Here is a 72089-nt window from a genome sequence, read left to right as displayed (position 1 = left end):
ATCAACTCTGGAAATATCTGGTGCACTTCTTTACTATTGCATTCAAAGCCCTTAGAGATTCTTTTTGCTTCCTTCAGTGTGAAGTGAATACACATATTTACTATCCCTTATTGTTAGCAGAGACAGAAACTATATCCAGGAGAATTAATAATGATAATAATAATAAACAACTTCAAAGGTTTACGAAGTCCCAAGCAGATGAGTTTCAAAGACTTTTTTGGTCACTTACTGACAGTAAAATTAGTAGGTGTTTGTAAAAAATTCAAACATTACAGATGTAGAAAATATTTTTAAAACATTTTATTTAACTCACTTTCTGGGATTTTAATCCGTAATTTTATCCTAATTATTTTTGCCCAGTTATATTGTATGTAATATGTTTATTAATAAGCAAGTGACATCCAGGTATTTTAATTTTAGTTTTATTTTATTTTTGAGACAGGGTCTGACTCTTTCACTCATGCTGGAGTGCAGTGGTGCCATCTCAGCTCACTGCAGCCTCGCCCTCCTGGGCTCAAGTGATTCTCCTGCCTCAGCTTCCCGAGTAGCTGGGACTACAGGCACACACCACCACTCCTGGCCAATTTTTTGTATTTTTTTTGTAGAGATGGGGCTCTGCTATGTTGCCCAGGCTGATCTTGAACTCCTTGGCTCACGCAGTTCGCCCTCCTCGGCCTCCCAGTGTGCTGGGATTACAGTCCACTCATTACTCCCAGTGAGTGGGATTATTATCACTGTGCCTGGCAACATACAGTAATTTTTAAAAATTCAAATAACAATGAAATAAACCGATAACGTAGTGGGTATCAGTTCTCACTCTCGGGATAACCACAGTAACACAAATTGGGAACATATTTGCATGAAAAATCCAGCATCTATTATTTTTATTTATTTTTAATAAACAATGGGAAATGACCTTACGTCCTGCTTTATTGCTTCCTTCTCACTTAATGATAGACTTTGGGCATTTTCCATGATTACACACACGGATCTGTTGCTCTTTAATGGCTGGATGTTTTTCTCTGGATTGTGGTTTGTTTAGCCAGTCCCTTATTAATGAACACTTGGTCTGCTTCCAGTTACTTGCTATGACAAAGGATGCTAACAGTGAAAATCTTCGATCAGTTATTTGGCACATTCATGAGAGTGCCTCTCAAGATACATTTCTCAAAGAAGAGGTGATTCTTTTTTTTTTTTTTTTTTTTTTGAGACAGAGTTTCCCTCTGTCGCCCAGGCTGGAGTGCAGTGGCACGATCTTGGATCACTGCAACCTCCACCTCCCGGGTTCAAGCGATTCTTCTGCCTCAGCCTCCCAGGTAGCTGGGACTCCAGGCGTGTGCCACCATGCCCAGCTACTTTTGTATTTTTAGTAGAGACGGGGTTTCACCATATTGGCCAGGCTGGTCTCGAACCCATGACGTCGTGATTCACCCACCTGGGCCTCCCAAGTGCTGGGATTACAAGTGTGAGCCACTGCGCCCGGCTGAAGAGGTGATTCTTTAAAGAAAACGTACTACATACAAGCATCTTGTCCTTCACACAGGTCGTTTGAATCAGTTCGTGCTCCTACATGGATTTTCTTATTCCATACGCTGTTTAACATCCTGAACTTTTAAGAGTGCCTTGAATGATAGCCTGCTTTTTCAAAAGTACCTAGAACCATTGTTAAAACCAATTTTTCTTTCCCCAAGAGAGTCTTGGCTGTCTAGTTAACATTAGCTGCTATTGCCACTGTTAGAGACACACAGCCACACTCTGTAATGAGCGCCCTGCTCCAGCGCTCGCTGTACCGTACTGCGTGAGACACCTCCCTTGGGGGCTCTTGATCTCGCCATTCAACAGGATTAATCTTATAAGCAGAACGTACAATGCTGGCAACTCGGTCTCGTTTTGCAATGCCTTTCACATGCTAGTGTTACGACCAGAGGGCTCTGTGGCATCACCTGTATGTGCCCTTCGAGAACTTGGTAGCCCCTTTTCCTATTTAACTTTTGGGGCAAAGACATTCTCATTTAAAAACAACGGAATGATAAAGACTCTAGAGAAGGGCCTTCTTCTCCTGGATGATGAGGAGGTGTTCTTGTAAAATCTCTGCAAAATCCGTCTGGGGTTGCCATATTGTTTTTTCAAATGCAAAGAAGCAGAATCATCTTTTTATTCTTCCTGTGGCTTCAGTTCTTCTAGGAGGCCATCCGCAATCCTCCCTCCATGCCTTTGTTCAAGGTGTCTGTGTTTCTCTGTCTACCTCAGTCGTATTGCACCTCAATTCTTCCTTCCCTTCCTGCCCCAATCCCAACTGCCTGCAGGTGGAGTAACTTCCCATCCCTTGGACTGTGGCAGAAGTGGTGTGCATGTTTCCCAGCTGAGTATTTAGCTGGGCATGGTGGTGCATGCCTGTAGTCCCTGCTGCTTGGGAGGCTGAGGTGGGAGGATCACTTGAGCCCAGGAGGTCAAGGCTGCAGTGTGCTCTGATTGGACTGCTGCAGTCCAACATGGGCAACAGAGCAAGACTTTGTCTCAAAAAAGAAAGGAAGGAAGGCAGGAAGGCAGGAAGGAGGGAAGGAAGGGAAGGAAGGCAGGAAGGCAGGAAGGAGGGAAGGAAGGGAAGGAAGGCAGGAAGGTGGGAAGGAAGGGAAGGAAGGGAAGGAAGGCAGGAAGGATGGAAGGAAGGGAGGGAATGACAGAAGGAAGGGAAGGAAAGAAGGAACAGAGAAAAAGAAAAAAGAAAACCATCTGGAATTCCGAAAGGTCTGGGGTTGATCCGAAGCCCGAGAGGTGTGCACTGAGGCCTGATGGAGGGAGGAGCTCCCGTCCTCATGGAGGGAGCCGGTCTTGGTGCCCATTATGCTGTCTCAGCTTAAAGGTCACAGAGGCTCAGAAAGGCCACCCATGGTTTTCTCTGTCACCGACAGATACTGAAAGGACTAATGATACGGTTTAGTTCTAGGTCATTTAGAAATTGGTGACATCGGCAGAAAAGAGACGGTTGGGGTGTTGGGGCCCAGGTCCAGGCAGGGTGGGTGGACGGGCCTCAGTTGTTAGTGGTGAACCATGATTGGGCTGCCGGCGCGGGCTATTTCTGGGGCTCACCCACCAGAGGGGAGCCAGTGGCGTCGCTGGCCTGCTCTGTGTGCTGGGCGCCACTGGATGGGAATCTGGGAATGGAAACTTGGGGAGAGACAATGGGCACCACATTCAAACTTGGATTTCAGAAGACACACCAGACACAGTCCCAGAGCCTCCCTGTGACATCTGGGCCCTCACTTGGAAAGTTAGTGAACAGGGGAGGCCGTGGCTGGTGAACAAGCAGCCTTCATGGATAAATGAATTCACTGGATAGGTTGACTAATGCCTTCTCTCTGCACCTGAAGGTACATTCTGTGAGCACAGAGGGGAACGGGGAGGAGGGTCCTGGTAGGAAGGGCTGCTGGGCGGACCCAGTCATTTCTTCATTCCTCCTTCGGGACACACGCTGCTCTCTGTCCTCACTCCCTGTGCCTCGAAGCACCTCTCTGCTCATCGCCTTAATAGGCGCTGCATCCATTCTCAGACCTAGACTTCCCCGGGAGGGACGTCTTTCTGTGGTGATGGAATGTTCTAGAACTGCACAGTTCCATACAGTTGCTGCTGGCTGCATGCAGCTATTACAGCACTTGAGCTGTGACTGGTGTGACTGAAAAACGGGTTTTAAAATTTCATCTAGATTTAAGGATTTAAATTTAAATAGCTGCACATGGCTAGAGGGCCCAGCATGGGACAGGGTACCCTGAAAACATAAGCCCAGCCGTGTTCACCTTCGCCTCCTCCACACCACTGGGAGGGTCTGGCAGTGTCTGGACCTTACTTGATTCCTCTCTTTTATACTAACCTTGTTGGGCCTGAGAGGTGAAGAGGAGGGTGGAAGCCTCTGTCCCCTTAGTGTGGACACATGAAGGTCACGGAAGGGCTGGGCCTGGCCATGCACCTGCTGTCTGTACAGTTACATCAGCACACCTGACAGTGACAGTAATTCTTCCAAATAATCAAACATGCAGTCATTGCTCAGATTTTCCTGTGTTGGCATATGGCCCTATCCCTATCTTTTGAAATATGTATATATTTATTCATCTATATTATCTGTTCTCTATCCTCCATTTGTCTATCATCTTTCCATCTACTTATCCATCCACTTATCATCTCTCTCTCCATCTAGCATCTATTGATCCATCCATCCATCCATTCATTCATCTATCTCTCCCTTTCTCTGAATCTTTAATACATCCACCTATCTTCCATCTATCTAGCTTTTCCTCTCCACCTATCCATGTATCTTACCTATCTATCCATCTTTCTATCTGTATTTCCACTTATTTATCCATCCACTTATCTCTCTCTTCATCTGTCAATCATGTTTCTATCATCTATTCATCTGTCTCTTTCTCTCCATCTATTCATCCGTCCACCTATTTCCCATCTATCTAGCTTTCTTATTCTCTCCATCTAGCCATCTATCTCTCCATCTCTCTGTCATCTATCTTTACATCCATTTATCCATCTACCTATCATGTCTCTAACTCCATCCAACTACCTATCCATATCTATTCAAATCAGGCTGCAAAAGAGACCTACACATTGCATACAACATAAGGGCCTCCATTTTTCACTATTTGGCAGTTTCACCTCTCATCCCTGGCCCATGCTGTGCCTCCCACCCATGCTGACTCCCCTGGGGAAGGACGACTGCCCCCAGCAAGTCCTTGAACTCGCCTGGCCAGCTCCCCTGGCTGGCGGCTGTCATGTCTCCTTCCTATCTCTCCATCAGGGGCTGAGGATGCGCTTGCCGTGCCTGGAAGCCCTGCGCTGGCAGCCGCACAATCTGATATGACGCCTGTCTCAGGGAGGTTTCAGCACTTTGTCATCCTCACGGTCCTGGCGCCAATCACTTGGCCCAGGCTGTTGCCAAATGGAGCCATCGGGCCCCACAACTACGTTTCACATGCTTGGACATGGCCAGGCCACGTCTAGACAATCCTGAGCACTCAGAAAAACATGCCAGGTCTGGTCAGACCAGATTGTGCCCGATGTCCCAGGGGCCGGGAGCCCAATCTGACACTGAACCTTGGTGCTGCTTCCAGGGCTTCTTGCTGGAGAAAGCAGCCCTTTTCCAAATGAGGCCAGAAGACTCAGGGGATAGGGGCACGGCACTGTGACAACTGGAAAATAGACTTTGACTTAGAGCATTGCTGTGTTTTTCTGAAAAGCTGAAATTGTTTTTTGTGTTTTAATCTCTCCTTTTCCCAGGCTTACCCTACAATACTACCCATTTCTTCACATTTGTTTCATTAAAATGCAATTCAAAAATAATATTTGTTTGCACAGAATACCTCCTTTTAGTCTCACAATGACCTTAGAGGCTCCATTATGATCTCTGTTTTACAGGGATGAAGAAGGGAGCCCAGAGAAGTTAAGTCATTTGCCTAGGGTCACACAGCAGGGCTGGGATGTAAGCCTAGGTCTTTTTATTCCAAAGCATGGGATGTTTAGTATCCCTCACCCATCACGTGGAGAAGAGAAATCTTTATCCAGAGTGGGGAAGGAGACGTGACAATGGTGGGAATGTAGAAAAGACAAAAAAATCAGGCGAGTCACTTCTCCCAGACTTCAAAGAATTGACAAAGTGGAGCTGTGAGATGGCCAGGCAGCCAAGTTCAGAGGGAAGGGCATCCAGAGGCCCCGGCTTGGCTGCCCACACAAACCTCGTGTCCAGATTCCTGTCATTACCCTGCTGTACACGTGGGACAAAATTCATCAAGCTGTACACCTAAGATGGTTTGATTATATGTCAATTACATCCAAAAAAGTTGATTTTAAAAAGATGGGCCTTGGGGACAGAGAAAGTGGGGAGGAGATCCAAGTTCTCTCCAATGACAGTGACCTTCCTGGAGCTGTCGGGCTTGGCTTGCTTCTCTGGAGGACACAGGCATGCGCGCTTGCTCTGTAAGGCCACAGTGGGGATTTGGTGAGATGATTTACAGGACAGCCTCAGCGTGGAGTCAGCATGAGCCCTCCGTGACAGCAGCCATTGATACCACAGGGAGTGCCGTCCCAGAAAGGCCACCTGCTGAGTCCGAGAAGTCCATTATGGAACAAGAAAATTCCAGTTCCCAGGCTGCCCCCAGAAGCCCCAGTCACAGGCCTGCTCCAAGCTGGAGGAGTCCCAGAGGCCTCCGCCTGCATTCCCAGGCTGTGCTCCCGAGTCCTGGCCTCTTTTGATCTTGCCTCCATGGGCTGCCTCCTTTGGCGTCTCTCGTTAAGAAACCAAATCACTCTTCGTCCTGGCAGCTCCCCTGCAGTGCGTCTTTCCACTCTGGGTTGAAATCCTGACTTTTGGCCTCTTTTAAAAGGGCAGGCCCCTTTCTCCCCACATCTGCAGCCCTTTCCACAGAGGCACTGCTGCTGTGGGGGTACGGGCTGAGCTGGACCCCAGTCCACGATCTTGGCATTACAGGCCATGGAAATTCCAAAGCCCAGATTCTATTATAGAATCATTTTTCCATGTGTGATGTTGGGCAAGTTCAGCTAAGCACTCAGAGACTCAGTTTTCTTGATCATGAAGTGGTAACAATACTTCCTGTCTCTGAGAAGACAGTTGAAAGACCCATATCGAGGTGTAGGGGTGTGAACAGTGAACTTCTCAGCCAGCTCTGTCTGCTAGAACTTTCTGTGATGATGGAAAGGTCTGAATTTGTCCCGTTCAATAGGGTTGCCAGGAACATGGAGATGTTGAGCCTTTGAACTGTGGCCAGTATCACTGAGGAACAGAATTTAAGCATTTTATTTCAATTATATTTATTTATTTATTTATTTATTTATGAGACAGAGTCTTGCTCTGTCATCCAGCCTAGCTAGAGTGCAGTGGCGCAATCTGGGCTCACTGCAACCTCCTGGGTTCAACTGATTCTCCTGACTCAGCTTGCCGAGTAGCTGGAATTACAGGCACCCGCCACCACACCCAGCTAATCTTTTTGTATTTTTAGTAGAGACGGAGTTTCACCATCTTGGCCACAACTCCTGACCTCATGATCCACCTGCCTCGGTCTCCCAAAGTGCTGGGATTACAGGCGTGAGCCACTGCGCTTGGCCTTAAGTTTATTTAGGATATACATATATTTTTGAGACAGAGTCTTGCTCTGTTGCCCAGGCTGGAGTGCAGTGGCCTGATCTTGGCTCACTGCAACCTCTGCCTCCTGAGTTCAAGCGATTCTCCTGCCTCAGCCTCCCGAGTAGCTGGGACTACAGGCATGTGCCACCACACCCTGCTAATTTTTGTCTTTTTAGTAGAGACAGGGTTTCACCATATTGGTCAGGCTGGTCTTGAACTCCTGACCTTGGGTGATCTACGCACCCCAGCCTCCCAAAGTGCTGGGATTATAGGTGTGAGCCTCTGCGCCCAGCAGAAATTTATTTAGGGTGATTTTAAATGGCCACTTGCGGCTGCCATGATGGACAGCACACCTCTATGCAGAGTGAAGTGAGCACCTTTTCACACATGGCAGCAGCCCCATTCCTAAGGCAGGCCTTGTGTCTTTATGCCTCTGACCATCCTTTTTCTTTTTTTTTTTTCCTCTTAAGAGGAATCAGTAAAGGTTCAGAAGGCTCAAGAGTCCTAGGAGCAGACGCACAGTCACCAGCAGATTGGATTCGAACCTGGGTCTGCTTGGGTCTTTTAATGTGAAGCCTGGTGCTATTTCCAGTACATCACGTTTGCTTTCCTTTCTGTCATTTGCTGTTCTACAAGTGCTACAGGTTCAAGGCAGGAGGGTTAGAAAATGTAGATATGCTTTTCAAAATCGTTCAAAATTCCATGACCCAGAATAAAAAAATCTGTATATGTATATACGCAGACCTTTTAAGTCACCACAGGGATTATAAAAATTGCAGTTTTGTAACACATTCCTTTACTGTGCAGGGCATCATGAATTTTTCCTTGTCATCCAGTAGCAGGAGTCAGCAAACATCTTCTGTAAAGTGCCAGACAGTAACTACGCTTGGCTTTGTGGGCCATATGGTATCTGTGGCAACTTCCCAATGCTGTCATTTTAGTGCTGAAGAAGCCATAGATGATATGTAAATTAATGGGTGTGGCTATGTCCAATAAAACTTTATTTAAAAAACAGGAAGTGGGCTGGTTTAGGCTGCGGCATTTCATGAGGTCATCTTTAGCCTCCTGTTGCACAGACGTGTCATATTTAACCAACCCCTTTTTGTTGGACTTTTAGCTTGTTTCCAGTTTCTCAATCTATAAACAGGCTTGTGATGAGCATCCTCGGAGCTAACTCTTTTACAATCACATCATTAGTTATTTCTTTAGGATAAATTCCTAAAAGCAGAATTGTTGCCTACTAGGGCAACCTCTGTTTTTATGGTTTTCAAATGTCATTTCTGAGCTTGCGGGGGATGCTTGCCTTAATGATGAGACAGAAGCTCTGCTGTCAGAAACGCCCTGGAGAACAGAGGCAGGAACCTCTGCGGGACTCTCTCCACCTCCCAGCATCTGAGCGACATGGCTGGAAACCATGGCTGGATTCCCCCTAAATCCAATCCGACACGATCAGCAGAACCTCCAAAACATTCCAGTGAGGTTTGCCATGGTGATTCAGACACTCACTGTGCCTTCACGGGAAAGCAAACTATTAGCACTTGGAACTCATCGGATAAAAGGATTTTCAAAGCATTTTTTAAATTAGCGGCACAGCCACTCAGTGCCTGCAAGTTGCAGAGGATGTTTAACGTATGCATCAGGAATTCAAGATCAACCAGCCCTGCAACGCATCAGCCCGCACGGCCTTTGGAAGGAGACAAATGATCCGGCTAATCAGAGGCTCAGCTGCAGAGGCTGCTTTGCACCTGGGAGTCACAGGGCTGAGTTGTGCTTCAGAGCAGGCCTGATGAGGCCATAGAAGAAGACTCAGCTCCTCTCATGCTATTCTTTTTTAAAAACAAAACAAAACAAAACATTTTACTGAGGTATAACTGGGATGTATGGTGAATGGATACAACTTGTTAGGCCTGAAGATAAGTACACAGGTGTGAAACCATCACCACCTATCCCATAAACATAATGAAACCATCACCACCTATTCCATAAATATATGAAACCATCAGCACCTATGATGAAACCATCACTGTGCCATAAACATAAGAAACCATCACTACCTATGCCATAAATATATGAAACCATCACCATCTATGGTGAAACCATCACCTTCTGTGCCATAAACATATGAAACCATCACCACCTATGGTGAAACCATCACTGTGCCATAAACATAAGAAACCATCACTACCTATGCCATAAATATATGAAACCATCACCATCTATGGTGAAACCATCACCTTCTGTGCCATAAACATATGAAACCATCACCACCTATGGTGAAACCATCACTGTGCCATAAACATAAGAAACCATCACTACCTATGCCATAAATATATGAAACCATCACCACCTATGGTGAAACCATCACCACCTATGCCACAAACATATGAAACCATCACCATCTATGGTGAAACCATCACCTTCTGTGCCATAAACATATGAAACCATCACCACCTATGGTGAAACCATCACTGTGCCATAAACATAAGAAACCATCACCACCTATGCCGTAAATATATGAAACCATCACCACCTATGGTATAACCATCATCGTCTCAGCCATAAACATATGAAACCACCACACCTGTGCTGTAAATAGATGAAGCCATCACTATCTATGCCATAAATATACGAAACCATCACCACCTATGGTGAAACCATCACGGTCTATGCCATAAACATATCCATCCCTTCCAGAAGCTTCCTCTCATCCTCTTTACTTACTATTAGTACTTCGTGATAAAAATACTTAACATAAGATCTGCCCTCTTAGCAAATTTTAAGTATACAATACGATACTGTTAACTATTGGCAGCCTCTCAAGCAGTGCTGAGGGTGGCACACATGGTGGGGGGACTGGTTCTCCCAGAAGGAAATCACTCATGTGCAGCACCCTGGAGAAATGTCCATTTCCAGTAAATTTCTTCCCAGATTCCATCTTCAGAGGCTTCCCGTGGGGTATGGGATTAAATTTATTCCACACATGTCACCAATATTCACTGAGCAGCTACTATGTGCTAGGTACTGGGCTAGGTGTAGGGACCAGCCCTGAAGAGAAGAGGACCAACAGGAAATGGAAAAAGATACATTGTATCAAGTGGAAGGGAGGGTGGGGGGCCAAAGAGTGATGGGGTAGAGAGGGATATTGGGGGCAGCCTCTCAAAGGAAGGGGCGTTGGAGCAAGGTCAGAAGGATGAGTGGGAGGAGGGTGTTGGGGTAGATCTTCCAGGCAGTGGGAATAAAACAGCCAGTGTGAAGGCCCTGAGGCAGGTGTCTGCGTTCAAGAGTGAGCTGCTCAGTGTGGCAGCAGAAGGGGATGTTGGGGAGAGGAGGTTGGGGGCGGGAGGGAGAGCTGCCGGACCCGCAGGACTTTGTGTTAATAAAGACTTTATGTTGATTCAGGGTGACGTGAGAAGCCACTGGACGGTTTTGAGCAGAACAAAGTTAGGCACTGATTTAGGTCTTAAAGAATCACTCCAGCTCACGTGTGGGGAAGGAAGCGTCCAAGGCTAAGGGGTAGGCAGGGCGACCAGGTTGTGACATTCTCCAGTTTCTGGTGGGGAAGCTGATGGTGAGAGAGCAGGCAGGTGGCTTAGAGAAGATGAACCCACTATTGTGTCTCAGCTGGCAGCACCCAGCCCTCCCTCTTTGGCGGCTCCTTGCCCGCCAGGTCCTGGGGAAGCCTCACCCCGTGCTGTCGTGTCTTTCCTGCCCACTTTCTCCATCCCATGTCCAGCTCAATACCCAATGCCTCCTGGAGGTTCCTCCATGAATGGAGCAAAGGGCCCAGGAAGCAATGGCCTAGAATCCAGTGGCCAGAGCCATGCACAGCCTCTCCAACCTCCAAGACAGGAGAACCTTAGGAGAGACATCAGCTGGGAGCTGGAGCACCGTGGAGAGGCAACCAAAACTCCCCACCCATGGGACAGATGAACCGGGGATTCCTCAGCTGGGAGGACCCCAGAGGTGAAAGCAAGGGGTGGGCCGGTTGGAGCGTCCATCCTCGTCCCTGACAGGAACGTGGGCCTGTCCCAAAGCCAGCACCAGGCTCTGGCTCGTGTCTGCCTTAGGAAGTGGGGCCAGAGGACAAACTACCCTATCAAGGCGAGGAGGTGGGCGCAGCCCCGGGGCCGCATGTGTTCAGCCTCCAGGCCACGCTCCCCCGTCCCAAGAGGCCCTGGTAACCATGGTCAGCAGCTTGCGTGATGCCGAGTGCTGCTCACTGCCACTCCTTCGAGAATCCGCTGTAAGCATTGCTCTTACAGATTTGAAAAATGCCTCTCCCGTAAAGATGGAGGACTAACACCAGGATAGACATCACCGACAGGCTGAGCTCTGATGCATCTTTATATCACGATGAGAAGCGATAGCTGCAGGCTGTAACATTTGAGCTTTCAGTTGGTGGCTGGTTTCTGCTGCATGTGACATTGCCTTGCGCCCTCAGAGTTAGCAAAGGGGTGCCCCAGCACAGCGGGCAGAGCCCTGGTTGGTCTCTAACCCTTCCACCAAGTAGAACAAAGGGGGTCATGCTCTCCTTAATGGCTATGGAGGAGCAGTCGGCTTGTACTCCCCGCAGCCCCATGCATACTGTGGCCTCCAGCTGGGGTGGGGAAGGAAGAGATACTTGATGACACTTCAGGAGCAAAGTGGGAAGCAGGTGAGCAGGAAGCAGAAGGAGCGGCTCCAGGCATTGTGAGATGTGCGGTGCTTCCAGAATGTTCATCCTGGAGGAACTGCCCTGTCCTCATCCTCTCTCCCAGGCTTCCCTAGTGATTTGGGGGACCCCACTTGTGTGGTGACAGAAATCTGACAGATGACAAGGAAGGAATAAGCCCATCTCACTTTCTGGGTGGCAGACCTTGTGGAGATGTTGAATTACAGGGCGAGGCTGTGAGCAGTCGGGGTGTCATTCTCCTCCCCAAACATTTACCAGCTGACCCTCAGCAACACCCTGAATAAAGATCAAGATCTAAGGGGACGTGAGACATGGGGCGCGGGTTTGTGACCCAGGAGACCAGATGTCCCTGAGGGAGGGCGTGAGCTCAGGAAGTCTGGCCATACGAGGAAGTGGTTTTCAACCCTGAGACTAAAATGCCAGCATTTAACCCAAACAATATTGAATAGATTTTTTTTCTTCCTCTCTCCCTGTGACAGGAAAAGTTATTGATTGGGTAAACACAGATGTATTTAATGTTTTAAGTCAGTTCGCAGCGTATGTGGAGTCAACTAAATATCTCTGGGCAGTAATCAGCCCGAGGTTGTTAGTTATAGCTGGAAACCAAAGGGGCTGATGAGAGAGATTTTTAACATTTGAATGCGGAGTTCAGTGCAATGGTACATTGAACACAGCGGAGAGTACAGATAATTGACTTCTAGGTTCTTTGGTGAAAACCCAGAGCCTGTCTCCATCATCAATCCCAAACTACTGTGAGGTTTCCGGTTCTGCGTTATTAACTAGGCTTCTTCGCAGAACTTCCTGTGTGAGCCCTTTCTATGCAAGAATGTAAATATCTGTAACCGGATGGAAATGTGTGCATCCCAGCCTTCTGTTTTTCCTGCAATGAGACCAGGACCCCTGCCCCCCTGTGCCTCTGCACAGGCCCACGACTGTGACGTAAGCCCTGCAGTGGTGACTGAGGCTAAGACATCAAAGACATCCAACTGTGCAGGTTGGGATGCTCATCTTTGGAAAGCAGCCACCGTGCTGTGAGGAGGACAAGCTGCCACATGGAGAGGCTGCATATGGGTGTCCTGATGGCATGGGAGGTCCCAGCCAACGTGAACCTTCAGTAGCCAGGAGAATGAGGGGACCTTCAGATGGTTCCGGCTTCCAGCCTTGAGGAGTCCCCGGGTGATACAGAGTCGGGCAGAGATGAGCTGTCCCTGCCCAGCCCTGCCTGATTTGCAGATTTGTGAGCAAAATAAACATTGTCTTGGTTTTACATCACTAAATACTGGAGTGGGTTATTATGCAGCAATAGGAGACTGGAGTACGGATGACACAAAATCGAAGTGCCGAGAACCTTTTGCTTTGGGCTCCCTCGGTCTCATTTTGCTTTGTCTCAATTACGTCATTTTGTAGTTTTATTATTTTGAGTCTATCATGTATTTGAAACAGCAAAGAAACATATTTTTTACTTGAGTATAACAGTCACATAAAATTATTTGAAAGCCTGCCTCTCAGTGGTATTTAGTACCTTCACAACGTTGTACAGCTGTCACCTCTTCAACTTCCTGAATAGTCTCATCACCCCAAAAGGAAACCGGTATCCACAAAGCAGTTTCTTCACATTCCCCTTTTCCCAGCCCCAGGCAACCACCAATCTGCTTCCTGTCTCTGTGGGTTCACCTATTCTGGACTTTTTTTTTTTTTATTTGTAAATGGGATTGTAGGCTATTTTTCCTTTCATATCTGGCTTCTTTCACTCAGCATAATAGCTTCAAGGTTCATCCACATTGTAGCATGTGTAAGGATTCCTTCCTTTTCATGGCTGAGTAATATTCCATCACGTGGATAGACCACATTTTGTTTAACCATTTGTCATTTGATAGGCATTTGGGTTGTTTCCACCTTTCAGCTATTGTGAATAATGCTGCTATGAACATTCATGTGCACGTATTTGAGTCCCTGTTTTCAATTCTTTTGGGTAGATACCCAGGAGTGAAATCTCTGTGAAGATAAGGTTTTATTTCATAACATCAATGGTGTGTTTCTCAATGACATCTGATGCATGCAATAGTGAGAGGTGGGAGTCTCTTGAATTGAATCAACTAAATTAATAAGAAGACAGAAAATACAAAGGGAAACACAATATTTAAAATCTATTATGATTTTTCAGAGACCAAATCCTTGCTCCAGATAAAACTGTTGGTGAGTGGCCATTGTCACACCTCGTTACTTAGACTTACAGTTGATTAATATGATTTAATGACATTTAGAAAAAAAAACTTAGCCATGGTAGGTCAAACCTTGTGAATCCCCATTTCTGTAGGTCAAAGCAGTCAAATATTGGCAACTTCACAGGGTTCCTTAGCTGCATATCACAGGAGCTTGACCAAGTGTTTGACCAAATGAGGTCTGATTTTCCCATGAGGTGAGAATTCCAAGGAGGACCAGGCCCAGGGTATCATCTGGAATCCTACATGAGGGTTAGTCATCTCGGCTCCTTAGGGTCCGCTGGGCTGTGAGAATGTCTCAGACTTCCTCGTTTTTTATGACCTTGACAGTTGCAAAGAGGACTTGTCAGGTGTTCTGTAGAATGTCCCTCAACCTGGGCTTTTCTGATGCTTATCTCTTGATTAGAGTGAAATTGATGGGAAGATAAAGTTTATTTCATAACATCAATGTTGTGTTTCTCAATGACATCTGACGCAGGCAATAGTGAGAGGTTAGGAATCTCTTTGATTGAATCAACTAAATTACTGAAGGGTTTTGAGGAAGAAGGCCACAGAGATGAAGTATGAGTCTCATAGTATCATATCAAGGGGTGCATGATATCCCCATGACGTATCTGTCGCTGCTGATGTCAACCTCGGTCACTTGGTTACCATATTGTACGCCAGGTTTCTCCTCTGCAATGCTCCTGCCATTCTCTGGCTACTCTCTGGTCTTTGGAAGCAACTCACTAAGTTTAGTCCACCCTCAAAGGAGGGATTAAGCTCCACTTCCTGGAGGGAGAGTATTGACATATATGATTTAGAATTCTTCTGTAGAGAGGAATGATGCTATATCATGACCCAGGACAAAATTGTGGCCCTATTAGTAAGGGAATAGGGGAACACGAGATTACAACTCTCAATTGTAAATGCGGATACTAACATTGCCTGACCTATGCCGATAAGAGGAAGTCTACATCTAATGTTGGAACACGCAGAAGCTTGGAATAGTGGTGGGATTCTTATCAGAGGTTGACAACCTTTGACAGGCGAGTTTATTCAGTCAAGGCTTAAGGACTAGAGGCCGGGATAGATGGTGGCACACAGTGGTGAGTAAGGGTGTAGCAAACATACTTCATTGTTATCCAGTATCCACTTCGCCTTTTCCTTTAGTAGTACCATCCTAATGTCTTAGCTGGGTACGCAGCTGCCCAGCTAAGGACTACATTTCCCGGCCTCCTGTGTTGCTATGTGTGGTCATGTGATGAATTGCTGGCCAATGGGATATGAATGGAAATAATGCATTCGACATCAAAATTAAGCCAAGGAACAGGGCTTTGTGATGGATAAGTGGGAAGAAGAAACTGGATGCTGCTTCTTACTTTCCACTCAGCTGAAGTATTTGGTATGGTGGTCCCTTGAGTCCAAGCTCCGTCATCAGCATTGCATTAAAAAGCATCTCTAGATATAGCCATAAATTCCATATTCACAAATGTGTCCGATTTTAGTGAATCTCAAACAAAGAGAACTTTGTCCTACGTCAACCTCTTACTGTCTGTGTAAACCTGAGCAAACTACATCACTTCCGTGCACCTCTGTGAACTTATTTTTGAGTGTTGATGCCGACCCCACCTAGATTTTCAGAAAAGCCAATGCATTCTGTATGGAAGGTACTTGGCATGGGGCCTGACAGGCAGTATCTCAGGAAACACTCCCGCTTTTCTCATCCTTCCCACGATCATTACCAAGATGTCTGTAGGATTTTTCAAAACATTTATCACCTGGTTAGAGTTTGTCATCTTCCTCTACTTTTTTTTTTCTTTTTTGGTCTGCTGGTGAAATAAACCTCTAAATTTCAGTCCTAGCAAGCCTGGTCTTAAATGTAGGAAACACGTTTCAAATTTGAGAGGCATGAACCAATTCAGGGCACAGGAATTAGTCTGCATTCCAGATCAATTAGGGGAATAGTTTGCAGTAACTACTGCATTTTGAAACACATCAAATAAGAAAGAGAAGTCGCTGTTGTATGTCACTGTCAGAAAGCAAAAGTGAGGCTTTTTTGTCTGATTTCAAGAATGGCTCACTCACAGAGTCCCCGATGGAGAGGCAAGAAATAGCAGGCCTGCCAAAACCACTGTGAACTTTCACTGACTCAGAGACCGCCCACCCAATCCCAGGGGACTCGGTAATTCAATGGAGATTAAAGGCACACTAAAATCCTGGTAACCAGAGAAATGCTGGCTCTATTAGGTTACCATTTCCATTTTTCTGTCAAGCCAAGGCAGAGTATCCCCAGAGAAGACAGAATATTTGCTTTCAGCCAAAAGACCCCAAAGTAGCACAACTCTTTAACCGAGATTACAAAAGACAAAAAATGTGTTAAGTGCACAGTTGGGCCAAGCCCGTGCACTCCTGCCAGCCCCCCACTACGAACTAAGGCCCTTGGCACTGAAGTCAATGCAAAATGAATAATGCACTTAGTTAAATGTTTCCTCCCACGATGAAAGTCCTTGGCCACTCGAATTTCTTTTTCTACTTGACGTGTTCGTTTCTTTTTCTGACCAGATATCCATAATAAAATCTGGCACTCTGAGGACAAGTGCTTTCTATACAAGCTTTCTCCAACTTTCTATTAGAAGCCTTTGAAACTGAACACCCCCTTTTTATCCTGTATTACTTCCTCCCCTGGAACCGTTCAATCTGTACTCAGCAATCCCATTAGACTTTTAACTTTCATTTTTTAAATGCTGATAAAAATGTATAGATGTCTGAACCCCGTCCAGGAAAGCCAACTTCCAAGCTATGCATAAAGGAGGCTGCGGCGGCTTTGGGAGGATGGGAAGTGGAGTTTGTGACGGAGCCCACTGTGGCCGCCGGCTGTGCCCCATGACTGCATGCTCGCCTGCACATTCTGGGGGGCTTGGTGGTCCATTTCTGGCATGTGCTTGGCCACTGCATCACGATCTAGGGGTCGTGGGATTGCTATACAGATTTTTATACAGCGTAAAGTACTCTTGTTCCTCTTTCTGGGACAAGGCTGGACTTTATGGAAGAAAGGACAGACTTAGTAGGAAATGCCAAGACTAATCACATGGAAATAAAATAGCCTGTTCTATCATGTTCCATGTGTTCATGAGTTTCCCCTTCTTTTTCACAGACAGGGAAGTTGCAAGCTGCCCCAAAGAAGAGCGAGGGGGCAGATGGAGCCTTGGGGTCCCCAGGGTGGCCCTTCTGAGAAAGGAAGAGGGAAGGGAGTAACTTCACTTGAAGGGAAGGTGCAGGTGAAGGCGGTGGTCCCCCTTGGAGGAAGGGAACTTCTCCTTTAGCTGGGGGTAGGGCAGAGCATGGGATTGTCCTCAGATCCAGGCCCTGCTCTTCTCTGAAAACACCGCCAGTGTCCCCGCATTCTGGCTCCTGCACAGGTCTGGCTTGTGGAAAGCACTGGTTCAAGAGGAGGTGAGAGGCATATGGAAGAGCTGCTCACTCCGCTTCCTCCTTCCCTCTGAGTCTCCTCTGTGCTTCCAGCTCCCTGGGGATAACCCCCCTATCCCGTCTCTGCTGGGCAGCCCACCTGGCTCTGGACCAGAGGACTCCCCTGCCTTGGACTTGCTGCTCTTCTGGGTGTCTTGGTTGTCTCACAGGCCCCTCTGTGGCCTCCCGGCTCTTCCATCACCAGGGATGAAACCAACCAACTCCCTGTGCAACCAACTCCCTGTATTCAGTCCCTCTGGTGGAAGTGCCTAGAGTGGGTTTGCTTTCCAAATGGATGGACAGCAAAGCCTGATGGTGGGGGCTCTGGGTCAGCAAGGTGGCACTTGCCAGAACTGCCAGGTCTCTGTGCTCCTGGGGCAGTCGATCCACTGAGGAATGTGTCTTTTCCACACAGTGGATGTAACAGGACCTAGAGTAGGAACACTGGTTTGGGCAGGATTTCTGGGTCCAAGCTACAGGGGGTGTGGCTTTACATTGTGAAATGTGCTTCTCTTTCCTGCAGCCTGTGACTCCAAGTGGAGAGGCTCCCCTGTCACCTCCTCTCAGTGTGGCCTCTGCCAAGGGGTGTCGTCCACTCAGCATCTGCAGCACCCCTGAGGAGCAGCCATGGCCCATGGACCCCACCCATCCCAGCTCAGAGCTCTGGGACCAATGCCTGACAGGCAGCAGGCTATTCACAGAACCACAACGCAGGGGGCTCTGAGCAATTTGGCCATAGCCCCCGCACTAATGGGGACACTTAGGAATGACAGCAACTCCAAAGACTCACTGCCTAAGCAAATACGTGGAAAAGAGGAGCCAGGAAACAGGTGCAGTTTCTGGGCTTTGCCATGCTCACCTCGGCTCAGCTTCATGGTGTTCTGGGCCAGGATTTGATGTTCATCCAACACCAGCCTGACAGAAGCATCTATTCCTTGGGGATATGGAGGAGCAGGGGCAGGAACGACTCCAAACTGCTGGACCTGTGTAACGGATGTCATGAGCATTAACCTGGAGTCACAGGTTGCAGGGAATCAGAATTAGCAGCTAAAAGGAGGGAGGAAAACCAGGCTACATTCCCTCTAAGCCTCGTGCCTCTGCCTCTGGTCCACATGACACTGCCCTCACGGGGATCGCCTGAATGATTCACCCACTGATGACCCAGTGGCCGTGGCATCTCAGTGCCACTGAGGCAGAACAGTTGGAAGAAAAAGCAAAACATTACACTGAATTGGAAGACGCATATTGTGATCTCGAGCACATTGAGTGTGATTTTAGCAGTTTTTATCTTAGCAACACCCCCTCCCTGCCTCCCGAAGCGTGTACCTTTGTTGAGGGTGAGGGATGATTCCGATACGGAATTGTGTCACCAGAGCATAATTTCACGGAAATATTACCTCAGTGACTGACTCAGCCAACCCACCCCCACCCCACAACTGCCCCTCCTGACTCCAATGTGGTCCGAGTGGCTTCTCTTCACTGTGATTTGATGATTGTTATTACCATCAACAAACTTTCTCAGGACAGCCGTTATTTATTGAATACCTCATAGGCACGGGCTCTGGGCAAGTGTCCTATTGGCACTGGTCATTAGTTGTTCTCCCAGTTTTAAACATGTGGAAACTGAGGTTTCAATTGGCTAAGAAACAGAAGTGCACAGTGGCAGCTGTTGCTGTGCACGTCCTGCTTGGTCCTGGAGGACGTGTGCTCTGGGCCCTTCCTCCACGTGGAGTCAAGCCTGAGATCAACACCGGGAGAGATGTCCCCTTAAGATCACCATGTGACAAATGAGGAATGGAGCAGTGAAGCAGATCCGCCACCCACGGCCACACAGCCCTAAACAGTGTGGGGGAATGTGAAATCAGACCTCGTGGTCCAGAGCCTGTGCTCTAAGGCTGCGGGCTCAGCTTTGGTTTTAGTCTGGACTTACTCAGAAGCAAAGCCTGAGATGGGGACTTGGCGCAGGGGGTTTATTGGGAGGTGAGGGGCTGGGGAGTGAGACCAGGAATGGGACAGGCAACAAAGGGTGCCTTTGTGAATGCTGTGAAGTCCAATCCCCGTACAACCCTCTGCAAGATGGGGCAGACGCACCTTAGGATCATCGCCCAGAAGCTGGCCCAGAAGCTGGAGACGCATCCTACCACTCTTGTTCCCCATTGGTTGGGGCTGTCCCTGGACGTGCTGGCTTTTTGGCCCTTCAGGCATGACCCATGCATGGTCTGAGGACAGTCCTGTGGTCAGAGAATGTCCTCAGCTCAATAAATGCGGGAAGCTGCTGGCATGGCAGCATCTGTCGGTAACCTGCTGCTGGGCCCAGGGCACCTGGGCAGGTTCCAGTGAAATCTCTGCCCATTTAAACTCCCTTTTATACTTGTGGTTCTCTGGACTCTTCCCAAGTGCCCTCAGAAAGGAGTGGACGATCACAACCCCAACCAATGGGGAGCAGGACAGTCACATGGACACTGTCCTTTCTGGTTATTTAAACTCTGAGGGCGTCACCCGCCACCTTTTAAACCTTGGTATTCTGCCAACATCTGCTTTCCTTGTCTTTCTGGCAGAAGCAGGGGCCAGTGCCAATGGATCAGGATGGACACTTTCAGCTAAGGTCCCAGAGGGTCATGCTCTGTTCTCTCTGTTCTCAGAATCAGCCCAGACAGCAGGAGTTTGGGAGGAAAGGTCAAACTTGTCCTGTTGCATGAAGTCCCCAGAGATGGGGGACTGGGCATACGGGAGCTCAGAGGCTTTGATGTAGCCGTCTGAGGAATCCAGTGAGCAAAGATACCCCTGCTGACTTGCAAGAGCTCCTGTGCAAGCTCCCCGTCCCTCCCAGAGCCTCGGCCGCTGATGACAGGCGTGATGGATGGCTACTCCATCCTCTAGCAAGCATGGCCAAGGCCCAGGAGAAGCGTACCATGACTAGACCCTAGGGAAATGCACCAGCAGTCCATCAGCGCATCTATCCCAAGCCCGTCTTGGGCCAGCTTGGGGCTAGATGCTTGGGTATAGAAGAGCAGAAGGTGCAGTCGCTGGCCTCAGGGAGCTCCCATGGGAGCACCATTGACAGATCAGAGCCTCAGAGATGTTCTACCCAGCCTCCTGGTGTGTTCTGAAGAGAACAAGTGGACACCATTATAATAATACTTACTGAGTATAAACTTGTGCTAGGCATTGGATAAGTGTGTCACAAATATTAGCTCATTAATTTTAACAACAGCCCCGTGAACTAAGTGTGACTGTCATCCCTGTTCAATGCTTCAAGAAACTGAGGCCTGGCTGGGCACAGTGGCTCACGCCTGTAATCCCAGCATTTTGGGAGTCCGAGGCAGGCGGATCATGAGGTCAGGATTTCAAGACCAGTCTGGCCAACACGGCAAAACCCCGTCTCTACTAAAAATACAAAAATTACCTGGGCATGGTGGCAGGTGCCTGGAATCCCAGCTACTCAGGAGGATAAGGCAGGAGAATCGCTTGAACCCGGAACATGGAGGTTGTGATGAGCCGAGATCGTGCCACTCCAGCCTGGCAAAAAAAAGCAAAACTCTGTCTCAAAGAAAACTCACAAAAAAATAAAAAATAAAAAAACTGAGTCCCACAGAGTTTAATTTGCTGAAGGTTTCAAAGCAACTCAGTTGCAAACTCAAGACTTTAGCCTAGCTGGTTTGGTTCAGAAATCCACATATGAAACAAATGGGCCATTCAGCCCCAGCTGTATTCTTGTCCACTGCAAAATCAAATAAAGAAAAAGTAACAATAATAGCTTACAGTCATGTGTTTATTAAGTGCCAAGTGCTATGCAAAGGGCTTTTTGTGGATTTCCACATAATTCCTACAGCAACCTATGAAATTGGCACTATTGGTATCTGCATTTTACAGATAAGGAAAGCAAAGCTCAGAGAGGTTAAGTAACTAGCCCAACATCACTCAGCTAGAAGGAAGTAATGGAACTGGAATTTGAACCCAGGCTACAAGTTGGGGTCTCTGCATTGAATTTTGAGTAGGTTTGGCTCGCAGATATAGAGAGTAGGGGCCTGCTGGGAACACATCCTGGAAAGGGGTTTCTTGTATGGCTGCCTAGGACCTGGAAAATCCCAGGACAAAGAAGCCAGAGCCAGATTTGGGTCCTCACTGCTCTGGGCCTGTCTCTGGACATGGGGTGCTGGGACTGAGGGCCTCCGGTGGCTTCCTGTGTTTCTGCAGCCCTGCTATCGCTGTGAGTATCTTTTCTTTGCCGGATGATTTCCTTCCTCGTACCTTTGGCTTTTAAATACTCTTGGACACTTTGGGAAGCTGAGGTGGGCAGATCACCTGAGGCTATCAGTTCGAGACCAGCCTGGCCAACATGGCAAAACTCCATCTCTTCTAAAAATATAAGAATTAGCCGCATGTGGTGGTGCCCACCTGTAATCCCAGCTACTCAGGTAGGGAAGAGGCACAAGAATCACTTGAACCCGGGAGGCAGAGGTTGCAGTGAGCCAAGATTGCTCCATTGCACTCCAGCCTGGGTGATAGAGTGAGACTCTGTCTCAAAAAATAAAATAAAATAAAATAAATCCTTGGGATTTCTAACATAAAAATCTAAACTAATCAGATGTGAACAAATGTGAATCAAAAGAATCAGTCTTTCAAGATGGCTCTCAAGTGGCTAATTAGGCCTAAATTTAAAGCACAGCCAAGTGGCCATTTGCTGACATACTACTGTGAATTCTGGGAAGACCTGCACCTTCTTATTTTTGAAACTTTCAGCACTCACCGGAGCCAACCAATCAGAGCTCAGCTGCTTTGGCCAATCAGAGGTCAGCTCCATCAACCTCAAAGCTCAGCATCAATGGTCAATCAGAACTAAGTGAGTTTAAAGCCTTCATTTGCATACGTGGACCTTATTGGGAACCTGGATGGGAAGCTTTGCTGTAAAACGGAGCCTTCCCTTTGTTCTCTGGAAGACACCTTCATCTTATACTGGGTGCTGCCTTTCCCGGGTTTGCAAACTGTTCACTGGACTAAAGTCTCTTTCCTTCAAAGTTCTTTTCGAAGAACTTTTGTTCAAATGGACAACCCCACATTAAGCAAAGGCAGTCCTGCCCCAGGTGGACTCTGGGTCCAGGGGAAGACACCTTAGAGCCACGGTGCTTCCTGCATCCTGCTCTACCATCCCTGGCAGCCAAGGTGCCCTCACCTCACACCTCATTCAGGGGCATACTCTGGTCCAAATTTTTAAGCGAGGTCTTCTGATTGGCCCATCCATCTGTATGCTGGAGGCACATTATTGGCTACTGGGAAGCCAGTGGACTGGCTGACCTTGGTCTAAGGGCCAGACATGGACCAATCAGATGTGACCAGGGAGCCATGGTACAGAGCACAGTTGCCAGTCACTGGCAGAAGGGGGACTCAGGCCGGTCAGGATCATCACTTTGCTGCCTGACCCGAAGGACTTCTCCTTCTGTTCCTGGGTCTTTCTTTTCTTGTATAGTTTATGCCTTTAAAAAAGTTACTTGTCGCCTATAAAAATCTATGTTTCTATAATGGTTTTACCGATAAATCCACAGTAGACAGCACTATGGGAAGAACTAGGTGCATCAAATCTTCACTAGAGATTTTAGCGTGCCTTTAAACACTGATAGGGCAAATAGACAACATTAACACATACGTTGAAGTTTTGAATCACATATATGGAAGCTTTGAGTAAGTTTTCTCTAGGAGATGCATGTTAAATTTATGCACGGTTTTGGTGCTATTTCTCTCTAAGCTCTCAACATTCTCCTCTTTTCTTCCCCCATCTTTTTTCTGCCCACCCCTTGAAACCCATTCCATTTCTTCTTCAGACATGCCCTCCATAAACTCTGTAGTTTTAACATTGCTTGGCACTAAACAAGAAAAAGAAAAAAGCACCGAATGGCATTTGCAAATTACTTTCAGTTTGGGGCTTTGAAAAGAAGGGTTATGAAAAGTATTGATAGCTACACGACTTTCTCAGGGAGTGGGTTTGAGAAAAAAATGGCAGATCAAAAGCTTTTGAGAATTCGTGTGGGTATGTGCTGGGAGTCTGTTCTGTCCAAAGGAAATCACTGGCAGGTATTAATTTGAGGGAGAAGAAAGGGAAGTTTTAAGGCAAGTCAAAGGGAAAAGGGAGAAAAAAATACAGCATGTTTTAATTGTGACTCGGAAATTTTATAAACACAGTTTACACATGTATCACTTATAATCACGGTCCTGGCCAGAGCAATAATTATGATAAATCCTTTGTCAACCCTACTTAGAAGTCCTTATGAGGTAGTCGGAAATTAGTTCACATTTTAGACAATAGTTCAATAAAAACCCGATCCAATCCAGCCTCTCTGCATATGGAATTCCACACGGCCTGTAATCAGATGTTCACCAAATCACACTTTTTCCTTGCCAAACGCCTTGGCAGGTTAGCATAAACAAGTCTTGAATTCATTAAGTTGCATTTTTTAGCCTTCTAATTAGCTAAAAGTTGTACATTTCAAGCACAGCATGTCAGGAGCTTGATTTCAAGGTATAATGATATGGCACGAAAACCGAAGCCATTGCCTTTTGTGTAGAATGTTGGTTTCTGATGGCTCTTTGCTTAACTGATCTTGGGCTGGCTTTGATGGGGACCTTGGAGATGGGTAGCAAGCAGTTGGAAAGGACGCATTCTTAACACATGGTCATTCTGCTTAAAGAGCAACCCCAGGACAATCTCTGTCTTTTAAAACAGCATCTGAGCTGAGCACGGTGGCTCATGCCTGTAATCTCACACTTTGGGAGGCCACGGTGAGCAGATCACCTGAGGTCAGGAGTTCAAGATCAGCCTGGTCAACATGGCAAAACCCCATCTCTACCGAAAATACGAAAATTAGCTGGGCAAGGTGGGGTGCGCCTATAATCCCAGCTACTCAGGAGGCTGAGGCAGGAGAAGCATTGAACCCAGCGGGTGGAAGTTGCAGTGAGCTGAGATCGCGCCATTGCACTCCATCTCAAAAAGCGAAACTCCATCTCAAAAACACAAAACAACACAAAACCCCGAAACAGTGTCTGAGGCTTAGATGCTAGAAATCAGCTCCTGCCACACATTCACCTAATGAGCAAGTTATTATTTTTTAAAAATATTCCAGATTTTTCTTCAGTGATTCTCCATCTGCAAACTCAGACCCAAATCAGGCCTCATCATGATCATGTTGAAACACCAAAATATCACTGAAGAGATAATTTCATGGTCTCCTCTGACGTGCATTCATGGTAACAACATTATGGTAATACTCCAGCTGATTTGGTTCAACTTATAGTCCAGTTGCTTGGGACCAGGTAGAGAAGACTCTGTGTAGGGACAGGAAAGGGAGATGCTCAAATGTCAGACCTTAAAGACACCAAGTTTAACTCTTCTGTGTTACAAGTAAAAGCTGAGATCCAGAGAGAAAGGACTCCTCCAAGTCCGTGTGACTAATTCACAGCACAGTGGGAGGAGGAAGAGGAGGATCCCGTCTTTCTCTCAGAGACGTCGCTCCCATTTCAGAAAGGATTTGCATTCCCAATCTCATTTCAGACATCCAGGAGCCATGAATTTGGGAGCTGGGTCCCCTGCCCCTAGTTTACTGCAGAGGAAACTGAGGCACAGGGCGATCCCATGTCTAATGTGTGCATGGAACGAGTCAACGCCAAGGAGGACTGCAGTTGTGCTTTCCTGATGTTCAGAGCATGCCCTTTCCACTAGATAGAGGATCCTGGGTGTTTTCACAAAGGAATAGAGATAGTGGCATCAAGCAGTGATTTCTAAACTTTCCTGACATGACCCCAATGAGAAGCCATTTTTATCTGGTTATCTAGGGTGGCAGAGAACACTAACTGGCTTTCATTCTCTCTTGGTTGCATTTAGCAACAGAACGTCTTAAGTTTTGGAGGGTCTGGAAGGTGGGAGACCACCTCCCCCAGGCTTCTCCTCTTTCGAGTAGGTGTGGACATGAGACTGCGTTCTGGCCAATGGGATACAAGAAGAAGTGTGTGCACCACAGATCTGGTGACGTCCTTCCACTTCCTCTCCGTCTCCCTCCTGTGGACCTCCCTGAGGGTGGAGCCAGCTCTTGCCATGCAGGTGAGGGTCATACCCAGGGGAAGGGGGACAGAGAAGAGGGACCTGGTGTCTAGATAAGCCCATAGAACAGAGCCACCTGTTAGCCCTGCCCACCTCCGGACTGGCACAGGAGAGAAAAGAAAATCCCATCTGGTTCAGCCACTGTATTTTTTCTTTTTATTACAGTAGCAAAGCATATGCCTGGACTACTATGCAGAGGACACACAAGCACAAACTTATACACGTGTGTGTGTGCACACCTGCACTCTCACAGACATGCCCAGACACAAAGGTTTCAAAACAATATCTTTTCCTTCTTTCTTGAGATGATGTCTCGCTCTGTCACCCAGGCTAGAGTGCAGTAGTGCAATCTCAGTTCACTGCAACCTCCGCCTCCTGGGTTCACGCAATTCTCCTGCCTCAGCCTCCTGAGTAGCTGGGACTACGGGTGCCTGCCACCACACCCAGCTAATTTTTTGCATTTTTAGTAGAGACAGGGTTTCATCTTGTTAGCCAGGATGGTCTTGAACTCCTCATGATCCACCCACCTCGGCCCCCAAAGCACCGGGATTACGGCCTCGAGCAACATGCGCCCTGACAAAAAGATGCCTTTTCTTATCCTGTGATGTATGCTCTGGTCTGTTCTACTCAGCTCTTTTGTATTTTCTTTCCAAGATGGTGTGAGCCCGTTATGCTGATTTTGTGATCTGCTAGTGGTTTAGGACCTGCAGGGCTGGAGCACCTGAAGACCACTCACAAACCTCTGCCGAGTGACCCAAAGGCAAGGCACACTGAGAAAAGCGAGGGAAGCAAGCAAGCTGCCCAGACAGTTGAAACAGACACAGAGAAATACACAAGAACACAGGCCCAGGACCACAGGCGGGACACAGGCCTCCCCACGAGGCGTTTTTGGAGGTTGTGGGGCAATGGAAGCCAGGTGACTCCAGGCCAGGAAGGCCCCGTTGAGGTGTTTGCATCGCAGGGGAGGCACTGACTTTGAACTCAGTAGCATCGAAGCATCCCACAACATTCAGATGTGTGCTCAGCCCTGTGGCTCTCACGTAGGCACTGTGTCCCCAACTCCCTTCTTTCCAGGCAGCACGCTATGTCCTGGTGTGTCCAAGAATGAAGGAATATTGTAAGGTTGTGGCAAACTGAATTTAGATGCTTCAGTCTCGGCTGCGACTGCCCCTAGGAGGGTCACAGCTTTGTCTTCTTAGAGGAAGTGAAGTGGCCCTCCATGATGTCTGTTCCTTCCTCCCCAGCCCCATTCTACCACTTGCATTCTCCTGGGAGGCAGGGGATTGGAATTCAGTGAGGAGTTTACCAGCTGGGATTGAAGGAAAAGGGAACTCGACAGGCTACATGCGTAGAGGCAGAGTCTTATGAGGAATGCCATAACTGTCTCCAAAAGCCAGTTGGCTGGCCACAGGCTAGGATCCCCCTCCTCGACCCTCTGTTCCAGCCAGCTGGAATATTTCTTGATATTCCCGGAAAAGCCCAGCAGGTCCTGTCTCGGGTCTGTGTTGCTGTTCCCCTTGGCCGTGGGTCTTCCTCAGATGCACCAGGACCCACGGCTCCCCCAGGTACCATCTCAACGAGAACCCTTCCACTGCTTGCATGGTTTACCCTCTTTTCTCAGTTTGTTTTTCTCCATAGAACTACTGTTGTCTGATGCAAGTGAACTCTACAGTTTACTTATTTATACTGTTTTTTCCCCCTTTCTGGCTGGAAGCGCCTGAGGCTGGACTGTTGTCTGTCTGTCCCTTGGCAGTACCTCTTGTGCTGCGGGGATGATCTGGATCAGTGCCTGGCTCATGGAAGACTCCTGACCCGTGCTTGTTCACTGAATGAATGCATTCCAAATGCTCTTTGACTCGGGCAAGTCATTCATTCATTTATGCCTTTAAAATGAGCTTTGAGGATATGGCAGCTTACAAAATGGACGTGGTCCTGCCTTCAGGGAGCTTCTGGTCCAGCCTATGGTTTCTGGCCTGGAAAGAGCTGTTACCGTGTTATTAGGAGGTAGTATGGTGTGGTAAGTGCTTTCCTGGGTGAAAGAAGAGGGGACTGTGGGAGCTCGGAATGGGGTACCCAACCTGGATGGAAGGTCAGAGAATGCCACAGAATTTGTTTGGCCTTCAATCACGAATCTATATAATTAGCAATATGGACAAGCTGGTCTTTAATAACTCACACCCCTTCATCTCTAATTTTCTGTCATGTATTCTATGTGGTTCCTGAGGGTGATCTCCAACCAGGGAGACAAATGAAAGAATGAGGATTTCGCTTTAGGGAAAAAAACACCTAGGATATTTCTAGGACCTTGCTTGGCTGATAGGATGGAGGCATCAAAGGTGCCCGCAGAGACAAGATGATCTTTTTTTGCTTTCTCAAGCCTCTTACGATTACAAGGTCAACACATGGGCTCTGGCATCCTCTTGGATGAGGAAGGACAACAACATCTTCTGGGAATTGTAGGAAGCCCTCGGCGGATCCCTCAAATTCACTGCCAAGGTTCTTCTGTCTCATGCTTCTTTCCTTCAGCCAATGGGAAGCCCAGCAGGAGACCCCGGGTAGGAGGAGAAAGGCAGGGGTGTCTGCTTCCTGCTCCTCCGTTGGTTGGCCACCTGCCGACCACCAGATCGCTGCTTCTCTGGGACCACAGCCCCAGCTACTCCCTCTGCGGCCTTGTCTCCTTCTCTGACCCTTTGGCCCTAGCTGGCTTCTCACTCTTCCCCCAGGTCTCATGTTTGTCCTGGAATCCGCCCTTTACTCGTTAAGGCCTCATCCTCACCATCTCTTCCTATGCACAATCTGCACTGGGTCCTCTGTTCTGCCTGGGCCCTGACTGGTACACCTGCCTCCTAGGAAGGTGTGAGGATGATTGTCCCCCAGGACCCTCTCCCTGGGCCACTGCCCTCACCAGTGTTTTCTGGGTTCTGCTGTCTGCAGTAGGACTAACAATGCATCTGCAGGCCTGAGGGCTCCTCTCTCAGAGACGTGACTTCCCCGATAACTTGTGGATCCAGCTGGACCTTGCTCCATGTCCTAGCTGGACAGGGAGCTGGTGCTGGGGAACTGCTGGGTGGTCAGATGAATGCGGTTCGAGTGGACACTGACATTTTAGACAGATGTTTTGTAGCCTAGTCTCTAACTAAGCTGCCCCTTCACCTCTCATAGCTGCTAGGCTTCAGGGGTTCCTATTTGCAGATGTCCCAGGAGCATGTCCTAGGAGATGAAATCAGTTTCCCACCAGTGACACTGAACCCCGGGAGGACAGGGAGGCCCCAATTGCACGTCTCCGTGAAAAGAAGGGTCTCTCCACCCTCTTTGTTTAGCCTTCTCCAGCAGTGTAGCCCAATGTGGCGGCCACGTGTGGACATCAGAATTTAAATGAATGAAAATAATATAAAAATTATATCTTTAAAATTTAAATTAAAATTATACAAAATGAAAAATTTAGTTCCCCAGTCGCCCCTGCACTTTTTATGTGTTCTGCAGTGGCAGTTGGCTAGCTGCTTCCATCCTGGACAGCGTGGATGCAGCCCTGTGGCCCCTTCTAACCTCAAACCCACCTGGCAGGTTTGATCTGTTCATGTGCACAGGTACCAAAAGCGAGGGCCCTGGGGCTATCCATTTCCTCCACCCCTGGGCAGCTTCTTAAGACCACCTGCTTTCCACTTTCCATTTTTCTTTCTTTCTTTCTTTCTTTTTTTTTTTTGAGATGAAGTATTGCTCTGCCACCCAGGCTGGAGTGCAATGGCACAATCCCGGCTCACTGCAGCCTCCACATCCTGGGTTCAAGTGATTCTCCTGCCTCAGCCTCCCGAGTAGCTGGAATTACAGGCGTGCACCACCATACTCAGCTAACTTTTGTATTTTTGGTAGAGATGGGGTTTCACCATGTTAGCCAGGCTGGTCTTGAACTCCTGACCTTCAGTGATCCACCTGCCTCTGTCTCCCAAAGTGCTGGGATTACAGGCTTGAGCCACCACACCCAGCCTCCATTTTCCATTTTTCTGCTGGTATTTACATCTTCCTCTGGGTCTGCTCCCTCCCCACCCCCACCTCTTTCCTAGCTTCACAAGCAATAGGTAGAAGAAAGACCATGTCCTTGCATTTAAATACTGGCTGTGTGATCCTGAGGGAGTGATGCAAACTTTCTATCCTCAATTTGCTCACCTGTAAAATGGGCGCAGGAGCACCTGTTCAGGGAGGATTGGACTCCAGAGAGGAGCAACTGCACTGGCATTTTCTGAGAATTTACCAAGTGGCAAATACTAAGGTGGGTCCTGGGTCCTCAGAGGGTACGGGAGGGAGGCGATTCAGGAAAGGTGCTGGGTGGCACCCAGCAGGTGTTCGGATTGTGACGTCATCTATCACCCTGTGTCACTGATCATCATCATTAGATCATTGCCTCCTTGATAATTTCAGAGGTAACTTACAAATAATTGACATCTGAGTTAGCATGCAGAGTCAGAAATAAAAGCGTCTTCCCAGTAAAAATAATCACCAGGATGTGAAGAGCTCGGTGACTGCAAAGGGCTCTTATTGACAGTTCCTTTTTATCACAAATATCTAACTAAAAAATAAGAGACAAATGAAAAAACTTCCCCTCCCAGCTCCTGATATGCTCGCATGATGTCGAATGAAAAATAGGTTCAGACATAAAAGTGCTTAAACATTTTCTCATGATTTGCCAACACAGCAGAATAATCCAACATAAAACGCGCAAGGTTTGTAGAAAGTGAGCAGTGCTTTACCCGACAAAGGAGACCACAGACATTTTGGGGAAAGAAAGCAATGAAAATGGCTTTTGAGGCTCCGCTGGGCCAGAACCCAGACAAGTCACGGGCGGCTCCCAGCCTCAGCGTCTTCATTTGAAAAACAAAGTTTTCCAGATAGTCTGCGTGTACTCACAGGGTGGCTGGGATGATCAGCAGGGTCATTTCTATTAAAAACCTCTTGGTGCCGTGTCGTTTTCCAGGAATGCAGCTCTGTGGGGTGGGAAAGGGGATTGAGCAGGCCCCGTGTCAGCTTGCACGGTTTCCAGGCTAGAGGACGCCAAGCGTTAATCTCAACAAGCGCACCTATTAGGGATTACACCTGGGGAGAGCAGGCTCACATCCGGGTAGCCCAGGAGACCCGTTTCCCCATCTTAAAGGAGGCAGGGATGGACACTTGCTGTGGGCTGGGGGTAGGTGATGGGCCAAGGGTGGTTTCAGGACCCTCACTGCTGGGTATAGGGGGTGGGGTTGCTCCCCTTCTTTGAGGAGAACTGTCTGGAGGACATGCTTACTTTAGAAGTTTCCATCTCTTCCCCACCTCCTCTTTAAAATGAAGACATTTGACAGCACAGAAATGTCAGGGAGAAGAGCGTAGGGTTCATCTCTTCAGCCCTCTCAGCTTGAAAATAAGGCCATTGAACTCCAGAAACATCTGCCAAGAAGCATAGCTGGCAGGTAGCATTGGGAAAAGGGAGGCTTTTCACCTGCAGAGCTGACAGAAGAAAACTTTCATGGAGATCATCATGGCTTCAGAGGGAAAATTTCAATTTCAGCCATAAAATGCATTCATTTCTACATATTTGGGTTGATGGATTTGCCCATTGAAACCTATTTGAAAAATATATATATTTTAAAATGACATTAAGATTATTTAGAGTTAAAATAAACCTCGGTAAATATTTTTGTGCTCTCCTTTTACCCTGCCGCAAATAAAATATAATGACCCCGACGTTTAGATATTCCTCTGATTTTTCTCAGTAGACATTTTAGATAAAAGACAAAGAGTTTCTTATTTTTGGGTTCATAAAACATTCTACATTTATGGCTTCATTTTTCTGAAATCCAGATCAAAGACTGGCTGTGAAATTTTACTGTCCCACTGCTCACGGGTCTGTTGACTTAGTGCATACTTCAAAAATCCCTTCTTCCCTCCAGACCCTCTGACCACCTCATTTGAAAAAAAGGATATTTGCATTTGATACTATTCAGGACCTGCGAGATGTCGGCTGACGGGGTGGGATGGGGGGAGCTGAAACAACATTTTCCTGGGCTCTAATTAGAAGAATTAACCTCATTCATGGCAGGCCCCTCCGCACATGCCCCTGCTCTGCCACATGCCTGATGCGCTTGTGCTGAACACAAAGGCAGTGGTTCCTTAATGGCCTTGTGATCCTGTCCCCTCCCCGCGTTCACTAGATGCCCGCATGATCTTTGTTTATATGAATCCCCAAAGAACTAAGCTTCATTTCATTTTATTTGGGAGAGAAACCCAGCAGAGAAAAGTTCAGGAGATCCAAATGTTTCCATAATTGCTTTGAGTTCTAAATGTATTTCAGGCTGACAGCTAAGATAAAAAGCCCCTTGTGGTCGAGCGTGGGGAATCATTTTTCAGTGCTGTGTGTGGGAAATTGAGCATGGACCATCACCGGGTAGTTCAGGGAGCCTGGAGTCTTGCAGGCTGCAGTGAGGGGGCCCCGCCTGCCACTTTAAATCATCCCCGCTTTTCCAGCCTGGGCATCGATCCCTCCCGACGAGCAGCACAAGCTTTGAAACAGATTCGGAGAGAAATGAATTGGAGGTGACTGGCCTATTGTTTCGAATTTTGCATTTCTGAAATTGCCCTAATTTTCTTATTCCACCCACTTGGATAATTCCTGGTTTCAGTGGTGACGGAAATGAACGGGGGCCAGAATACTACAAGCTATTCCCATGATGATTCCAGCTGAGACCACAGGCCAAACTGTGGATGTGTCATGAGAAAAGCCAGGTCTTGCCCCATCTTCCCGGCTGCGGCGGTTCCTGGGAAGCTTGGCCCTGCTGGTTTCCTGCAGGTCCCACGACAGGGTGGAGGTGCTCAGATGGGCTCTTTGACTCGGTCTCAATTTCCTACCTCTGTTTTTTTCCTTTCTGGATAATGGGCAAATTTTGCCTCATCCCTTCTTGTAATTCTAAAATTCTCTGCAATAATTTCAATATGGCTGTGAAACACCCTGGCACTGGAAAGCCTTAAAGCAGCAGGAACAGCCCAACAGAAGGTCTTGGAATTCCCAGGAACTCAAAGGCCACCTGAATTTCTCTAGCTGCCTCGGAAGACATTCCCTGATGGTGTTTACTTTGGGGGAACATTTCAGGAAGTACGCCGAGCAGCAATTCATACATTTTTCGGCCTCAGAACTCCTTTACAGTCTTAATTATTGGGAGCTTTTTCCTATGTGGGCTATATCAATTGAGATTCATGTCTTTTTTTTTTTTTTTTTTTTTTGAGACAGAAAGCTGGAGCGTAGCGGTGCAATCCTGGCTTATGGTAACCTCTGCCTCCCGGTTCAAGCAATTCTTCTGCCTCAGCCTCCCAAGTAGCGAGGGTTACAGGCACGCGCCACCACACCCAGCTAATTTTGTATTTTTAGTAGAGATGGGGTTTCACCATATTGGCCACACTGGTTTCAAACTCCTGACCTTGTGGATCTGCCCGCCTTGGCCTCCCAAAGTGCTGTGATTATTGGCATGAGCCACTGTGCCTGGCCTTTTTTTTTTTTTTTTTTTTTTTTTTTGATGGAGTCTTGCTCTGTCCTCCAGGCTGGAGTGCATTGGCACAATCTCTGCTCACTGTAACCTCCGCCTCAGGGGTTCAAGCGATTCTTCTGCCTCAGCCTCCCAAGTAGCCACCATGCCTGGCTAATTATTGTATTTTTAGTAGAGATGGGATTTCGCCATGTTGGCCAGGCTGGTCTCGAACTCCTGACCTGAAGTGATCTGCCCTCCTCCGCCTCCCAAAGTGCTGGGATTACAAGCATGAGCCCCTGTACCTGGCCTCTCATAACCTAAATAATACTTTTAAAAATGAAAAATATGTTCCAAAATAAACAAAAAATCAGTGAGAAGAGTAACATTATTTTACATTTTGTTACGTTATGCACCAGTCATTTAGAAAATATTGGTTTGCTTAGCTATTAAAATCCTACAAATGTTGGCACATTTGACAATACGATATTTCAAAAATCATAAGCCTGTCTTGCTTCCCGGTTTATGAACAAACAGTACGTATTCCACTACTTAGTGTGAATGTGGAGCCAGGAACGCTGGATTGATTCTAATCTGTGATGTTTACTGAGAACCTACTATGTACCAGGAGCTAGCTATTCTAGGCACATGGTAAACAGGTAAACAAAACAGACCGAGACAGAAGGTGGGTGGGTTTGCGTGCTGGCTCTTCCTCTTGGCAGCTGGAGACCCACAGAAAGGACCATTTTCACTAGTTTAAAAAAATTTCACAATTTTTTCTTTTTAGACAGGGTCTCGCTCTGTCACCAAGGCTGGACTGCAGTGGCACAATCACTGCTCACTGAAGCCTTAACCTCCTGGTGCTCACTGAATCCTCCCACTTCAGCTTCCCACGTAGCTAGGACTACAGGGGTACAGCTGAGCTGGCATTCTCTGAGCTCGCTCTATGTACTGCACATCATGCCAGGTGTCTTAACCATTTATTAGTCCCTTCCTCCCTCCCACCTTCATCTTTCCACCTGCCCATCTAGCCTGTGTGTATCTAGCACCCACTATGTGAAGGCCGGGTCCGGGAGGCTGCCGTAAGCCAGCCAGCCAGTCTCTGCCACAGAAGCTTCCAGTCCAGCAAAGGAGCTGGGCATCGATCAAGTCACCTCCCTTCTCAGTGTGGTTAGATCAATGCCAGGGCGTCAAGGGAACTATGAGGCCTGTCAAGGAGGGCAGCTAGGGAAAGCAGAGGATGCTTCCCTGGGAGAACCAGGTGAAGAACACGCTGGGCGAGGCGGGAAGGAGCCCGGTGCAGCTGAGGTTGAGCACAGTGGGGTTGGGTGGGCCACAGGGGACATCCGCCCCTCACTGAGAGGGTAGTGGCACTTGTTTCCTTTCTCCTATTGGGAAGCCATGTGATGATCTCGGGTGGAACTCTGGTCCAGCCTGTAGCCACCCCTGCTGCTCTGTTGAGAAACAACAGGTTGGGGTGGCGGCAGGGAGACGTCTTCAGCATTGTCTCGAGTGAATGTAGCCAGAAAGGTCTGCCACCAAGGAATAGAAGCAGTCTTTGTGGGGTGGGGGGGACTTTCTGAATGGGCCAATCAAAGGGCCATCCCTCTGGGGTTAATCTCAAGTTTTCCTCTGGAGCTGGTTCCTGTGCCCCATCTCAAAGCCATAGATCAGAAAGGCCTGTCCCTTCTAGGAAAAAGAGTGGATATCCAGCCACTTCCCAGGGCATCGATTCTGACCTGTATATGCAGGTTCAGCCATTCTACCAGTATTCTGCCATGTTTACCCACCTTTACTGGCCATTATTACATTGAGGGCGGAGTAAGGAACTTATCTGAGAATGTAATGAAAACCTTGAACACTATCCTCAGAAAAATGCATGCAACATACAAACCTCTATCTATTTGTCTGTCTACCTATCCATACATCTGTCTGTCCACCTGTCTATCCATCCATCTATTCATTAGTCCATCCATCCATCCATTCATCCACTTACTTTATTTTTGAAGTGGGTGCTGAGCTGATGGTCCATGAATGCCAGGGTAAGGCAGTCTCACCGAGTATCCTTTCCTAAATTAAAGACATCATTAACTCAGCCTGAGTCTCTGTAGTTGAAGTGTATTTTTGGTGCTTCTCTGCTGTTTGAAGGCTGGAAGGTGGCAAGGGCATCTTTTCTATTGCATTGTATTCTTTCGTGTGTCTAGAAAGAATTATGCTCTCCCTCTTCTGTGGAAATGACAGTCGGGTATAAAGTTTCTACACCTGAAACTACAGATTTGAAAATTTCCTTTCCATTTCAGAGTCAATGCAGGCATAATCTCTGGCTTTTTTGCTGGATTGTCAATTCTTACTTGTATGTCATGACTGTAGATTATTGAGAGGAATTTGCATTTACAGAAGTGCTTGAGCCTAGTGATCGTAGCTTAAATTCTGGGTTCCGCGTATGTTGTACAGCCTGTGCACCATCCTAGGCGCCTGGTGAAGGCAGGAGCTAGACTCCAACCGTCCTGCTGCTTGCCATGCCTCGCGTCCACCCAGACGGGGCACTATTTTCTGATTCACATGAAAGTACCCGGCTTGGGGAGGATGGTAGTGTCCTGTCCAAGTGCCTAAAGAACTTCTGGAATGCCAGCAGGACTTTGTCCCCCGTCACTTGAGCTAAGCTGCAACCATGTACCCCAAGTCCCCTCTCCTGTATAATTACAGGTTAGTGTGGTCCACAAGACCCATTTTGTGCAAGATTTGAAAGGCAGAGGAGCGGCCACATTCTTCCTGCTTGGAAGGTCCACACAGGGCGCCAGGTGCTACGTACAGCAGCTCATGGACACTGCCTGCCTTGTAGACTCTGTGAGGCAGCTCAGGGCAGCCACTGCCCTAAGCCTCTTTTCTCACCTGACTCCAAGGGGTAAGGATCTGTCCTGTACAAGAAAGAATGGAATCATTGCTTACCAAGCACCCATTCTATGACAGTTCTGCGTCCATGCACCCATGCACCGCTGCACCTAAGTGGTTTACTGCTTAACTCTCTCTTTTCAGCATTCCTCTGTTGATTAATCGATCATCACCTAAAATAACCAAATACCACATGAAGCACAGAGAAATTCTGAAGTTGACTAAGACCATTTCCTGACTCCAAGAGGATGCCTGGCATAGAAGGAGGCTGGAGCGCACAGGCCCTGGTGGGCACTCAGCTCAGCCCTTCGCCGAGCGTGTTTCTGTGCGGTAGTAAGCCAGATTTGTGAAATGCTTCTTGCTTATGAAGTACCTCTTGACTGATGAAATTTTGAATACATGACAGTAGTTAAAGGCTTGAAGTCCTATCATAAAGAAACTTGTTCAATCTAGTATTTTTCAAAACTTATTTGACCACAAACTCTTTTTTTCATGAAATACCTATTAGCATCTCGAGTACCTGTATGAACACCATCTAGGGACTCAGACCTTGTTTTCTGGAGTTCTCCTTAATGGCCAGGTTATCCTGAAAAAGTCACCATCTATGGACAGTGGGGACAATGATACCTCCTCTTGCCCAGGTCTTGCCCCAAGGATATACCACTTCCTTCTTATAGCAGTTTCCTGGGGTCAATATCATTGAGCCTGTTGTAGAGCTGAGGCGACTGAAGTTCAGAGAGGGGATGAAACTTAACTCAGATGGTTTACAGTGGAGCCAAGGCTCAAAGCAAGTCTGACTGATGGACACATGCCCATGGTCTTCTCCACACCATACTGCCTGATGGTCAGGGCCACCTGACCATCAGGGGTGGGGACCCTTTGATCGGCCTGTTCAGACCCCCTCCATCCCACCCAGACTGGCACTTTTATTGGCCATTATGACACTGAGGGCAGAGTAAGGGACACATCTGAGAATGTGATGAAAACCGTGAACATGATCCTCAGAAAATGTATACGACATACGAATCCCCATCTACCTGTCGTCTATCTATCTATCTGTGTATCTATCTACATATATATCTATATATGTATCTATGTATCTATCCATCTATCTATCTATCTAAACTCAGCGCCACCTTGTTTTGTTTTTATTTTTGCATTTACTCATGTTGCATTCTTATTTACTCTTTATTTAATTTCTGACCTGCCGGTCCTCGCTCCCAGCTGGACTGTCAGCCCCCAGAGGGCAGAGATGACTTCTAAGCTAGGTGATGTCTCCTCGGTACCCTGCTGCGCCTAATCCGTGGTGTGTGCTCCACGTTCACTGATCGAATGAGTGAATCTATGTTGTTTTTATTTTCCAGCCAAATGTTCAACTCCTGGTTTCCCGAATATCCACGCTGAGCCTCAGGGGCCGGGATAGTAGACCTGGCATGCGAGTTGCTATTCTCATCTCCCTTAAGAATGCTGCCTAGCATTAAACCTGCCCTGTCTACACGCTTAATGCTATGTATCCCTGCTGCAACCTATGCAGAAGACAGAATCCAGAAGTCTGATCCAGCAGAAAAGGAAAATGTATTTCTCCTGCAGAGAGTTGCAGGGCTGATCTGAATCATTTAGACAGGCAGGCTCCATGGACGTAATGCTGAAGGAAAGGGTCAATGCCTTACTTGACTTCCTGAAGAACTCCTTGGAAATATGATTCTGTTCATTTGTTTGCACGTATTGATTGGGCGTCTGCCATGTACTCAGCATTGTGAGCCACTCCAGAGATGTTAAGACCCCAGCCCTGGAGCATGCATGAATCTATTGTGAATCTATTTAATCAAAGTCTCTTTGCTGCCAGGGTTTCCATAGCATCAAAAAAAAGTCAGAGATCTGAATCACTATCACAATTATTTCACCCTGAACCTGCTTTCTATCAAATCATTTGTGTTTTCTAATCTACAAAAATATGTATGCAGATGCTTTTCTTTTTCAGAGGGTTTTTGTGAGCTTTCAAGAGGGTAAAAAAAAAAAGAACTCGGCAAAATGAATAGTAATTTCAGGAATTTCCAGAGTAAATGAGGCTTTCAGCAGAGCCTATGATCTGTGTGCACAAGTCATTAAAAACAAATCACTCTGCAAAAACTGGGCAAACCAACATTTATCCCCAGACTGTCTCTGTATGCAACTGGGTGGCTGGGTCATCCGTGGGGGCTGCTAATGAAGCTCTTTATATTAATTTGAAAGTAAACAGATTTGGACAACTTTATTAGCTGGGAAAGCAGCAGCAACTATCCCAAATCACACAGGCTCTTACAGTTCAATTTGGAGAAAATTATTCTTCTAAAAATGTCTGTCTGTGTGTGTGTGTGTTTGTGTTGTGCATATGTAGATCATGTATAATTATTTTGCATGATTACAAAGTTACAGAGACACAAACTCTGTGTTGTAAATAACTCATCTGTTTTGAGTAAGGGACAAACTAAGTAAACAGAAATAATCATACTTGGGCCAGGCATGGCGGCTCATGTCTATAATCTCAGCACTGGGGGAGGCTGAGGCGGGCGGATCACCTGAGGTCAGGGGTTTGAGACCAGCCTGGTCAACATGTTGAAACACCGTCTCTACTAAAAATACAAAAAAAAAAAAAACCCTGTCTCTACTAAAAATACAAAAATGAGATGGGCATGGTGGCAGGTGTCTGTAATCCCAGCTACTCAGGAGGCAGGCATGAGAATCATTTGAACCCAGGAGATGGAGGTTGCAGTGAGCCGAGATGACACCACTGCACTCCAGCCTGGAAGACAGAGCGAGACCCCGTCTCAAAAAAAGAAAAGAAAAGAAAAAGAAAGAATCATTTTTGTCCTGCACTGGGCTTGCTCTATGGTTAAACTATAACATGGGAAGCCCTTTTCTGTGCCTTGTGTCTTGTAACCTCCCCAGAAACCTTATAAGACACTCACCTGTTTAGAGAGGAGAAGGGATTTGCACATTACTCGTTACTTATCTTGGAAATGGCACACTGAGGACTTAAATTCATTTTTGAGTCCAACGTCTGTGCTCTCAACCACTGCATATGGATTCAAGAATCTGGGAAATTCTTTGAGAGAAAACTAAACTGGAAAGCATCCTTTTTCTACCAATTTGAATGTAAAAATATCAGATGATTGAAGAAAGAGAACACTGGACACACATCATCTAGATTAGACATGGACAATGCCCGTATTCAGGAAAAAATGTCAATCCTACGTTTTGGCTTTAGTAAGATAGACATGACATTTCAAAATTTCTCATTTCTTTTTTCTTCTTGTGCGTTTGCTTGTTTTTTATTTAAAAAACTATTGTACTAGGAGACAATCAATTTAAGTTCAGAATTCTGCCTGAAAATATCCTGGTTAACATGGCTCTGGGTTGTTAGTGCAGTTCTCCAGGAAGAGAAAGCACAGTCACTTTATCTACACCAAGATCCTCTTCTGGCACTGGGTCAAGAGCATGGGGATGATTTCACGACTGGTGTCAAAGTGTCATCGAGCCTTAGTCATTTACAATATGTTATTGCAAGCCCAGTGAAAAACAACAACTACATTTCACCCTAAAGCATGTTCTTTGCCTGCAGATTAACCATATGGAATTCAAGAAGTAATTTAGAGCTGCCCGGTTTCAGAGGCGGTGAGGATGATTTGTGTAAGTCAATGCCTGTGCAAGAGTTCAGTACAGCTCTTGGACAAATTTTCCCAGCTCCTTTTGTTTTGCAGCCTGGGACCCTGTTATTCCTTCGCTGACTTGGTTCTGTGTTCCCTGTATTTTGAAAGTGACCATTTTTTGGCAGCTCCTCACCTTCTGCTCATTGTGGAAGCCAACTCCAGATGCCGAGGTGCCCTCTAAGAAGACTTCCCTGTCAGGTTCATGGAGAAACTGATCACAGCGTCAGCCACACCCACTTGTCATTTTCTCCCTGTGGTCTGGATTCTGACAGAAATCTTTGACTTTCTCCTGATGCATTTCTACCTTATTGACTTGGGGAAAAAGTACAGAGCATATGAGTATTCCGAATGTTTCCAGAGCGATCATCCTCGCTGGCGAGCAATCCGTTCGTGTTTCCACCACATGGAATGCCATCTGGTCCCCCGCCACGGCCTGTTTGGGGAAAACCAGGAAGGGAATGCAGACATGATGGACATTTCAACGCAGCAAAGCCAACTTCAAGAGAAAAGGGCCAAGGACCTCCTGCCCCTCCACGTTTGTGTCTTTATTTTTTTGAGCCATCTTGGAGACTGTCTGACCATGTTTCTGTTCTCTGGTGCTTATGGCGTTGACTCTGGTCAGAAGAACAGAAAAATCCTCAGGGAAAGCACAGGATGTGACAGAAAACTGAGCTGGTGAATCAGGAGTGGGCTGGTCCCCGTTGTGTCAAAGTGCAAGAGTTCTAAAATGTTGTGGGCAGGAAATGGCATTGCTGAGTCAGTGGGGAGGACTCTGCTCCATGACTCATCCCCCACGACAGACACACCTTGGGGCACAGACACAGATGAAACCCAGAAAAGCTTATAGTGGGGTTAATGGGAAGGCTTGTTGAGAATGATTGAGTGAGAAACTCTCCCAAATTCCGGGGCATTTGAGGGAAAAGGATATCTAGAGATGCAGCTTTAGGTGGGTTCCCTAGAGGTAGACCCTGGAACAAGGTTGTGTGTAAAAAGAATTTACCAGGAAATTTACCAGGAAAGTTATCTCCAAAGACAGGGGGAGGAGGAACTGAGAGGAAGAAAGGCAGGAAGCCAAGCCAAGGTGAGGCTTCAGGCAAAGTCAGCTGAAGATGCCTTTGACTCAGCCCCTGGGCAAGAAGTCACATCCCAGAGCCAGCCAATCAGGGCCAACAGTTGCAGTATTTGTACCCACAAGATGCCCCTGGGGGCTGTAAACTCTCAGGCACTGCTGGCTTTGCATACTCTCAGACAGACTGCCTTCTGAGGGCAGCACTTGGCAAAACACCCCAGCACTGGCTGCTGGGCAGCTGGTGTCCTAACGGGGTCAAGCCAGAGGGCACAGGGGGGTGTGCAGGACCAGCTCCCACTGGGACATGAGCATTTCTTCCCAGCTACATGTGTGGAGACAACCGTTCATTTAGTTTGATGTCAGCCATGTGGGAGTATTTACACCATGGAAATTGGCAAGTGCTGTAATTCAGGGTTTTCCTTTTGAGAGCTCATTGTTAGACATTTACCAGCTTGGCTGCAACACTGACAACGTCTGGTACAGACTCATACAACCGACATTTCCTGAGCATTTCTCAGGTGCCACGCACTGTTCTAAGCATTTTTCACACGTTAGCTCATTTGATCCTCACCATAGCTCCACAGAGAGAGTACCGTTTACCATCTCCATTCACAAATGAGGAGACCAAGGCACAGAGATGCTAATGATTTAAAGAGGCAGAGCTGCAGCCAAGGCTGTCTGGTTCCAGAGTCTGTGCTCTTCAATATGCAAAATTCAACAATGCAAAGTGTGCAGACTTGCGCTGTGTAGAAGTTGCACGCTTTAACGAGAGGAGATTAACTGTGTACAGGTCATTCATCGCAGCACAACTCATAACAAGTACCGGAAATCACCAAAATGTCCACATCTAGCATATCCAATTGAATAGACTATGGTACCTCCATTCAATGGAGTACTATGCAGCTGTGAAAAAGAGCGAGGCAGTGTGATATGAACTGTGGTGGAGTGATAGCCAAGGTAAAATGAGTAAAATAACAAGGAAAAAAAGACATAAGCATAAAACAGAATGCATATTATACTATGTTTTGGCAAAATGTAGATAAATATGCCCCCCACAAAGAAATGAAGGAACAATAAATGAGGAATAATTCAGGGCTTCATTACCCACAGGGAGTGGGAATGGGTGGAAGGGATAGAGGAGGGGGTGAAGCTTCTGAGTAAACCTTTTTCATAGAGTTTTGATCATCGCAATTCTATTAATGCTAATATTTCACCTATTAAAAATTTAAATTCATACGAATTTAAATGTTTTCAGGGGATGTATGTAATTTGCTAGTGTGAACACTTCTTTGCAATGGTGGTCTTCAGCACGGGGAATTTTCACGTTGTACTTTCACATATCTGTGGTCTGAAACTTTTATATATATATGCACTGCTTTGAAGGAAAGCCCTATCACAAAGAATATGGCACGGCGTCTAATTGCTGAGGATGTGAGTGTTGTGGGAGGGGTAAGCAATGACTCCTGGGGTTGCTGTGTGTCAAGAAGATGTTGCTAACGCTCAGATTTGGGGAGTGCCGGAAACAACAGGAAATCACCCAGGAACTGCTGATTTCTGGATCGTGATGGAGAGATGACTCCCTCTAGTGCAGAAGAGAGCTCTCGGGAGATGACCACAGCTGTATTCCTCCAGCAAGGCGTCTGACAGGGGCCCCCAACGGTGGTCTTCAGGCCACAGTGATGGGCTGTAGGTAAAGGTCTTGGAATCTGGCTTCTGTTCCGTCCTCTGTTGGATTGCTGTTTGATGTGTTCTCATACGTGCCAGATCCTCCCTTGTGGGACTAGGGACTGGCTGGAGACAGAAACAAGTTAACAGATAAGAGAATGTGAATTTAGATGGAGCTTCCCTTCCCACTCTAAGCAGCCCAACCAGGCTGTAGATTTCATGAGAACAGACTCTCTCTGGAGGTTTGTGCTAATTTCTTTTTCCAATTGGGCTGGGAATACCATCAAACAGCTGCTCTGGTGCTGGTCCAGGGCATCTGCATCTGTTCGGAGAGCAACTGGGAAGCCTGGAAGTTCGTGGACATAGGGAAGGATGGTTTGGAAACCTGTACTTCTGTGCAATCAGCCTCTGTAGTTAAGAACAGTCACATTGCTTTGATTTCTGGCTCATTCTTTGGGCTGGTTCTGATTGCTTGACCCTGATCACACAGGATGTTTCCCTGTCTCATCTCCTGCAGCAGGAAGCATGTCAGGGAGAGGAGACAGAAGCCCTGCACTGGGTCCTGATTTCTCTTCTTCCAAGCTGTGTGACTTTGATAGGCCACTTTTCTTCTCTGAATCCCCATGTGATACAATAGAAACACTAATATCCACCTGCATCTGGGGCTGGACCGAATTGTCATTTGATAGCTTTGTAACCACCTGTCTCTCTGATAAACAGAAACTGTGGGAACTGAACCCAGATTTGACTATTCAGAGCCAGCATTCTTTTCTCCCATCACCTGTAAGCCTGGAGATAAGTGGTTTCAGGTACAGACTCCTTGCTTCTCTGCACCCTTTACTGACTAAGTGGCTCAACCTCTTTTCTTCTAAGCTATATTATCTATAAAATGGGCTAATCATGGACCTACCTCCTGGGGCTGATGAGGGACTAAGTTTCCTGAACTCTTAGAATGGTGCAATAAATGCTGGGTACTTTGGTTAAGGTGCTCTAGACACACAGTGCTTCCAGTTCACTTCAAACATGTTGAATTCTTCCCTCTGATTAGCCCAAGGTCTGGACCAGTAGTAAATTCACAGCTGTTTTACCACCCCCACCACTGATGTCCAAGGCAGACGTCACCAATCAATCCCCTCTCTCTCCACTGTCTGGGTAGAGTCTCGGAAACTTCAAGGCAGGCACTACTAGTTGACAGCAGTTGAAGCCACTGCCATCCCCTTGCAAAAATATGTGTGGAATCTGGCTTCCTATGATGAGCTGCTTTTCATGGCAAGTGACAATTGTCCATAAAACCTGAGGTCCCCAGTGCGATCTGGGAACTGTCCGATTGCCTTTCATGAGTTCAAAAACCATTGTCTCCCAAATGAGGAGGAAAGCTATTTTTGCCAGGAGAGAATGGCGATAGGATAAGATACTATTCCTGTTTTCCTAGAGTCAGGAAGAGCCCTCTCGAGGGAAAGTGGGGGTGTCAGGGCATAACTGACCATATAATGTAGTCATAGGCGGCCCCTCAGCCGCTGGCTTCCTTTTAAATCCGCTTCTCTTCAGAGCCACTTTGGAAGGAATGGCGACTCGGAACCTCTGGGAGATGGAAGGAAAGGATGCTGCTTTGAGTGGACAAACCTGAGTTTGATTCCCAGCACTGTTTACCAGATGCAGGATCTGATCTTGGGATGTTCTCCAAACCTCTTTGAGCTTCAGTTTCTTCATTAAAAAATGAGAAGTAATGTCAATTTTGAAGGGCATTCATTAATTCATCACCTACGATGAGCCATACTCTCTCCAGGCCTGGAGTGAAGAGGACGTCCGTCTCTGAGGATAAGGGGAACACAGGGGAACGCCTCCCACAGTGCTTAAAATGTTTGCTATTAGCATTATCCTCAAAATATCATTTGCACAAATATGTTTAGCACACTCACATCAGAAACACCTGCTTGGAAGAGACAAGCATTTTGCTTTCTCCTTCTGTAGAGCAGCTTGCCCACACTTTGGGGCCCTTCCCCCAAAGCCCATCCACCCTTGTCTTCTGGTTTGTTTTGGGGTCTGTGTATTTGGAGGATGCTGTCATAGAGGCAAGAATAATACACTTCGTTAACAATCCTAGTTCACATTTTCCTATTTCTTGGCTGCGTGATCTTGGGCAAGTCATTCCATGTTTCCTCTTTCAAAAAGGAATACGGACCTTTCCCAGCTGGGTCCTGTGGGGACTTGATGGCTGAAGGAGTGAGAAGGAGCCTGCAGGTGCGTTTCCCTGGAATCCCGTGGGGGTTTCCTGCAGTGGCATGCTTCCAGGCTGATGGCAGATCCTGCAGCCCCTAGGCAAGCCCTCTGCCTTAGCACCGGGGAAAGCCCAGCTCATGGGGGCCGTCCTGGGCACAGTCCTCAGCCCTTTCTGAACATTGCCTCTTTTCCCTCCTCCTCACTAGGGAGTTCTTGTACAGCCTTACCACACGGTCAGCTCCTCAAACTGCCAGCTCCTCTCACCCATTATTTCCAGGAACCAGCCACCCCTTCCTCTCCCCAGGGCCTTTGCACATGCAGTGTTCCCTGCACTGGACACGTCGTGCCCCAGATGTCTGCTGCTTTGCACTCTCCCATTTCAGATCTCGGCTCACATGTGAGAGGCTTCCCTTTCAACCAGGAACACCCCTGGCTGGAAGAATCTCTTGCAGTGTTAGCCACTTGTTCCAGACTTGGTTTTATTTTCCTGTGGCGATCTCCCTGTCTCATGCATTCCTTGTGGACTGTATTTCTCCGCAACTGCAGTGTGAGCCCCCGGAGAGCCAAAGCTGGGCTGGGGCGGGTTGTTCCCAGTACCACCACCAACATCTGGACCCAGGCCAGCCCAAGGTGGACACAAGATGCATCTGTCAGTGGAGGAACAAATGCAGATCCCTGTGATGCAGAAGAGGCTCCTGCGAGGTCACACCTGCTGCCCATTGCTGCACGCTAGTAAGTGGAGGAGGGGTGGCCTGCACAGGCATGCCACACCCTCTCTGGTGTCCGTATAAGCGGCCCAGCCCGGCAGCTGCAGCTCTTCCTGTCTCACCCTTACCGATGTTTGGAGTTTGTAAAACCCGCTAATCCCCGACCCCGTGTCATCCGCGGCAAGCTAATGGGCCTCTCTTCAGAGCTCAAGGCTGAGAGGTCTAGCTCTCCCGCTCCGCGCACTTAGTGTCCAAATGTCTGATTTACTGGGAGAGGCCCAGGGCATCCCCCTCGGTGCCTTGATAGCCAGGCCAGAGTAAAAGGCACCAGTGGTAAAAACGTTCCCAGGGAGGGCGCGTTTGGAGATGGAAGGCAAAGCGAAAATCCCTTTTGGCTTCTCCCAGGAAAATCTCAGGAAAGAGTTTGTTTCTGCCTGCTGCCCTAGTACCTGGAACGCCGTTAACCTCTGTCAGATAAACCCAATATTCTAAAGCGCAGACATTCGGGGAGGGGCTTCCAGCTCCTGAACAGGATGGCAAAAGAGAAATGGCTGATCCTTGGGTCTTGCCTTAAATTCATGCAGAATGTTCAGAAGAGAAGCCAGTACCGAAGACGACCTCAGATAGGAAGTCTGATTTGCTGTGATGCTGGCAGACCCTGGAAACCCCGGCAGCGTGGCTGTGTCAGTGCGTGGGGGCCTGTCTGTGTGAGACCCACACCCGTCTGCTCTGTCGGGAGGCGGCGGTGATGGAAAGCAACAGTGCTGGGCTCCCCCGGCTAGAACGTGAATGCCAACGTGGCTCCTATCGGCTGCGTGACTTGCCCACTTACCTCACTGTCTGAGCTTCGGTTTTCTCATCTGGGAAATGGGCTTTCTCATGTCACAAGTCACCCAGTCATCCTTTCCAAAACCTTCTGAGAATGAAAGAGGGCACAGCGAATGGCTCCATTGGGGTATCTATTTTGAACGAGCACTGTCCCCAGCAAATTCCAGGTCCTTTGTGGATACCTACTCACAACTATAAAGTTGTGTGTGTGCATATGTGTATGTGTGTGTGTGCCTATGTGTGTGTGTGCATGCGTGTTTACATGTGCATGTGCGTGTGCATGTGTGTGTAAACATGTGTTTGCACATGTGTGTGCATGTGCGTGTGTGCATGTGTGCCCGTGTGTGCATGTATGTGTGTGCATGTGCGTGCACGTGTGCGTGCGTGTGTGTGCATGTGTATATATGTGTGCGTGTGTGTGCATGTGTGTGTGCATGTGTGCCAAGTGGCACAAAGAGGGAGGATGCTATGATGATGTCTGGGAGCAAAGGTCAACCTTGGAGTCTAGAAAGATCCCAGTTTATTTCTGTGTTGTGCACGTGAAACTGGATGCTCCTTTTGGATGACATCAAAAGGGAATTAGCTGACGTCAAAGACACCCAGGTAGCATCTGCACACACCCTCCCCGCCTTGCCCTGGTGTGCTGTGTGGAGCCGGGATCCGTGGACGCCTGAAGGAGGCCGTGAAGGGTGGGAGCCAGCCATCGTCTCTCCCAGGCTTATTTCCAAAGGTCCCCCCATCACCATCTTGAAAGCCACCATCCTTTTCAGGAAACAGAAAAAAGCGTAGTCGTCTGGCATTCCAAAAAACCCACCAGGAGGAATGCAGAGAGTCAGATGCGCTGGTTTCCCTCCAGCAGTTCCCCGGGGGACAGAAATGATTTCTGATGCTAATGGCCGGCCCTCCCGCTGACATTCTCTTACATTGTACTTAAGCCCACTGTGTTTTGCTTTCTGTCTCCACAACAATTACAAAGATTTATTTTTTATTGCTCCAGTTAACTCTGCCAGGACCACACTTCCTATTTCTTCTTAAAGGAACAGCTCTACTGTCTGGCTGGGACTAGAAACTGAGCATTTTCAATCACAAAGAGGAAAATAAATCAGGCTGAACTCATCTTCTGGAGAAGGGCCGGCACTTTGTCCTGTGCGTGGTGCCAGAAAGGGCTTCTGGCTCTTTTCCTCATGACAGGAGAGTTCACCCAGCCACCCCGCTGCGGTCCCTGCATGAGGTGGCATTGTCACAGAGCCAGGGAATTAGAAGCTGTCCTCCCCAAATGGCTCCTCTGAGCACCCCCTGAGAGCTCAGAAAGCACTTTGTTCTCACCAGCGGGTGACCTGCTTTCATGTGAGGTGACAGGGCCGGGGTCCTGGGGTGCATCTTTTGCAGGTTCAGTGTGAAGTTCTTTCGCATCTTTCGCAGATTTGATGTGCTGTTCTCAATCACTGGCTTCAGGGATGCACGCAGAGGCCGGGCGGTGCAAGGGAGCAACCAGCACGTTGCGTCCCTGCTCCTCCAGGTTCCAGCTGTGTGAGCAGGGAAAGTGACTGACCCTCTCTGAGCCCCCGTTTCACCCCTGGAAAGTGAGAGCAACAATAGCGCCTGACACCCTGGACTGCTGGGAGGATTCACTGACGCCCCCAGTGGCAATGAACTTGCATAGCCTGGCTGCAGGAACTGTGGTTGATTGAATAAAAGCCCCCCAAGGATGCCCACATACAAATCCCTGGAACCTGTGAATATGCAACCTAATGTTGCAAAAGGGACTTTGCAGAAGTGATTAGGTTAAGGGTCCAGAGATGAGGAGATCATTCTGGATTATCTGAGGGGGCCCAATGTCATCACAAAGGTTCTTGCAGTGTGGTGGCAGGAGGGTCAGATTTAGAGGAGATGGGTGAAGGTAGCGTGGTTAGAGTGAGGTACTTTGAAGATGGATGGGGCCATGAGTCAAGGAATGTGGGCACCCCTAGAAGCTGGGAAAGTCAGGAAAGCACACTCTGCCTGAAGCCTCCTGAAGGAACCAAGCCAGTCTACACTGCAGTTTTAGCCTAGTGAGAACTGTGTCAGACTTCTGGCCTCCAGAAATGTGAGAGAATGAAAGTGTGTTGTTTTAAGCCACTAAGTTTGTGGCCATTTGTTACCACAGCCACAGGAAATGAATACAATGCTATTATTACTATTACTAAGAGTGGAAAGCAGAGAACTTCACACTGAGCCTCCTCCCCAGACTGTCCTCTCAGGCCCCAGTTGTTCCCCAGTGCTCTGAGGCTTCCTGCCCATCCATCCATCCATCCTTCCATCCCTCCATCCCTTCACTCATCTGTCCACCCATTCATTCATCCTTCCCTCCAGCCCTTCATGTATTCACCCATTCACCCATTCATCCATTCCTCCCACTCATCCTTCCATCCTTCCCTCCATTCCTTCATCCCTTCCTCCATCCCCCCATTTATCCTCCATCCCTTGATCCATTGTCCATTCACCCATTCATGCCTCCATCCTTCCCTCCATCCTTTTGTCCATTCATCCATCCACCCAATCATCCTCCATACCTCTCTCCATCCCTTCATCCATCCACTCATTTATCCCTCCATCCTTCCTCCATCCCTTCATCCATTAATCCAACCACCTATCCATTTTCCATCCCTCCCTCCATCCCTTCAGCCATCTACTCATTCATTCATTCATCCCTCCATCCACCCATTCATTCTTCCCTCCATCCCTCCATATATCTGTGTATCCCTCCTTCCATCCCTTCATTCATTCATCCATTCTCCTATCCATCCATTATCCCTCCAGCCCCCTCCAGCCCTTCATTCATATACTGTTTCATCCCCCCCTCCATCCCTTCATCCCTCTGCCCATTCATCTTTCCCTCCATCCCTTTATTCATCTACCCATCCATTTATCCATCCCTTCCTCCATTCATCCATCCTCCCATCCACCCAGCCATTCCTCCAACCCCCTCTATCCCTTCATCCATTCATTCATACAGCCATTCATTCCTTCATCCCTCACTCCATTCATTCTTTGTTCATCTGCTCACCCATTTACCCTCCATCCCTTCCTCCATCTCTTCATCCCTCCTTCCATCCCTTCATCCATTCATCCATCCACTCATTCATTTTCCTTCCATCCCTCCATTCATTTACCCATCTATCCATTTATTTATTATTTGTTTATTAAATTATTCATTCACTTACTCCTTCCTTCCTTCCTTCCTTCCTGAATACCTGGCATCAGCATGAGACACTTTGCTGGGGGCTGACATCTCAGCCTCTCCCTGCTCCTGTCCACCTCTACCATGTTAGCAGCCAGAGTTATTCTTCCAAATGATGCCAGTCTACATGCCCTTGTGTTCATGCCCCAGTGGCTCCCTCTGTCCTCAGTCCTGTGCCAAAGTCCTTACTCTGCCACTTGGAGCTTGTCCCCTCTGCTCTCCCCTTTGCTGACTCTGTTGCAGCCACTTTAACCCCTGGCTTTGCCTCCTGTCCCAGCCCTCTTGCACTTGCCATGCTCCTGAGTGGAGCACCTCCCCCAGGTGGCTGCATAATTTGCTGCCTCACCCTCTCAGGTCATCTCCTCAGTGAGACTCTTCTTGAGTCTCACTTTTCCCCTTTCCCACTTTATTTTCCCATCCTACTCATCAACATCCATATCTTCCACTTCTAAATTTATATTTCTTGTCTGCCTCTCCTGCTAAAAATATGCTCCCTCAAGGCAGAGTTTTCCACTGTTTTGTTCTGGGCTATCTCAGTGCCTGGCACATAGTCGGTGCTCAATAAATATTTGTAGAACAGGCGAATGAGTATCAGGTTCTTTAAAGCTGAATTCCAACCTCACTCCCCAGACTCATCTTGATTCTGAACCTAGTTCGTGTTCTACTTAATTGGCTGTCCCAGAAACATCTTTTTCTCGTAAGCTCTGCTTTTGTACAGGTGAATGTCTTCTCTACATGGTGAACACCTATGCATCCTTTAAAACCCATCTCCTTCACAGATTTTTCTCTAATTCTTTAATCCCAGGCTGTCTGCCTCCTCTCCTGCATCTTAGAAGCACTTTGTACTTCCTTCTATTAAGGAATTTATCTTGTTCTTCAGAGTTTTTCTTTTTCCTTTAACACGCCTGTTTCCCTGATCAGAGACTGTTAATGCAGTTTTTTGCACCATCTAGCAACTCTCTGGCATAGAGCAGATGATTAGAGACAGTCAAAGAGTGAATGAATGAATGAGTGAATGAATGAATGAATGAGTGCCTCCCTGCAGGGCAGGCAGGAACCTTGTCTTCTTTGACCCTGGATGTAGTCATCGAGCAGTTTTTCGCACACAGGAGGCATTCAGAAGAGTTTCTTGTCTATAAGGACAAGGGTTTAGTGTCTAAAGGAACGGGGGTTTCTTGTCTATAAGGGAGAGGGTTTCTTCTCTATAAGAACAGGAGTTCACATGTGTTTTGTTCACCCCCGCATTCCCAGTACTTAGAGCAACTCCTGGCACATAGTAGGAGCTTAGAAATAATTGATGAGTGAATACATTGTAAGAGACCTATTTTCATCAGCTCCCTCTCTCTCAAAGGCCTGCCATGGCTAGAGAGGAGCTTGTGCCAGTTTCCAGGCTGCTGAGATCTCTTCCTCCTGTGTCATGCACTCACGTGTCTGTGCGAGTCAGTCTGACAAGGAGAAAGAGAGGTGGTCACAGGGTATGATTCAGCCCATTTCTTGGCTTTTCTCAGACAAGGTGGCTCAAAATGTCTTCTGTGCAGGTAGGGTCTGCTTTTTATAGACATCTGTGGACGAAAGTGAGGACTGCAAATTGAGGGCTTGCAGGTCACTGTCTTACCTCTCCTGGGGACATGTGCCCAAGGCCTGTGTGAGGTCCCTCTCTCAGGACTGTGTGGGGCTGGGCTGCTCGTTGGAGAGGTGCATGGTGGTTTTCTGGGTGGGCTGTGCAATTCCTGCTGGCCACCACTCTCATGGTAGCTTTGCCAGGAAAGCACACAGCAGTGGGGCAGAGTGTTCACTGCACAACCTCGTGGGCATGAACCCACCTCTCCCTGCCATAACCTGGCCAAGGAGAGGAGGGCTCAGTCCTTGGTAGCTTCCCCAGAGGGACCCGGCCCAACCATAGTCCCAGGATATGGCTTCTTATTGGGAACCTTTGCTCTTGGGGCCATGGGGTGAGCTGCTGGCTGGTCTTACTCTGCTAGCACACACCCTTACATCACTGAACCCAGAAGGTTTCCTCCAAATGGGACTTTTGGCCACTGCTTGGAGGGAACTGGGCTGAGGGCCTGGGACCGTTTCACTTTGGAGACAACTAATCCAACCTGACCTATCATCTAGGGTTCCCAGAATTAGAGAAAAAAGTCAGAGACAAACAAAACCAAACCCAGCCCAGGATGCCCACTTAAATTTAAATTTTAGATAAACTACAAGTATTTTTATTTCTATATGTAGATCCTATGTAATATTTGGGCGGAAGCTGTGGGATACCACACTCTTGTGCCCAATTAACAGAGATTCTCTTTCCCAAAGGCAAAGGAGACTCTATTAGTCCATTTTCATGCTGCTGATAAAGACATACCCAAGATTGGGCAATTTACAAAAAAGAAATTTACTGGACTTACAGTTCCACACAGCGGGGGAGGCCTCACAATCACGGCAGAAGGCAAGGAGGCGCAAGTCACATCTTACATGGATGGCACCAGGCAAAGAGAGAAGGTTGTGTAGGGAAACTACTCTTTACAAATACCATCCAATCTCACGAGACTTATTCACTATCATGAGAACAGCACAGGAATGACCTGCCTCCATCATTCCCCCCTCCATCAATTACCCGCTACCGGCTCCCTCACACAACACGTGGGAATTCAAGATGAGATTTGGGTGTGGACACAGCCACACCATATCAGGGGTGGAGTGAGTACAGGGACACCTGTGGTCACTGGTGCACACCCCACCCCCGGCCAGGAGGAGGTTCTGTGCACAAAGCATCTCTGCCCAGACTGAGCTGTAACGAGACTTACTCCTGTCTGGCCTCTTTTGTCTCCGCCTTTTGCCAAGCTTTGTTCCACAGCCTTCCCAGCAAGACGGACGCTTCCCAGACTTCTCCTCCTTCAGCAGAGAGTCCCTGTCTGCTGAAACGCACCAACCTGTGTCTGTCACTGCCAGCACTGTCCCCTGTTCTGCCAGTGAACTCTGCTTACCTGTCTTTCACAGCCACGTGCCCCTCTCTGGGGCCCTCTGGATTCATTGCCCTGAGCTTCTCTAACAAAGAACCCCAGACAGGGTGGCTTAAACAGCAGAAATGGATCCTCTCACAGTTCTGGGTGCCAGAAGGTCGAGATCAAGGTGTTGGCAGGGTGGGTTCCTTCAGAGGCTGTCAGGAACCATCTGCTCCGGGCCCCTCCCTCACCTTCCGGCGGCGGTGGGCAGCCTTTGGCCCTGTCCCTGCCTTCATCATCACGTCATTTTCCCTCTATGCCCGCCTATCTCGTGTCCACATTCCATTTTTATGAGGACACCAATTAGACTGGATTAGGGCCTGCCCTGAGGACTTCATCTTCACTCAGGACACCTGCAGCGACCTTATTTCCAAGTCTAATCACATTCTGCTGCGCGGAGGGTAGGACTCGCACGTAAGAATTCCTGGGGGTGCAGTTCAGCCTGTAGCCGCCTCCTCCCTCCCACCGTGGCTGCCTCCCCTGAGTTTGCTGAGTGTTTTGTGCCTTCCTCTTTGCTATGGTTGGGGTGTGTTGTGTCCTCTCCTAACCTCAGGTTGAAAGTTGATCCCCAGTGTTAGGGGTGGGGCCCAGTAGTAGGCATTTGGGTTATGGAGAGGATCCCTCCTGGACAGATGAATGCCCTCCCTCGGGGTGAGTGAGTTCTCACTCTACTAGTTCCCATGACAGCTGGTTGTTAAAAAGTCCTGGCACCTCCGCCCCTCGCTCCCGTCCTCTCTCCCGTGTGAGAGTGCTCCCTCCGCCGTCTGCCGTGACTGGAAGCAGCACGAGGCAGATGCCCAATCTTTTTTTTTTTTTTTTTTTTGATACAGAGTCTCACTCTGTCACCTGGCTGGAGTGCAGTGGCACGATCTCGGCTCACTGCAACCTCTGCCTCCTGGGTTCAAGCGATTATCCTGCCTCAACCTCCCGAGCAGCTGGGACTACAGGCACATACCACCACGCCCAGCTCATTTTTTTCTTTTTTAGTAGAGATGGGGTTTCACCATGTTGGCCAGGATGGTCTCGATTTCTTGACCTCATGATCCACCCTCCCCAGCCTCCCAAAGTGCTGGAATTACAAGTGTGAGCTACCACACCCAGCCCTAGATGCCCAATCTTGAACTTTACAGTCACCGGAATTGTGAGCCAAATAAACGTGATTTTCTTTATAAATTACCCAGCCTCAGGTATGCCTTTATAGCAACACAAAACAGACTAAGACACTTTCCGCACATTTGCCATAGATATAAGCTGCAGGAAGATGAGGACTTTTGTCTCTATTGTAGGCTGCTATATTTCCAGCAGCCCAAAATAGTGCCTGCCACAGAGTAGGAGCTCCATCTACGTTTGTTGAATGACTGAGGGAACTGGCTCCCAGGGCATCTACTAGACTGAGGGTCTCCACCAGGGCGAGAACGGAGCGGCTTTATCAGCCCAGGGCCAGGCTGGGGGAAACACTCAGTACATGCTTGGGAAATTGAATCACTTTTTGGTCCAGCAGTGAAATTTCCTGTGACTCAGTAAATCACTTTAACTAACGAAGGAATAACAATCCCAGAGGAGCAGAAGTTTCAACTATGCAGATTATTTCTGAGATTTAAAAAGTGACTCTTCAAAGAAATAAGTCCCTGGAGGCTGCTGGCTCTCCATAAAGGCTGACTTTCCACTCTCTCAAGTAGCTCATTTTGGCCCCGAGACAAGATTCAGTTGGTGGTTTTTTAATAAATAATGTTTTTGTGTTACAAAAGTAAAATTTAGAAAATTTACAGAAGTAGAAGGAATTAAGAAAAAATAACTCATTAGCCACAGACAACCAGAGTACTCATCATATGCCATTATATTCATATTTCTTTCTGGTCACTTTTTTTATGTCTATTTTTATGTCATGCCAAACAAATTCAAAGGCAATCGTATCGCTGCTTCAGTGAAACAAACATCCACGTGCACAGTGTTCTCCGGCTTCCACGAAGCTTAAACGCTCCACAGGTGGCTAGCAGGTGGGGGCTGGGGAGTCTGGACAGGTCTAGAAGGAGAGGGAACAGGAGGGGCTTAGAGTGGGGGTGTGGGGTGGGAGGGACACATCCATGCAGCCACCGAGAGGGACGAGGGGACAGCTCATTCTGGGCAAGGTCGTTCTGCACCCCCAGGACCCAAATGCCCACGTGAACGGTGCTTTAGAGACCGAGTGCAGAAGGAGGACAAGGCTCGCCGCCGCAAACCCATGTCCTGGCCTCGGCTCCCGGTTCATCTGCAACTTGCACTTTTCCAATTACGAGCCCCTCTGCAGCCTGGGTGGGAAAGCGCACAGCTCCCACTGAGGGAGCAGGCTCCGAGCCGGCGGGGCTGGGGACGATGCCGCAGTGGGTGTTTTGGAGGGGAAATGATACATCCCGATGGCCTGGATGCAGTGAGGCCGATTCGGGCTTTGTGGTGGCCGCTGATGTCATTTCAGAGAAACAGCTTAAGGGTTGTTTTGTTTTTCAGGCTGTCTCTGAGATTGTTTCTCTCTCTCTCTTTTTTTAATAAAAAAACTTCTGATTTTATCTGAAAACGGATGTTCCAAACCCCAAACCGCCAACCCAGGCTTGCTCGAAGGCCCCTTCCCTGGTCGGGGCTGGCGCCGGGTGCTGGATGCAGACTGGGAAAGGCCGGGTCGCCTGGTTCAATCCACCGCAGAGCTCCCAAACCTCGTTTGTGCTGGCCTGTTGGGGGGCCCAGGAGCTGGGCGGAGGGCGGGAAGGCCGGTGAGGGGCTGGCCCGGAGATGTCTGTGGAGGGGGCTCATCTCATAGAAGGCAGCAATCGTTATCCAAGAATGCCACCGCGTGTGCTCCAGAATTCTGTCTTCCGTGTGCGTGTGGGAGGCTCACCCTTGGCTGACACGCTGGGAACTCGGTGGATGATGTCGTCTGGGCTGGCACTCAGTCTCGATAAGCAGGAGAGAGGGAGGGAGAGATGGGAGAAAGACCCACCTCCTGCCTGGCAAGGTGCAAAGGGTTAACCGCAGGCCATCTCCAGCCAGGAACCCCCTGGACTCTCCTCTGATCCACCCAGTCCTCCAACTTGGGGGGTGCATATTCAGAAAGGACCCTCACTGACTCTTCAGCACACTCTGTTGCCCTCCAAGTCCTCACACTTTGCTGTCTGCTGCTGGGGTAGACTGCGGTCGGCCACTAATTGGTAGGGAAACAGAATTCTGCATTGCCGGTTATTGAGGCCCTACTACGTGGCCAAGTTCAACACTGGTGGCTTTCTACTTGCCATCTCCATTAATTCACACATCCATGGGGTGGGCTGATTCATTTCCCAGATGAAGAAACTGAGGCTCAGAGGTTCAGGTCACCCAGCCAGGAAGCAAGAGAGCTGGGATTCCAGGGGCCACCTGCTGGGCTTCGTTTTCCCGTTGCTTTCAGGGGAGGGCGACTGTCGTGGGTTAAATGTTTCCCCCAAAAAAGATTTGCTCACATCTGAACCCCAGGTACCCACGAATGTGACCCTATTTGGAAACAGGGCTTTGCAGATGTCATGAAGTTAAGATGAGGTCATCCTGGATTGACAGTGGGCCCTAAATTCAATGCAAAGTGTCCCTATGAGAGTCAGAGGAGAGGATGCAGACACCGGACAGAGCAGGCCGTGTGGAGACCGAGGTGGAGCCCGGAGTGACAAGGTTACCAGCCAGAGAGCACCAAGGTTGGCTGGGGCCACCAGCAGCCGGGACAGAGGCCCAGAACAGATGCAGATGCACCCCGGAGCACCTGGAAGGGACCAAACCCAGGGACACTTACATTTGGACTTCTAGACTCCAGAACTGTGAGAAAGTAAGGTTCTGTGAGGCTCTGCCATGTACCCAGAACACCCACCTAGTTACCCTGAGACTGCAGGCCACTCCGCCTTTGCTTCTCTTGTGCCTGTTCAGGCATGAGGGGTTCCAGCACCAGGCTGGCCCTCGCAGCCAGGAGCCAGGTCAGTGGCTTCCAAACATCCCTGCCCTCCACCACGTGCAGGGTCCTTCCCAAAGGGAGAGCTGGCATTGCCCAAGTCTTCGCAGTGCCTGGACACGTGTGTGTTCCTTTCTTCTGCCCATGCATGACCCAGGAGACACGGCTCATCTATCAACATATATGCATGGCACGTCTGTGGGTTGCCAGGCCCTGCTGTAGGCAGAGAGCAGTGAACAACACCAAGTTCCTTTTCTTGAGTGAGTTATGTGGGAGGGTAAGAGTCAGGGAACAAGCGATGAATGAAGAAAAAGAGGGAGGAGGAGGGAAGGAAGGAAAGAAGGAAGGAGGCAAGCAATAAAGAAAGGAGAGAAGGGAAAAAGGAGGGAAGAAAAGGAAGGAGGGAAGGAAGAGAGGGAGGGAGGGAGGGAGGGAGGAAGGGAGGACCTCCTGTCTCGTCCCTCTCTTGATCTCTTTGTCTTTCTCTCCATTTCTCTCTGTTCCTTTCTCTCTGTCTCCCCCCCCCCCCCGCCCCGTCTGTGTTGATCATAGGGTGATTGGACGTCTATTGTGGCAGTGGGAGGCTCCCAGAGAGAGTGTTCCAAGATACCTGGGCAGAGGTGGCCCGGCTTCTCCTAGCCCACCTGGGAGGTCGCACAGCAGCCTGTCTGCCATGCCCTACTCAGGATGCAGCTGCAGAGCTCCACCCTGCACAGTGGGCTGGGGGTGGGGCAGGAAGGTCACAGAAGGTGGTATGGGTTTCAGGTTCTCCCCAGCTCGGCCCACCCCACACCACGCTCATCAGCCCGCCCCTTCCCGTGGCTTCTCGCACTTCCCACTCTCCCCATCTCCTGCAGGGCTTCACGTCCAGCTGCTTCCCTGAGGGGCCGTGAGATGCTCTTTCGTGGAGCAGGCCAGCTGGCATGGCCTCAGAGGTTACCTCACCACAACTGGGCCGGCTGGACCCCCACCCCCTGGGCTGGTCCTCCCAGGCTATGTGAATAAAACTGCACACCCGGGAAGGCCAGTTTGGGCAAATTCCCGCGATCCATATTCTTTCTGAGACATGGCTGCAGAGTTGTCAAACTTCCTGAAGAAATACTTTTTATAACTGAAGTGTATTTTGGGTGCTGGAAATATAAACCTCGGTGCTTGACCAGGTGTGACTGTAGACTCATCCATAATGGGGTGAAATGCACAGTCTGTGGATTTCCACCACACATTTATATTTTTAACATTTACAACCAATAAATGTTGGCTCCAACATCAACAGAAGAAAAGGAAGACCATAAATCCTTCCTTTCCAGTAGTAAAGGGAGTGGAATCCCAGACCATAACCCTTGCTGTCATATTTTAATAGCCACTGCTAGTGGAACGCTTACCATGTCCAGATTCTGTGCCGAGCGTTTGCATTCAGCATCGCAATGGGATCTTCAACAACGCTATTATTATTCCCCATTTGGAGAGAAGAAAACCGAGGCTTAGAGATGGTTAGTCACTTGTTCCAGCTGACATGGTAGCAGAAAGCAGAGCCGGGGGCCGGGCGTGGTGGCTCACGCCTGTAATCCCAGCACTTTGGGAGGCTGAGGTGGGTGGATCACGAGGTCAAGAGATCGAGACCATCCTGGTCAACATGGTGAAACCCCGTCTCTACTAAAAATACAAAAAATTAGCTGGGCACGGTGGCGCATGCCTGTAATCCCAGCTACTCAGGAGGCTGAGGCAGGAGAATTGCCTGAACCCAGGAGGCGGAGGTTGTGGTGAGCCGAGATCGCGCCATTGCACTCCAGCCTGGGTAACAAGAGCGAAACTCCGTCTCAAAAAAAAAAAAAAAAAAAAAAAAAGCAGAGCCGGGTCATGAATATCCCTGTCACTAAATGAGCATCCCATATTGTCACATCCCTGTCACTGAAGCTTTTCTGTAAGGGGCAGAATATTTCAAAAGCTACACGTGATTTCTCTGCAGTATGTCATCAGAATGCTGCACCTTCAAAAAAAGGATTTGTGACATGAAACTTTGTGTCACCACACTGAGAGTTTTGAGGAGATCGAGACTTAGTGGGTGGATTTATTTTGAAGGTTAGCCTTGGGCAAGGTTCAAGTGAGCCAATTCTCTTAGAGAATTTCTTAGATGAGAGTAAAGGAGGAGGAGCAAGTGTCCTTTGTTTGTAGGGAGATTCTGACCAAGAACACACTAGAGCAAACCAATGGGCCAGGTGCAGAGGATCACACATGCAATCCCAGGACTTTGGGAGGCCGAGGCAGGTGGATCACTTGAGGTTAACAGTTCAAGACCAGCTTGGCCAACATGGTGAAACCCTGTCATCTCTACTAAAAATATAAAAAATTAGGCAGGTGTGGTGGTGGATGCCTGTAATTCCAGCTACTTGGGAGGCTAAGGCAGGAGAATCACTTGAACCCAGGAGGCAGAGATTGGAGTGAGCTGAGATTGCATGGTTGCACTCTAGCCTAGGTGGCAAGAGCAAAACTCTGTCTCAAAAAAAAGAAAAGAGAAAAGAAAAACCCAAAAGTTGCTTCTTTGAGAAGATCAATACAATGGATAAACATCTAACCAGGCTGATCAGGAAAGGGGAGAAAAGGCACAAATTACCAAATTATTAGGGATGAGATCGTTGGCATCACTGCAGATCTCACAGACAAATTGGGGAAAGTGGACACATTGCTCGAAAGACACAAACTATGAAAGCTAACGCGTGAGAAAATAGTAAACGTGAACAGTCCTCTCTAGGAATGTAACTATATTTGTAGTTAGAAACCTTCTCACAAAGGAAACTCCAGGCCTATGTGGCTTCACTGATGAATTCCACCAAGTGTTTAAGGAGACTAATGATTCCAACTTTATGAACTTTTCCAGAAAACTGAAAAGGAAGGAGCACTTTCCCATTCATTTAATGAAGCCAACATTATCCTGATACCAAAGTCAGACAAAGTAATCCCAAGATATGAAAACTACAGGATGATATTCCTCATGAACACAGAAGCAACAATTCTAAATAAAATTTTAGGAAATCAAACCCAACAACATATAAAAAGGATAATACATCACGAGTGAGTCCCCAGAATGCAAGATTAGTTGATTTGAAAATCAATCAATGTAGCGCATCATAGTAACAAACAACAAGAAAATCAAGGCTGGGTGCGGTGGCTCACGCCTGAATCCCAGCACTTTGGGAGGCCAAGGCAGGCAGGTCACTTGAGGTCAGGAGTTTGAGACCAGCCTAGCCAACATGAAGAAACCCTGTCTCTACTAAAAATACAAAAATTAGCCAGGCATGTTGGCACATGCCTGTAATCCCAGCTACTCAGGAGGCTGATGCAGGAGGATCTCTTGAACCTGGGAGGCGGAGGTTGCAGTGAACCGAGATCGTGCCACTGTACTCCAGCCTAGGTGACAGAGTGACACTCTGTCTCAAAAAAAAAAGAAAGAAAAAGAAAAAAGAAAATAATGATAATCTAACGGTGGCAGAAAAAGCATCTGACAAAACCCAACATTCATTCTTAATTTTAAAAAACTCTGATAAAACAAGAAATAGAAGGACATCCCCCTAATTTTGAAAAACACAATCACAACTCACGCAGTATGAAATAGATAATTTGACTAGTCCTGTATTTTAAAAATTAAATTAACAATTTTTAAATTACCACAAAAGAAATCTCCTTGTTCGTATGGCTTTACTGGAGAATTCTACCAAATATTTAAACAAGAATTAACACCAATTTTATACAGTTTCTTCTGAGAAATACATGAGATGGAAACATTTTCCAGTTCATTCTGTTAAGCCAGTATTACTGTAATATCAAAACCAGACAAAGGCAATAAAACTGTAGTCTAATATTCTCCATGAATATAGATGCAAAACTTATTGACTATATATCAGCAAACAGAATTCAGTAGTACATAAGAAGAATTATATACCATAACCAAGTAGGGTTAATTCCAAGGATACAGGCATATTTTAATACTAAAAAATCAATCAACATAATCCACCTGATTGACAAGTTAAAGGAGAAAAATCCCATATGCACATTAATCAATGCAAAAAAGCACTGATGAAATTCAACACCCATTTGTGATTTAAAAAAAAAAACTCAGAAAAATAGAAATAGGAGAGAAACTTCCTGACTTGACAAAGTGCATCTACAAAAATCTACAGGTAACATTACACTTCGTTGTGGAAGACTAAATGTTTTCCCCCTAAAATTGCGAACACGGCAAGGATGTCTACTCTCCCCACTCTTACTCAATGGAGTGCTACAGGTTCTAGCCAGAACGATAAACACCGAAATTAAAAATACAACACCATTTACAATTGCTTGAAATACGTATAAATGTAATGAAATGTGAAACTTGTATGCTGAAAAATATGCAGTGTTGATGAAGGAAATCAAAGATCTTAATAAACGGAGCCATGGATTGAAAGGCTCAGCGTAGTAAAGATCTCAGCTCTCTTCAAACTGATATACAAGTTTAATGCAATTTCTACCAAAATAACAGCAGAATTTTTTTGACTGATGGACAGGGTTATTCTAAAATTTATTTGAAAATGAAAAGAAACTAGGTAAGTTCAAATAATTTTGAAAAAAGAATAAAGCGAGAAGAATCAGTCTCCCCTATGTCAAGGGTAGCTACGCAGCTACAGTAATCAAGTAGTCTGTGATAATGGGGAAAGGGCAGACGTGTGTCAATAGAACAGAATAGAGACTCAGACCCATAGCAGGATACAGAGGCAAAGCAGGAAAACAATGAGCTGAGGACGGTTTACAAGGCTAGTAAGTGAATGTGCCATTTCTCACCCTAGAATCTGACAACTCCAGCTCCAGGCCAATCTGAATATATCTGCCCATTGGGAAGCTGTCAAATCAATTCTGTGCTCTTTTAGTGCTCCCACTGTAATCTCAATAACACGGAATTTTTTTTTTCCAATGACAGTTGTAAATCTTAAAGCAAACATAACGATTAGAATAGCGTCATCAGGTTCTGTCGTTGCGGACTCCCAGTGCTGATTCAAACAATCTGCTCTCAATCTAGCAGAAGCCACGCCCCACCCGTGTCCTGCGTGATTGTAACTTTGTTTTCAAAGCATTACCCGGAGAAGCATTTCTTATAAAAATTGTAGAAACAACATAACACTCACCCACACGTATTTCCTTTCAGTTTCAACCCATCCAGTCCTGGCAGCTCCTATAAGCATCTGCTGTTACTTTTTTCCTTCTTCTCCTTTAATGCTGGGGACCTCGGTAGACCAGAAGCCACAATTGGGAATGCGTTCAGACCATTAGTTCAGGAAGCACAGTGAAATCCAAAGAAACCATGAACCAGCGAGTTGGAAAACACTCTATGAAAGGCCTTTTCAGGCCGTTCCTTTCAGGAGGAGTTTGTTTTTGGATTAAAGGAGTTTATTCAGGTATTCACAAATACCCAGCTCTCGGCAGCAGCTGGAACGTGGAAAGCCCTCAGTCGTAATCAATGGCCGTAGAGCAGACTGGCGTGCTCTCCCTGAGCGACACAAGGATGAAAGGGCCATAATTAAGTGACACGCCCTCAGAGGAGATGAAAGGCCCAAAACATCCTCAGAAACGAAGGCCAAATTTACCCTGAAATCACTACTTTCTTTATTTTGGAAGTAGCCCTTCCAATAAAAGCCTAGGTGTCAAAGGCATGGGACGCAGCCAAGCCTCGGACTGGGTCGCTTTCTTTCTCGCCGCTGCCGCCCTTTTCTTGCTTGGGGAAGAAAAATGATGGAAACGTCATTCCTATATTTCCTGCACTCCTAGCAAATGGTGTACATGCCTCGCTCCTTAACCAGGGACGCCAGGCTGAACTGACACTTTGATGGGCTTCTAGGCAGTGTGGATGAGAGGACCACAGGGGTTAACGGCTCAGGTCAGATTTGAAATCTCCCCCCACATCAGATTCTTCTGGGTTTTCTCAGTGGCTCATTTGTATCTTGGAGTCTGCTGGTTACAAAACAGCGCCCTTCCTCTGCTTAGAGATTTGAGAAAGCTTAAGACAGTTCACAGTCCTTTTGCAAGCTCCCTTGCCTTGGAAAAGTCTTGTTTCCTCATTCAATTCAAACAGAAGATGAGCAAGTTTTCATGAACAAGGGATTTTATGCTGAGGGCATTGATCAATCTATCCCACCCACGGTTCAATTTCAAGTGAGAAAGTGAAGCCCCAGTGAGGACGGGTGACTTGCTCTGAGTGGCAGACCTAGAGCCAACAAGAAATTTAACAGAATTTTGACCGTCAGACGAGGGCTTTTTCTCCTGTTCGAGCTATTCCTTTTCCACTTCTCTTTATTTTTAATCCTTTAATGGACATACTCTGACTGTGTTCTGAGCACTCATTAACACATATTTAAATAATTATGGAAAAATCCACATTTTATGCATCCTTAAGCACTTTGACCTCTGGGTTTCTGCAGCTGGGGCTTACGGAGCTTCAAATACTTGGCACCTTTTAATCTGCGCTCTCACTGCTTCTTTTGCTCCTGTGGTCTTGAAGGAACCGGCACAACACACCTGCCTTGTTGAGCTCAGTCTCCAAAATCCTCACACAAACACTCAGCTTTTTCTTTTTCTTCTCCCCGCTGCCCCCGCCACCCTTTCCTGGCTGAAGTGGAGAGTGGAGAATGAATACGCTATTGAAAAGCCACGTTGACAACACCACTAAATAAGGATTCCTCTTGGTTGGCAGAATTTTTCCAGTTTAGACCAGGGCTGCATGGAAGGGGATGGGAGGGTGTTCCTCGGCCAGCACAGTGACTGTGGCTTGAGGCAGCAGCTTCCACAAAAATGGAATCACGTCGTCCTATGCAATACTTTGCGGGCAGTCTGTATTATGCTTCTTCCTTGGGCTTGAGCTAATGGCATAATATTTCATTGTACAGATGGACCATTGACTTCAAAATCAAATGTCTACTGACGGGACAAATGGACATTTGGGTTGTCATCTATTTGTTTAATATACTTAATTTGGCTATTATTGACAGCATTTGATAGACATCTCTGCATACAGGACTTTTCAATCAAATCTGAATACATTTACTCGCGACAAAGTCCTACAAGTGCTGTTCCATAAAGGGTCTGCACGCTTTAAATTTGGACCTGTATTGCCAAGCTGCTCTTGAGAAAGGTGGGGATGATTTTCAATTCCGCCATCAGCTTTAGAGAATGCCCACCATGGCCCCTGCCTTCACCAGCACTGCGTTTCCTCATGAAAAACAGTCTTTATCCATATAGGGTTGCAGCGCCCCATCTGCTGAGGACGTGTTGCTTGAGACTCAAAGGCTGAAGAGGAGTGGTCCAGGCTGGGGAAGAGGGTTTCAGGTGGGGAGAGAGTCAGATCTTGGCGGAGGAGCAGCAGGCAGGAGGAGGATTTACCCCCTGTATCCCTGCCCATGCTGCTGCCTTGGGCTGGCAACATCCCTTGACTAAAGGGACACGTTGGCTGGCCCTCTCCTGCGGGTGCAGCACCCCGTACCTGGGTTTCCATTTTCATCACAATGACAACAGCTAGTTTCTGGCACCCAAAGCAGGAACACACCTTTATAAAATTACCTTCTCAATAATAGAGGAGGTACCCCTTCAATAATAGAGAGGAGAGAGGGATAAATACTTTAAAATAATGTTCCAGGACAGGATGAGCAGCAGTTTTAGAGAACGGAGGTTTTAGAAACGACCTGAACAGGCATGGTGGCTCACACTTATAATCTCAGCACTTTGGGAAGCTGAGGTGGGAAGATCACTTGAGCCTAGGAGTTCAAGATCACCCTGGGCAACAACAAGGCCTTGCTCTACTAAAAATTTAAAAAATCTTACCCAGGTGTGGTGGCATGCACCTGCCATCTCAGCTACTCAGGGGGCTGAGGCAGGGGATCACTTGAACCTAGAAGGTCGAGGTTGTAGTGAGCTGAGATTGCACCACTGCACTCCAGCCTGGGCAACAGAGTGAGACTTTGAGAAAATACATACAACAAAAAGTCAAAACCATCTGACACAAAACTACGATGAGATTCTGTGTCACGCCCGTATGAGTGGCTCTTCTGAAAGAGGCAGGGAAAAACACTTGTTGGCAAGGACGTGGAGAAGGCAGAATCCTTGTGCACAGATAGCGGGAAAGTAAAATGGTACAGCCACTGCAGAAAACAGCCTGGAGATTCCTCAAAAAAATTAGAGAGTTGCCATATAACCCAGCAATTCACTCCTAGAGGAGCTAAAAGCAGGGTTTTAGAGATTTTGGGTTCTTTTGTTTTGTTTGTTTGTTTGAATCAGAATTTTACTCTGTTGCCCTAGCTGGAGTGCAATAGCACCATCTCAGCTCACTGCAACCTCCACCTCCTTAATTCAAGCAATTCTCCTGCCTCAGCCTCCTGAGTAGCTGGGACTACAGGTGTGTGCCACTGTACACTTTTTTGTATTTTTAGTAGAGAGGGGGTTTCCCTACGTTGGCCAGGCTGGTCTCGAACTCCTGACCTCAAGTGATCTACCTCCCTCACCCTCACAAAGTCCTGGGATTACAAATGTGAGCCACCACACCTGGCCTTGGAGAGATTTTTGCACACCCATGTTCACAGCAGCATGATTCACAAGAGCTAAAATGTGGAAGCAACCCACGTGTCCATTGACAGATAAACGAGTAAAGAAAATGTGGTCTGTCCATACGGTGGAATATTATGCAGCCCTAAAAAGGAAGGAAATCCTGACACATGCCCCAACATGGATGAGCCCTGAGGACATTATGCTCAGTGAAATAAGTCAGGTGCAAAAATAAAATAAATACTGTACAACTGCATGTATACGAGATGCCTAGAGTAGTCAGATTTAAGGAGACAGAAAGCAGAAGGTGGGTGCCAGGGCTGGGGAGGACGAATTGGGAGTTTTGACTTAGTGTTTAACAGGGGCAGAATTTTAGTTTGGGAAGATAAAAACAATCTGGAGATGGATGGTGGTGATGGTCACAAAATAAAATGAATAAAAATGGTTTAAAAGGTGATATCATGTATATTTTGCTGCAATTAAGCAAAAGTTTGGCAGCCACTAGCATCTGTGTAGGGTGTCACCCTCGCCACCCTCCAGCCGCGTGGAGCCTGCCTTGCAGAGGGGGAGCTATGAAAAGAGACAGGTAGATGGGGCAGGTGCTGGGTGCAGGGCCGGGCTGGGCCAGACCCTGCCTGTGATCCATCCATCTGCAGCCCAGGTGCTATCTTCAGAAAGCCCAAGGTCACCCCAGGGACAGGCTCCTCCATACAGAGGCCTGCAGCTGCCAAGGCCTCACTCCTCGGATACCTGGGGCGATAAGAAGAGGTGTAACTCCACCTGAAAGCTGCCAGGGCTCAGATGCACTTCAAAGGCCAGACTCCGGGAGGAGGCCCCAGAGCGAGCGGGAAGAGGCGTGAAGGGGATGATCATGTTCCACCAGAGTGAAAAGGTCACTGTAGGGAGAATCCGATGGGTTTACGGGGATGGTAACTGTCTCCCTGGAAGTCCCAGGAGGGTAGGTGAGTCCTCAGAGCTCAGGGGAGGTGAGTGAGGGCCCACCAAACCTCAAAATGCAACAGAAGAAGCAGCAGGGTGACAATATGAGGACCCCAAGTGGAGATCCTGCAGGCTGGCTCCCTGGAGAGGGCAAGCAGGGCTCCTGGAATTCCACGCACATTCCAGGCATAAAGAATGAGAATGAGAATCAAAATCTGCCCCCCACCTCACCACAACAGTCACTCTTCCTCCAAAGAAGCAAAGCACCCAGTTCCCTGAAGGTGCACCCCTGCCACCAAGCTCAATGTCTTCTCTCTAAATGGCAAAGGAAGGTACGATTTATTCCCTCAGGTTGGGTCTTTGTTTTTTAAAAATGTACCTTTGGAAACAAACTCCAAAAGCATCTCAGGAGGGCCCACTCCTCCCAGGAAGCAATCCTGAGGTTGCCAGGAATGCTCACAAGATTGCAAGGCCCTATTGCTCCTCCTGCCCTAACCACTGGGGACAGGAACTAGAGGGCACCTTTGAGATGTCCAGGTAGGTGAGCCTGAGGTGCTGGGATGTGAGGGACAGACAATCACTGCCCTCATGGAGCTGTTCACCAGGGGACGAGGTTGACACAGTCCAGAGGGAGCACCCAGTAACGGGGGTCCTGTACGGCCCAGACCTCCCCAGCCAGCTGCAGGTACAGACGCTCCTGCATCCTCCGAGCGCGGGCAGCCCTGGCCGCGTGTTAAGGCGGAACTCCTAGCCCAGGGAGCACCAGGCTGACCCACCAGATAAGCCGTCCCTCCTTCCCCACGGGAAGAAGCCTGTGAAGAGTGTGGGTGGCAGGAGGACAGGGCTGCAACCTCAGCGTGTGTGCTCAGGAGAAGAAAGCGGACATCCCTGCATGGGAGAACAGGTGGAGTGGCGGGGTCCCCAGACAGATGTGCCTTACCTCGGCGATTCTGATTTGGCATCTGTGTGTAGCAGACTCCAAGGGGCATTCTGGGGCACAGCCAGGTTGGTATGAATGGGGTGGTGCAGAGCACCGTGGCTGCAGCAGGAGCCTGGACCGGGGAAGCTCATCACCCTTCTCATCCTGTGTCTTTAGGAAGAGCAGGTTTTGACCTTTCCATTGTGAAGGCCAAGGTCGTTTGTAACTTACTGAGTCTGAGGCAGCAGTGGGGTCTAAGCAGACCCGTGGGAGGCAGCGGGAGAAGTAGGGGCTGCGCTCCAGAGCCAAGCTGCGGCTGGAGATGACTCCAGCTCATGAGTGTCAGCTGACGGCTCCCTGGATGGAGAGAGCCTGGGCCTGGAGTTGGGCGGCCTGGATTCACATCCTGACTTTGCCTAATACGGGAACCACCGTAGGACCTGGGGGTGAGTGATCTCACCCTGCCTGCCTCAGTTTCCCCAACTGTAAGTGAGGAATAAGAGGAATATCCACATCCTGGAGTTGTGAGAAGCACGTGAGCTGCACACTATGGACCCCATAGTCCCCTTATTGATCAGCACTGTGCAGAATATTCTGGAATCGAGAGATATCAGAGTGCAGGATGAATTGTGCGGCCCGGCATCGCCTCGTCAAACTTGAGCAGAGTGCAAAAAGCACCTCTGATTTAACTCTGCGAAACACTGAGTGGTTCAACCTTTCTTTAAATAAACTCTGTACTCCGCTGCGGTGTGCTCCCGAATGCCGGCCTGGCTTGGAGCGGGACCAAGTGAGCGCCGTTCATTCATGCCCCTTGCGGAGTGCGTGCCTGCAGTGACATCTCAAAGTGTCAGGCGTGAGCGAGGGCTTCGAGAGAGGGCCGCTGACATCCTGGTTCGGTAAAGACGCTGCCTTTTGGGTTACTCACTTACTGGAATTTTCCGCCTCCTGCCAAAGCCTGTCAAGTCGGGGCACATCTCATTTTGAAGAAAACAAGAGTTTTACAGGAAAACGCCAACGCAGCCTCTCATGGGCACAAACAAGGGGAAGTGTCTCCGGCACATCAGCGGACTGGCAAGATGGCCCGAGAGCTGTGTGTTCACAGCGCTCCGTCTTTTCACCCACGGGAACTTACTGGAACTCCAGATCTGAAACAGTGCAATCCCAAGGAGAGGCTCATGGATCGCAGGCCCTCTACACCAAATGCGCCCGCCAGGCCCCGTGATGGAAGCCCAGGCTGCTGAGCCGGACAGGGCCAGGGAAGACCGCCAGCGTTCAGGGACCCAACGTGCAGGGAGCTGTGGGCTCAGAGGCTAGTTCTCCTGGGTAGGAGGGTTCTCGCAAGCGGCTCCACCAATGTCTCTCGGATTTCCTGTGTCTTTTATCTGACCTCATACTTTGTTTCCGTCGTTAGATTCTTATCCCACGGCTGAATGAGACACTTCAGTGTATGGACTCTGATTTCAAAAGGCCAAGTGCAAAGCAGATGGGCTTTATGTGAGCAACATAAACACTGATGTTTGTTAGGGTCCCGTTTTCATTGACGCTCACCCTTCTCCTCCCAGCCATCCCTGCTTTCTGAACGTTCTGAAGGCCGTGACTGCAAAGTTGCAGCCACTACCAAGGAGAAACGTTTCACTTATAATGTCTCAGCAACAAGTGATGAGTCATCTAGCTGTAGTGTAAATACGACTTTATTTTATTTTATTTTTCCCATTTTTTTATTTTTGTATGTATTTTTTATTGCACTTTAGGTTCTGGGGTACATGTGCAGAACTTGCAGGACTGTTGCATAGGTACCTACATGGTAATGTGGTTTGCTGCCTCTATCCCCCCATGACCTATATCTGGCTTTTCTCCCCACATTATTCCTCCCCAACCTCCCTACCCCCCACTGTCCCTCCCCTCTTCCCCTCCAACAGACGTCAGTGTGTGATGCTCCCCTCCCTGTGTCCATGTGTTCTCATTGTTCAATACCTGCCTATGAGTGAGAACATGTTGGTGTTTGATTTTCTGTTCTTGTGTCAGTTTGCAGAGATTGATGGTTTCCAGATTCATCCATGTCCCTACAAAGGACACAAACTCATCGTTTTTGATGGCTGCATAGTATTCCATGGTGCATATGTGCCACATTTTCCTTGTCCAGTCTATCATCGATGGGCATTTGGGTTGGTTCCAGGTCTTTGCTATTGTCAACAGTGCCACAGTGAACATTCGTATGCAAGTGTCCTTTTAATAGAACGATTTATAATCCTTTGGATATATACCCAGTAATGGGATTGCTGGGTCAGATGGAATTTCTATTTCTAAGTCCTTGAGGAATCACCACACTGTCTTCCACAATGGTTGAACTAATTTACACCCCCACCAACAGTGTAAAAGTGTTTCTATTTCTCCACATCCTCTCCAGCATCTGTTGTCTCCAGAATTTTTGGCATGAGATGGTATCTCATTCTAATTGGCATGAGATTGTATCTCAACGTGGTTTTGATTTGCAATTCTCTCTCATGTGAAGCACAGATACGGTGAGCCCAGCTGTGTTCAAGGCCCTAATGATGTCACCAAGGGCCAGGTATGTCCAGCCTCAGCATGATGGCATCTCGTCCTCAGGCTATAGGAAGGGACCACAGACTTGAGTATCTCAGCCTCTCAAGACAGCAACCAAAGCCACGTGGGGCAGGGGGTCTGCTTTTGCATTTTCCAGAAGCAGACTTCCCTTTACGGTAACTTTGGTCGAAAGTCCCTTCCTCACTGGACCCCTGGACCCCACTGTAGGTGCTGTGGTGGCTCCCCTGCGGTGCCCCTGGACTCCCAAGGCAGATGCGTTACCTGGCCTCATGCCATAGGCTGCTGTGGTAGCTCCTGGAAAAGGAGCATGTTGCATTTGCAGCCTGTGTCACCAGAGGCCGACTGTCTGTGTGCAGAAGGGAAGGGCTGCTGTGGGAAACTCCTGGGTGGGGCTTCTGAGTGGGAAGCCGTGGCTAGACCCCAGGGCCATCTGAGGACGAGGGCAATAGCGCTGGTCTGAGATAGGCTGTCTCTGTTTCTCAGTGCTCTATCAAGTCAAGACCAGACCTGGAATCCAGGTCTCCCATTTGCTGACTTCTTGGTTGCAATTCCCATAAAACCTACAATATAATCACCATGGAGCACTGTGAAAAGCAATTAAGGGGAAAAATGTCCTTCCTCTCCTTTCTTTCTAGATACTTGTCTGAATTTTAAGGTCTGTTTTCATTTAATTGCTCCTTCCAAAAAGTGTGAAATTAAAGGTCTGATGCAATGATGTTTCGTTTGAAAAATCCCGAAAGGCCAATGATTTGGTTTGCCTCTGAGTCTCCACCCAAATCTCACCTTGAATTTTAGTGGTTTCGGCCATGCTGTTCTCATGATAGTAAGTGAGTGCTCAGAAAATCAGATGGTGTTATAAGCACCTGACATTTCCCCTGCTGGCACCTCTTTTCTTGCCCACTGCCATGTAAAATGTGCCTTCCACCTTCCGCCGTGATTGTGAGGCCTCCCCAGCCACATGGAACAGTGAGCCCGTTAAAACTCTTTTTCTTTATGAATTACCCAGTCTTGGTTATGTGCTTATCTGCAGCGTGATAAGGTACTAATACAGCTTCATCCACATGCACTCCCAGAGCAAAGTGCCTGCCCCCCAAGATGTCCTGGCAGCAGCTCCTGCAGAGTCCGAGGTGGCCTTTCTGCCTGTGCCTCCCCACCAGGGCCCTCCATAAGCACTGACTGGGGTTGTACAGAGGCAGCTCAGGCCTCGCCCCTCACCCATGGCGAGCACAGCCTCCTGGCCTCCGATAGTGGCTCTGCACTCCTGCTTCCTGCTCTCCATGGTCTGGGGGTGATGACAGGAGGATGACAAGCTTCTCCCTGACCACTGCTCCTGGCCTCTCCCTTGCTAAGGAAGGTTAGGCCGTCCAAGGGCTGTAGGGAGATGCATCAGAATTCGTGAGCCCTTGCTGGAGCTGACAGAGCCATCGCTCTTGGAGGCAGCTGATGATCCGGGCAGGCCTGTGCCACCACCGCGCCATGCTCAGCACTCCTATGGCCACCAGCAAGCAAGGCTCATGGGAGAAAAACTCCCAGAACATACTGTTGACAACTAGTAAAGAAGAGCCTGGAAGAGCAACGGTCATGGAAAGGGCCAGGGACCAGGTCCCCAAACGTTTATCCTGTGCCAAGGTGGGGTGGAGGAGGCTGGAGGGGTGCTCAGAGCTGTCCGAAGGAACAAAGGGATGGGGACAGCTTGTCAGAGTCCCCTCCCACATGGCGTTATCTGCTGCCCCTTCCTTCACACGGAACAGGAAGGGAGAAGTGAAGGCAGTGGAGATGGCACACCACACACCAGGTCAGGTTTTTGCTAACTTTGGGTAACCCAGAAGAGAGGGGTGTTCTGTCAAGACATTAAAGAAATTATTTTTGAAGGGAAACAAGACAGGCTACTCCTGAGCGGCCGGGAAGCGGCCTGTTTCGGGGCCGGCACTCCCGCCGGGCCCATTAATTTGATTTAATGAGATGATGAGGCCGATGTGGGGCATCCATTCCCGGCCACAGGGCCCCCACCTTGGTGCTCCGGACACGGCGTTCCCGCGAAGAACAGCCGAACTTTGGAGCTTTGTTTTCCTCTCTCCCCACTCCCACCCTCTGCCAATTAACACCAGGGAGAAATTACATCCAGGTGCAGCCTGACGCTGGCCACTGGCAGTAACAGCCTTCTTCGTCCCTAAGGGTGAGGGGAAGCAATGAGGCTGGAGATGGTGGCTTCAGGGCCCAGAAAGGTGCCAGGTGTGTCACTAACCTGAGTGCCCAATGTCTGAGCCATGTGCCCTGGCCATCTGGCATGTTTTGGGGCCACAGGAATGCTCCACTTAAGGGCCTTTGTATCTGCTGGTCCAGCAGTAGGAATGCTCTCCCTCCAGAACTCTGTGTGGCTGCCTACTTCCTGTCATTCAGATCTGGGGTCAGATGGTACCACCTTCCAGAGGCCTCCCCCGACCACCCACATCTAAACAGAGTCTCCCCAAAGTGAATCACCTTCCATCCCTCACCTGGGATTTATTTGTGTGTACATTTTTCTCTACGGCACTTGTCATGACCGAACACACAGTATTTGCTTGTCTGTTCCCTCACTTGTTTCCTGACTCCCACATTGGACTTTGACTACACGCGAGCCGAGGGTGTGCACATTCATTTGCTTCTGTATCCCCAGTACCTGGAGCATCACCAAGCACGTAGCAGGAGCTTAATAAGCCTGCACTGGGAAAATACATGAGCGAACAACACTGATTGCACCTGTGCCTGCTACACGCCAGGCTCCACGTTAGATTCCACACACGTGCACATGTGCACACATGCACAGGCACACACGCG

The 72089-nt window shown here is 48.0% G+C and overlaps 1 long non-coding RNA gene across 1 annotated transcript; it reads right to left on the bottom strand.

The window, feature by feature from the left end:
* Positions 1-18420: 18420 nt before the first annotated feature.
* LOC135271886 (uncharacterized) lies at positions 18421-61895 on the bottom strand. The gene is made up of 3 exons (XR_010340012.1): positions 61447-61895; positions 20892-21004; positions 18421-18468 (listed from the first exon to the last, which is right to left on the bottom strand). It is a non-coding gene; the product is annotated as an uncharacterized LOC135271886 (long non-coding RNA).
* Positions 61896-72089: the final 10194 nt, after the last annotated feature.

Source organism: Aotus nancymaae, unplaced genomic scaffold, assembly GCF_030222135.1.
Source record: "Aotus nancymaae isolate 86718 unplaced genomic scaffold, 86718_ANA_hifiasm-v0.15.2.pri h1tg000095l, whole genome shotgun sequence".
Lineage (NCBI taxonomy): Eukaryota > Metazoa > Chordata > Mammalia > Primates > Aotidae > Aotus > Aotus nancymaae.
The sequence above is the reverse complement of the archived record's forward strand: the minus strand, read 5'-3'. Positions and strand labels throughout refer to the sequence as shown.